Genomic DNA, 72,089 nt, shown 5'->3' on the forward strand with positions numbered 1-72,089 from the left:
ACAGTAAATGTTTATCTGGCTCCCCAAGCCTTTTGAACCTGAGGGAAGATGAATTACAGCCAAGACAGAAGTGTGTTGGCTCAGGCCCTGTGTCCTCCTGCGATTGCACCCACGCAGCTTGCCCTGAGTCTAGTCCAGGCGGGTAGTGAACCAGAGTCATTAGCTGCTGTTTCACAGAGAGAAATAAATCAGGGGTCTCAGCTCAGTTCCTAAAAGACAAGAGTCAGTTTCACCCTTCCTACCTTTGTTAGGCAGTCTTAGTGGTCAAAGATTAATTGGTACGAGAGAAGAGTGTTCACGCCTCTCCCTGGAATCAGGTGGATGCTGAAGAGGATGCTGTGTTGTAGCTTTTGGAGCAGAGGGAGCACAGCTCAGGTGGAAACAAAGGCTTATGATGAGGATGCTGAACCTCAGTTCTGGCCCAGGTACCACCTCACCTTAACTTACCGCTGACACAGTGTTTCCCTGCCTGCACTGCGGGAAGGGTGGGGGTGGAGTCAGGCACACTTGGGTTGCAATCCTTGCTGCTCCACTGACCAGCATCGAGAGGCTGGGTGTGTTGCTTCAACTCGCCGAGCCTCGGCATGGAGAATTATTTGGTATAAGCTTGTACCAGTGTTCTACTGCTGTAGAACACAGTGCCACCAATTTAACACCCGTTTATCATCCTGCAGTTTCTGTAGATCAGGAATCCAGACACTGAGTGGTTGGTTTCTCTGCTCAGGGTTTCAGAGGACTGTGTTGGCCAGGACTGCAGTTTTCATCTGGCACTCAGGGTCTTCTTCCGAGCTCACAGGCTATGGGAGGAATTCATTTCCTGACAGCTGTAGCACTGAGGTCCTCGTTTTCCTGCTAGCTTTTGGCCAGGAACTGTTCTCAGCAACTAGAAGCAGTCTGCAGTTCTTTGCCATGTGGTCCCCGTGGGCAGTTCACAAGAGGGAGGTTTGTATGTTTCCGGGCCATATAGAGCACATCTCTCTGGTTTCCTCTTCTGCCACTAGCCAGAGAAAAGTCTCTGCTCTTAAATTGGTCCTGTGTTTAGGTCATGCCCACTTGGATAACTGAAATTTACCTAGCTCTAGGCAAATACTTGGCATACAGTAAATGGTAATTCCTTTATAAAATGGGGTAAAGATTTGATAGATTTGAAAGGATATGACAATTCCAGTAACTTTTATGCATTTGTCTCCCATTAAGAGAAAAATCAATTTAAATTCCAGTTCTTTTTATTAACCATATGGCCTAGCTTACCACCAAGCACATAATAAGTGCTTGGTAAAGACTTGTGTAAATGATATGGGCTATGGAGAAGTAAATCATCCTTTCACACTAAGAAATCACCTTGACATTTTGGAGACTATAGTCTATGACTCAGGATTCTCTCAGGGCACTCATATTCATCCTCGGAGTTTTAACCATTCATTAACAACTCACACATTTTTATTTATAAACCAGACCACTGTCAGCTCTTGGACCTCTGTTTACAACTGCATACTGGTCATTTCAACTTCTGTGTTACATTAAGTATCTCAAATTAAACACGTTCCAATGGAATGGCACCCCCCACCCGGGCCAAAATAATTTCCTTCTTTCATAATTTCTATCTCAATGAATGTATTATATTCTCCTCAAACTTCAAAGCCAGAAACCTGAGAATCATTCATCCTGGAGGCTGTTCGCTCTTACCTCCTTCATCCAACTGGGCAAATCATGGCAGTTCTATCCCCTGATTAATGATTAATCATTAATGAAAAACTTAATGATTTCTCTCTCTCTTTTTTTTTTTTTTGGCACAACCAGTGTAGAAAAGCTTTATTTGAGATTTTGTAACAATAGTATAATTAAACCTTGTGTTGAAAATGAGTGCTGTCAAAAGCAGAGTTGGTGAAAGTCTTAAATTTAATGTTGTACCATTTGTGATCGCTAATTCAAGAAGGAAGCATCTCTAATCAAGTTATTTTAAAATTCTTATTATTTAACCTAAAAGCTCTTGTTAAATAGTTTTATTCATTAATGAGTATTTATCTGCATTTTCTAAGTAGTTCCTGAATGCAAGATTTATTTCGTTACTTGCGCATGATATGTTACCCTTAATGCAAATTTTTGCATATTATGTACACACACACGCACACACACACGGGATAAAGGCACAGATAGAACCAATGTGTGTGAGAGAGTGGGTATGTAGAAAGTGAGAGTTGGACTGACAGTCTAATGGCCAAGACCTTGGATTTTGTTTGTGGAAATAAGAAAGTGGAGTTTTTACTTAATTAAAGAAAAGTCTTAAACAGTTATCAAATGTCATTTCATTCTACATTGAATAAACTTATTCCAGTAGTTGCAGTAATTATCATTGGCATTCCAACTTGTATAATGTTAATAATAATACTCAATTATTAATAGATACAGATATTATATAATATCACTAGCAATGTAGTTGGATAAGTTTGGAATTGGTACTTGTTTACAGATGGGCTCAACTCAACTGCACACTTGTGTGAGAAAAATCAACCCACATTTCATATGATGATAAAGGAATTAATTCTGAATTCTAATTAGGTATTCAAATAGTTATTGAATGACTGGTACAGGACTGTTAAATCCTGTATGACGGACCATACGAGTCTCAACTATTTTCCCTCTCCAACACACCTGAAAGATAGAACATATTTTCCTTCCCCCAGAATGGTTCGACTTAGTCAAAAAATACAATAAACAAATATTTATTGAATGCCTAAAATGTATGCGCTACTTTGCTGTATAAAAGAAAGCTTCTGGGGGAGTGTGCAGAAAGAGGAAGAGTATGAAAATATGAGTGGGTCAGGGGTGACTTCGGCTGGGATGTCACCTCTCTGCCTCACTTTACCTCATGTCAGCCTCCATGGAGGATTCCCGAGCGAAACTTTGAGCTCTTCAGTAAAAACAAACAAGCCCCCTTCTTTCTTTCCTCCTTCTCACCTGCTTCTCCTGCCGTTCCTCCTTCCTTCTGATGTGCTTGGCCCATGGGAAAGCTCCTGCTCGCCACCATGTCTACTGGTGGATTCCACGGGCTTCTGCATTTTCAGAGCAACTTAGCTATGTAGTTTTCTTTTTTTCTTTTCACAACTCACACACACACACACACACACACACACACTGTATTTTATTTTTACAAGAGATAAATAAACCGACACCAAGCATTGTAAACGGATGACCACAACAAAAGCAACAGTGATTGCAATTACCAAACACGAAACACACTCGTACTATGTCATAATATTGACATTCAGTCCAGTCATCCTCCACTGTAACAGCTCCTTTACTTTGCAGTGAAAATTGATTTGTATATTTTTTGCCTCTTGAGTCCTTGTGGGATTTTTTTTTTAATTCAAACAGAAAGTCACAAAAATTATATCATCCTCATCAGTTCACTCAGTCCCATGTAATTAATTTTTTTATCTTGATCTTTTGTTAGCACTTTCATGAATTTATCAGTTTTCCATTAGAGTTCTGAAAATGCTTATTCATTCAGTTCAGCAGTAGAGTCAGTTACCAGAAACCTGTACCTGTCAGTCTTTTCCATGAATTCCTTGAAGATGAACCCCTTTCATAGGAACATTTTGGCGAAAGCAGTGATTTCTCTTTTTGTTGTCTGTGCTAACGCTGGCCCTCATCGTGTCCTACCTGGACTACGGCACTAGTGTGTTCCTAATCTCGTTTCCTGTTCTCAGGTTCTCCAGTCCACTCTGCAGACAAGGGTCCAAGTTACGTTTCAAAAGTATAAATCTGATGCTGCCTCTCACCAGTTTTCAGTGACTCTCAGTTGATGCTAAGAAAGAAGTCTGGCCATCCAGCTTCTGCCTCCACTACCTGGCTCTACATGAATCTCCATACAGCAGGACAAGTTATCTTTTAAAATATTTTTGAGACATAATTTACATATGATCAAACACACAGATATTGTATCTGTTTTGATGAGTTTTGATAAATATATGTATTTGTGAAAACCACCATCTAAGATATAAAACATCTAGCGTATCTTTTTAAAACATAAATCTTCTTATGCTACTTATTGTCATAACTCTCAGAAACTTCCCGGCACAGAATGAAATTGAATTTCACCTCTCGCCTATGTGATTACATAGGTGGGACCCTGCCCACTTCTCCAACCTTTCCTCCTGCCACCCACCCCTTCCCTCACACAGCTCATGCCTTGTGATCTTTCCTAGTTGTCCCAAGTATCCCAGAATGATCCCTGCCTTTGCCTAGAGCATTCCCATGGCTTTCCCCTCACTTCAGGTCTGTTCAAAGGCCACCTCCTCAGAGCTCATTAAACCCTTGCTAAAAGATTTGTGCTTTGGGGAGCTCTCTTGATCACCCTATTAAAATGGCACTCACATCTCCATCCTTTCCCTTACAGGTATCACCATCTGACACAATTTTACACATTTGTGTGTTTGCACTGGAATGTAAGGACTTTGGATGTCTTGTTTACTGCCATATTCCCAATATTTTAAATGTTGTCTGAGAATAGGTTCTTAATTAATATTTGTGAATGGAAGGGGATGAAATCTAAACTCTATATCTTGACATAAAAGGTCTTTCATGATCTGGCCTTTGCTTTATTTTTCACTTATATTTTCCACTTCCCATAATCCCTAAACTTCAGTCAGTTTCAACTACTTCCAGTTTCCTAAAGAGACCAGATTTCCTTTCACCACTGAGTACATATTCTCAATGTTCTTGGAATGTCTGCTTCCTTTGTCTACCTTTCAGATGTTTGTCTTGTGAATGAAAAATGTTGCCTGCCATATCAGTAAACAAAGGATGTTGCAGCCATCAAGCCATCATATTACAGCCACCCAGATGATGCACCCCGAGGAGACTCGGGCTGAGAAAGCACAGGATACTGGCCCTAGATAGCTAAGGTGCATATCAAAGGAATGATTTCAGTGAGCCCAGACTCTTTCATCTTCCTGCACTTTGAAAAACACTAAGTTCATTCTGGCTTTCTTTAATTAACAGTAATCTCTTGATGTCCTGACTAGCTCGTGTTTGTTGCAAAAACTCCTGTATATCCTGGTTCCTTTCTTACCTCTTTGGAGCAGCCCTTCAGAGCTGAGAGGCTGTCTCCCGGGTTTGAAAGTTCTCAGAATGTCCACTGAGTAAAACATAATTCTCAGCTTTTAGGTTGTGCATTTTTTTTTCAGTTGACAGTTCCTTCTCAGCTTGAGTTTCTTCCTCTGAGTATCTCCCTGACTCCCCAGGACACGTAGATCTCCCTGCTGCATGCTTTCTCTTTCAAACACTCTTCTTAAAATAGCTCCTAGAATGTCCAGTGTACATTCATATTTCAACCAATACTTGAGTTCTTTGAGGATACTGACATGTCTTTTCATCTTTGTATCACCAGCACTTAGCTTACTGTAATTTGAACTCAGTAACTGAGCTTGTTAAAAGAAGATAACAGAAAACAAAACAGGAAAGCGGGAAGAGGTAGGTAAGAAGAGAGGAAGAAGGAAAACAAAATAGATATTTAGATCATGAAATGTGAAGATATTATTTCAGTCCCTCAAATGCAGAGTCCAAGGACTCAGCAAAATAATCTAGAGTTAATTCATGCCTATTCTCAGTTATTAAATCTAGGACTTATTTACATATAGGATTTCCAAATTATTCTTCCGTGTGTGTGTGTGTGTGTGTGTGTGTGTGTGTGTGTGTGTGTGTGTGAGACTGTGTTTTTGAAGGGAAAGAAGGTTGTACAGAAGATATATTAAGTAGTGGTTTGCATATAAACCCACAGCAGCTTTAAATACTAGCAAATGGTAACACACATCTGCGTGATGTTCATTATTCATATAACCAATTCCCTAATGTTTTGTAAATGGTTGGAAACACATTCACAACATAGTCAAATGTGAACATAATCTTTTTATGTATGACACCCGATAAAACCCCTAATTTTTCCTCATTTCAGTTTAAAAGTTCCTCCATTGACCAGTCTTTCCTCTTGAAATTGTACAGACCAAGAAGAATAGAGAGAAAGCTTAAGAGATGGTTGTTTTAGTCATGTTTTATGTATTTTATAATGCTTTGACATCTTGGTACCTTGCTAGCTGGGGAGAGATTGTCCCTCCCAGGGATACCTAATTCCAAGAGAGATAATGATTCTCCGGTGAGCACAGCTTTCAAATGCAAACCAACAGATCCAAAGCCCATGCAGCCATACCACCTCCTTTATCTAACTCTCATGTACCAAGTCAATATTTCCCGTCTCCTAAATCACCCCAGGATTGGGTACTGGATAACTAGAGACCACCCCTGTAGCCCAGAACCTGCTGAAATTATTTAAACTGTTCAATCCTAAACTTGCTCAAATTTGCCTACCTCGTCCATTCCTTCCCAAGGAAACCACAGTAAGGCTCTGGCCACACTTTGTCCTTCATTCCTTCTGCCTCCTGACCAGCATGGGGGCTTCCCCATGTAGACCTGCATGGTGTGGCATGGCCCCGTTCCTTGGGAACTGTGAGTAATAGCGGTCCTTTAAATGGCATTGACCTCTCTGTGCCATCACCTCTAGAAATTAAAGTCAATCTCTGTAAATTAAATTCTGGGCACAGTGGAGACAATGGTTCGATGTAGATGAAACAAGTAATGAATCCTTTTATAGTTTGATTAATTCTCATTATCTGCATTCCCCTTTCCTCTAAGAATTGCCTGTTACAGTAATCATACCAGAAAACTCAAGAATTGCCTGCAATAGTAATCACATTAGAACACAAGGGACGATGAGGAAAAGAAACGGAGGAATTCCCTGGGAAACACTGCAATTCACTATCACATCGTTCTCTGGAACAACACTTTGGACAATCCATTTAACTTGTTTTCAGCCATCAGAGTTGTTTTCCTGAATCATAAAATTCCCATTAGGAAATAAACCCTGACATCAACTTGATTAGTATGATCATAAATCTTAACAGCAGCATGCATGCTTTAAACTGCAGATTTTTAGGCCACAGTTACAGGTTCTGTTATTTCCCCTATGTACTGCAGTAATTTGATATTATTTCAATGCACAGCCAATTGTTGGCAGTACTTTTTTAATGCATGTAAAATAATCATTGGTTTGAAATCATTGAAACAAGATTTTTGAGGGCTTAATGGAAATGTATATTAAGTATTACTTTTATTGATTAATTTTGGATCCAATTATAATGGAACCAAAATTATGCATAGTCTTTGCTGGTAGAGTTATATATTCCCATTTATATATACGACTTCTCTGAGCTTTTACATGTATAGGCACATCTATATATAGATAAGTAGTTATTTTATTTGGGTATGTTTTTAAAGGGAGCTTTCAATTGTAAATTAAAAAGTTTGTAATAAACACTTTTCTTTGGATATTTATGTAAATATATACATTTTAATTTATGTAAATTTACATTTATGCAAATTTCATAAATTAAAACAGCCCTGCTGTTAAATGGGCTGCTGCTACATGATGCTCTGTGGACTTCAGTGCAGAGATGGAAGGTTGGAATTCAGGCCTTTGTAACTGGCTCGGTCATATTTCTGAAGGTAAAGGAGCTTCCAGCTGATGACCAGACACAGTCAATATCAGTTCTCAGAATTTCTGTTCACAATGAAACCCACCTGCAGGAGGCTGACTTTGCCCCTGAGTTCAGATTTTGGCTTTACCATTATTTAATTGTGAGCAAACTTGGGTCCATTACTTGATCTCTATCATCCTTAGCTTTATCATCTGTAAAGGGAGGGGTTAAAATGAATAATCCCTAAGGTCTTTTCAACTGCTAACCTAACAAAAGTATGATATTAAGGAATTGTATAATATAAACATCTCGATTGTGCACATAAATAGAGAAGGTAACTGTATCATTTACTGCCTTATTCAGACACATTTCATTCACTAACTCATTCATTCAGTTACCCATTATTCAACAGACACTTCTTAGTATATATTAGATGTGAAAGACACATAAGATGGGTTCCTTGCTTCAAGAATGACCTCTCTCTACCTTCCCATCTGAGGTTCATCAAAGAAATACTAGTTTAGTCTTTGTTGTGGCCAGATTATTTGCTTTAAATTCCAGCTCATCAGCTCACATATATAAAGAAATTGTTGAATAACCAGTCACCTTGGTGATATTAGAAAAGTTGTTAATTGATGTTAAAATTATCTTTCAGTTCTTGTTGTTCAACTTAATTTCCCTGGAAGAACAGCTATGAAAAACTAAAGAGCAAACATGTCTTAAAACTTGTTTTTATGTAGAATTGTTTTTATGATAAAGATGGCTGAACAATTGGATGGTATTCCAAGCTAAATGATCAAATCTTTTATTGAAGTTTCAAAAACAGATTGGATTTTCAATGGTCTGACAGAATGTGAAATGACTCTCATAGAGGCTATTAATACAAATCAAATATTCATGCTTAAAATAATAAGTGGTGATAACAATAATAATATGTAACCTGGTCCCTCAATGACAGGTACATGACACTCCAGAATCAGTGCAAAGACGTAGCCATCTAACCAATGAATAGGACTAGGAAGAAAAACTAAAAAAAAGTCATATTTGTGGACCACAGACACAGAACCTCAAAAACTCCATTCTTCTTCTCTGAGAAGATATATCCCTTAGTGATTCTGTTTAATGATTAAAAATCAAAGCTGAAATAATATGACACCAACCTCGTTGCTTGTCATTCCTCTATCACACCCCTTGGCTGTTTTTATACACACACACACACGCGCGCACACACACACACACACACACACACACACACGACATAAAGCAAGGTGCAAATCAAGCAAAGATGGCTCACTGTGCCCATTAAGAGATGACAAAGGCCTGCAGCAGGATGTCCAGTGGAAGGAAATCTAAGCTCACAAATTAACTGAATATTCAATGTGCTCCAAAATCCTGATTATCAGGAAAAGAGCTAGAATAGCTAATGCACACGCAGGCTCAATTAACCCTAATTAGTTCAGAGTCAGGCTACAAAAGACTTAATTAGCAGTTATTAGGTGCCGCTCAGAAGAGGAGCATAAATAACGGTTGGTGGCAAGCTGTGTTTAAGTCTCCTGGCTGAGCAACACCAGAAAAAAAAGTAAAAGCAATGTTCCTCCATTGAGGATTGATTGTAAAATAATAATATGGGTCTTGATTTAAATTTCATTTATTCAGAGTGGATTGTTGATGTAATTATTCTTTCTGGATGACTCAGATGCTTCAGGAGAGGAGTTTGAAAGTTTCATTCTAATGGTGTGATGGTTATACTCTACCACACAGAGGTGAACATCTGCTCTTGGGACGGTGAGTGGTTAAGAGAGGGTACAGAGGAATAGTTGAAAGGTTTTCCTTGAACGTTTCAAAGGTCAGTCTTTGGAGGGTCTCACATTAAGGAGGTCCAGGGAGGGATGGCTGGTGTGCAGAGAGGGCTGGGAAGCTGAGTTATAAGGGGCATAAAGATGAGCTGGTGACTGGGGCTAACTCTGATTGGTCCAAGCCTGAGTCCTGGCTGCACATCAAATGGGTCCAGCACAATTCCCCTTTCTTCTTCCCTGCCCCATTTATTCACCAATGTGTATCTCATAGGAGTTAAAAGTTAAGGACACCCCGTTTGACTTCAGAGTAAAATAACTTTCATCAAAAAGACAGATTAAGTCAAATGTACAGATTAAGATAAGCAGAGACAAAGGAGTATGATATACCGTCTCCACCAGTTTTGCTTTCTTTCTCTGACACTTTTATTGAATAAGTACTACCCTCAGAGAGGTATAAAATTGTAATATTCCTCTTAAGTTTTATAATATCTTACACAAAATATGGGTTTGGCATGAATGAGGTCAGGAATTTGTTTTAGAACACTTCAGGGTTCTTATCTTTTAATGCATATTTGATTATCTTTATTTAACATGACTATAAATGTTATCGCTCATAAAGCTATTCAGCCTTGTCATAAATTATTTCGTAGAACAATACTGTTTTTAGGTGGATGTAAATACAGAAAATCTGTCTTTTAAGAGGCTACTTTAACCATTAATTTCATTTAATAACTGGCTTCCCCTTAAAAAAATAATGCCAAAGGACCACTTAGGAAGAATAGAGGTGTATTTGTTTTCCATTTCTGTGTAACCAATTACCACAAAGTTAGCATCTTAAAACAATATCCATTTATTAGCTCATAGTTCTATAGGTCAGGGTAGTACTTGGCTGGGCTCTCAGGAGGTCAAAATCAAGGTCAGCCTGAGCTTTGGTTTGGAGACTGTGGGAAGGAATCCTTTTCTAAGAGCATCCAGGTGGTTTTCATAATCCAGTTGCTTGTGGTTATCGGTCTGGGTTCCTCATTCCCTTCCTGGCTGTTAGGTGAGGGCTGCTGTCTGTTCCCAGAGGCCCCCTACATTCATTCATGCACACTCTCCCTTTATCTTCAATGCAGAAATGATACACCAAGTCCTTCTTACGCTTTGAATGCCTTTGACGTCTCCTTTTGCTCCCATCTGGAGAAATCCCGTTGCTTTTACAAGTCCCATGTGATTAGATGGGCCCACTTGAATAAGCCCTCTTCAGATTAACTCAAAGTGAACTGATTAGTAACCTTGATTATCTCTCAAAATCCCTTTTGTCACATAGCATAATATAATCCCAGGCACCGTATCTCACCATATTTATAGTGTTAGGGGTTAGGGCTCAACCTTCCCTGCATCCACAGCCTAGGCCCCTGCTGGGGGCAGAGGGTAGAAGTGGTCACTGGGCAGGAGAGGGAGGCCAGCAGGGTGACCAAGAGTCAGGAGATGGGAGAGCAGGTGGCTGAGTAAACATCCCGGAGACACAGGGGGCAGTGGGAGGGGACATTCAACATGGACTGGGCCTCCAGGCCTCCAGAACGTGCTCCATTGTCCCATTGGACTTCACTTAACAAAAAACAGATTCGAAGATGAGATGATGAAGAATTGAAGATGGTGACTGGAGAATATTAAACCCCATTTGGGAGCCTCTCCTCTGAGTGTAAGAGCCCGTGAGACTGGGCTGATCACATACTTGTGAAGCTGGCGCTGGAAACAGACACTATATAAGTGTTTGCTCTTATGTTTTTACTGATAGTTATTTTGTGGACATTAGACACTTAGTAGGCAAAGTGCTCAGTTGCTTCAAAATACCTATCTTATTCTTAGTTTGTACAAATGGACTTAAGAAATCAGGCCTGATACAGAGGCATCTTGTATTCAATGAGGCTGTTCCAAAGGGCTGTCTATAACGGTTCCAAACCATTGACTTAAAGTATTTCTTCTCATGGCAGAAGTGATATTGACATTTTACAGGGAATATGCACAACTCCCTTCTTTTTTTTTTTTTTTTTTTTTTTTTCCCGGTACGCGGGCCTCTCACTGCCGTGGCCTCTCCCGTTGCGGAGCACAGGCTCCGGACGCACAGGCCTAGCGGCCATGGCTCATGGGCTTAGTTGCTCCGCGGCATGTGGGATCCTCCCGGACCGGGGCATGAACCCGTGTCTCCTGCATCGGCAGGCGGATTCTCAACCACTGCGCCACCAGGGAAGCCCCCTTCTTTTTTTAAAAAAACTTTTTCTGTTGTTCTGGGTATTGCCTTAATGCCAAAGCTGGAAATCTGGCTTGTTTTACCATCACTGAAATTAATTAAAAATAAATCAACTTGAACATTCACTTTAAGCATTTCCTTTTTTTCTTTTTTAGCTTATCACACAATTCAATTCAAATTCCATTCTGTTACAGAATAACAGAATAAGTTATGAAAACTTCACATCATTTTGCCTTTTTTTTCTTCTTTTGCTGTCAGAGCTACTATAGATGGTAAAAGCTTAATCCCAGGGAAACTAATAAAGTGAATTGTTCACACAATTACGTATTATTTTCCTGTTATGTCCAAGTCTCTTGGGTGCCCAATGCTCAGCTATTGACTAATCTGTAAAGCCAGAGTCCTGTCTGATTTTGAGCTTTGAGTATTCAGAGGAATACTCTAAATTTTTGAGAAGGCTGTTTAAAGACAGATGTGATTGAATCATAAGACCACTCAAAAACTACAACATACACTTTGTTCTGTGTGGGGAAAAAATTCCCATCATTCATAAAAAGAAGAAGGGGAAAAATATAACAAATTCTTTAAGAGTGGTGAGTAGAGCCAAAGATGATACATATTGGAGAGCCCAGATAGATCTGGCCTCTTGGCTAAAATAAAAAGAAGAATCAAAGTGCAGCAGTGACAGCAGACAGTGTCTAATTATCTCCAGAGGGGGGCGTTAGGATTTTCAGACTCCAGCTGTCCAGCAGCTGTAAACTTCTCCAGGCTAGTGTTTGAGTTTTCACAGTAAAGCAGCAGACCTCAGTTGCACCAAGAGACGACAGGGTCAGAGCAGAGCCAAGGCAATCCTAACTCTTCAGATACCAGGGGACTTGCTTAAACAAATCTGGTCAGCTTTCCAGATGCATGGCTCTGCTATAAAACTTGAAATACTCGTAGTGATACCTTTGAGACTCCCAAACAGTAAGCGGGTTCTGATTCTAATGTTTGTGAGATAGTTGATCAACAAAATTTAATTTAATTCTAGTAACATTTATAGAGCACTTTATTACGGGAAAAGCCTTATGCCAAGGAGACAGTATCATGTGGTGGTCAACAGCTAGACTTTTCCATTTGTGTAGCCTGGGACAAGTAGCCTAATTTCTCTAGGTAAGGAGGTTCTCATGTGTATCATGGCAAGAATAACTATCTAGATATTGCTTGTTTTGTTTTGTGTTTCCCTGGAAGCAGGCCCCCAAATATGGACTGAGAACAAATAGTTTACTTGCAAAATGATCCCAGAAACACTGGTAAGGGAACAAGGGAGGGAAGAAAGAGAAGGCAACCAATGAAGGATAGGCTATAAAACAAGGTATCACTGTGATACCTGGAGCAAGGACTGAGTCTCAAAGTATGGTTCAAGGTTGACCAGCATCAGCATCACTTGGACACTAGTTAGAAATGCAAATTCTCAGGTCCCACTCCAGACATACTGAATTAGAAACTGTGCACGAGGGTCCAGCAACCTGGTCTAATAGGGAATTTTGTTCCTCACTCAAGTTTGAAAACTGATGAATTAGGGAGCATGTGCAGAACACCTGTCTCGGAATTAACTCCACAGCGGGGATGGAAGGTAGCTGGGATATTGATACATCAACTCCCATCAGTCATTATTAAGGGCTGCTGGAGAGAGGGTGATGGAAATAAACCATAATTCTCCAGCACTTTCTCTTGTGTTGCCCTTGGGCGGAATGGATTCCAGAGTAAACTCTTGGCAAAGAGATGTTGGCCTCGGCAGCTGTAAGTCCTGGGAACATTACAATTTCTAGACCCAAGGACACATGGATGGGTCACCAACAGCTATTATTGTGGTGTCTGAAGGATTGAGATTATGCACTAAAGGGCATAATGCAGTGTCTATCACAAAACCCATTATATGTTCAAATCTAAGGATTGTACACAGATTAACAAGCTGTAATTCCTGCCCTCAGAGAATAGAGCATTTCCAAAGAGAGCTAGGATGCAGACTCATAAGTAGAATCTAAGGTGGGATGCAATATATACCACAAGCTGATGGAGCTGTAGGAGGGAGAGAGCGTATCTGACTTGAAGAGGAAGAAAGACATTCGTGAATCAGGGGCACCTGAGACAGGAGAGGTAGGCTCCTGGGCTGGCTGAGGTGAAACAAGAGGGGTGACTGAACTGTGGAGAAGGACTTAGGTCACTGTATTAGCTGCCTCATCATCACTGGAACCCAAGTGCTTCTTGTGTCTGGATGTCTGAGCTGCATGTGTTCATTTACCAAATGGAGGTAACGTCCATGGGCTAAAAAATTTGAAATGCAAGGATGCTAAAGGTTAGTATTTCTTTGCCATTTCACATCTCCAACAGCCTCACTATTGATTTTCTGGGAAAGAATTAAGGCTTACTGGTTTGAAAAAAACATAAAAAGATATTTCAAGCTGCTGCACAGATGTGCTGCTTTCCTGGGACTCGTATGGAAATGAGAAAATGCTGACTTAATTTTTTCAGTAGCATTGTTACCATTATTACATAACTTTGATAGCATTAGGCAGAACTGTCAATATTTGCTGTGAGAATTTTGTACATATACCTTAAAAAATCAGTTCTGGGGAGGAGGGTGGAGTGGTGAGAGGAAGTAAGTTGAGTAGAATGAATAAAGAATGCCGTGTTTTTGAGGATTTTTTAACTGGGATCCCATTTCTCACAGCAAAATACATCCCTTGCTCTGCTAACCTATTTCACAGATTTCCTTGGTGTCCACCTCCTCTAAAGCCACTGCTACTGACTGAATGTTTATGCCTCCACCCCCTTTCATATATTGAAGCTCTAAGCTTCAATGTGAAGGTATTTGGAAGTGGGATCTTTGAGAGGTAGTTGGGTCATGAGGGTGGAGTCCTTATAGGAAGAGATATGAGAGGGATGATATCTCTGTGTCATGTGCGGATGCAATAAGAAGGTGACGACAGCAAATCAGGAAGAGGATTCTCACCCTACACCAAATCTACTGGCACTTTGCTCTTGGACTTCTCCGTGTCCAAGATTATGAGAAATAAATGTCTTTGTTTAAGCCATTCAGTCTATGGTATTTTGCTATAGCAGTTCAAGCAGACTAAGGCAGCCACCAACCCCTGAAGCTTCAGTTCCTCCTCAAATATGCTACATTTCGTTGCATCCCTGGTGTCTCCCTCTCTTTTCCCATCTGTAGGCTCAATGGAAAATGGTCCACAATTATCAATATATTGGGGGTCTCCTACCTTATAATGAAGAGGGCTTTTGTTCTTAATTTCTTTTTTTCTGAGTTCTTGAGAATGTTAGTGAGAGTAAGGCTAGAGGAGAGGAAAGAGGGATTAGTAATGAGGTGCTTAAGCAAAAGGGAGTGAAAGAAGCTTAAAGTATTTGAAGAGAGCGAGAAAGGAGGCTTCACTGCCAGCTGGGCTCTCTTCTTCACTGTATCTTCCAGCACACTGTGGAAAGCAGCGTGTGTGTGTGTGTGTGTGTGTGTGTGTGTGTGTGTGTGTGTGTTTTGTGTTATTCACATACAATATGAGCTCTACTAGTAGAACTTTCTCAAATAGTTGGAGACCTCCTGAGAGATTTCCTGTTTCACAGCTTTAAGTGTTAAAGTATTTAGTTGCGGTGAATCTCAGGGTGTGGGTGTCTGATGCCTGAGGTGTTGCAGAGCATGAATATGTGCTGTATCCTTTTTAGCTGATGGGCTTGCTCTCACCATAGGCACCAAACTCTACAAATTATGGACAGATAAACATTCTGGTGTTATAAACTGAGAAACAAAGTTCTGGGAATAATTGAGAAGATGTTGCAAAACACCTTCCCCATTAGCTCAAGGTTAAATATTATGCTAAGATTCTTTTAAAGTATGTAAATAAATGTCAATCGTTTGACTCACTGGTCACCTATTATGCCGATTCAATATTTTATGAAGGTTTGATACTTGCATATGACTTTGTTAATTATTTTCCCAAAGGGAGGACTTCACCACAGATAAAATACTGGGGTGTTGAGTATTTGTTACTTAAGTCAAGCCAAAAGGTTAGCTGAGAGTAGTGAGTCTGGTGGTGATCATAGTTTTATCACAGGATTAAAATCAGAGCTTGTCTGCAAAGAGGTCAGCCCATTGTATAGATTGAATAGAATTTGAGAATAGAGTGTGGGACTCAGAAGACAAATCAGAGATTGAGGATAAAGTGATTAAAATGTATCAACAATCTTTTATGTATCTCATTCTGGAAAACAAAATGCTGTATCTTTCAAGTATGCCATGCATTCATCTCATTCCTTCATTTTGATGAATATTTAGTAAATCATTTCTAATAGATAAAGCCAGGCACTATGGAGGATACAAAAGGAAGTTAAGAAATAACCTTTGCTGGAGGTCACCAAAATAGCAATAGAGGAGATCCCAACTTTCTCCCACCTTCAACAAAGATCAACAATTAGACAGCTGGCTATGAATGGAAACAGCTCTGGGAGCTCTCTGGAGTCTACCTAAGAATTTTTGCCAACACAGAGTAATAAAAACCTGAGAATAACCATACAAGGAGAGAAGGATGGCAGCTTCATTCCTCCTGCATCATCCCATCCCCCAAGCCAGCATTGCTCAGCACAAAGATGGAACTTCTCAGCTACAAAGAATTCCTCTTTCCAGGAAAGGAAAACTGAGACAAGCTTCCAGCTTTCCCAGCTTTTCGAGGCACCAAGCTAAGGTCCTGCTTTGGTTTCACCTCAACCAGGCTGGCAAAGCTGAGATGTACAGAGACACAGGAACAAGGAAGAAAAAAAAAAGCCTGGGCTACCAATAGCAGCCATGCAGCAGGAGTGATTGCGTCCACAGTGATCTGTTCTGCAGACAAACCCAGCAGATTTTGCCACCAAAGGAACTAAAAGGCTGATACAGCCACTTCTGCAGATTTCACCAGCTTTCGCTCCACAAGTATTCATGGTCACTAACGCCAGCTGCCTGAGCCTCTCCCCAATCACTCCCCACCCCTGTGAGAACCCAGGAACCACAGCCATTTCAGGCCTCCATGGCTCCATGAATATGAGATACTAGCCTAGACCCCTACAGCTGCCCCCACTGCCACACACATGCTCGGGGCTGGCCTCTAACTGTGCACAGGCATGGGACCAGCCTCTACTGCAGCACACATGCCAGGGGGAGACCATGTAGCCACGGGAGAGCAAACCCACAGCCAGAGCCGTTGCAGCCACTTGCAGCCTGGATCAGATCCTGTCTTCTGTCACTGGCCTGCACCACCATGCTTACCTGCAGCTAGCCTCTCCAGCTGTACTTGTGCGTGCCACCAGTCTGACCCCTGTCACCAGCTCTCCCACTGCAGTGTGCGTACCAAAGGGGAGGTGGTGCAGCTACAGGAGAGCATGCTGACAGGGCCCCCAGAGCTGCTAGTGAGCCCATAGTTGGTTGCAGCCCTTGCCGCTACATACATGTCTGCAGCCAGCCCCTGCCACTACATAGGCACCTGCAACTGGCCACCGCAGCTGAATGTGCTTGCAACATTGGCTCCAGCTACCACTGCTTCCTGCCCTGGTCCCTAGCAGCTGGACCTGAGGGTGCCACTGAGGATCCCAGCAGCCTTTCCAGCCACTGCTACCCTCCCTGCCCCTCTCAGTACTAACCAAGGACCACACAGTTGTTGATGCTGTGAACCTCAACAGGCTGAGTGGAAGAGATATCATGCCCCCCTGCCCCAGCCCAGAGCCACTACATGCCCCTACACTAAGTGCCCACACCACTAGACTCAGGGTCACAGTAAGCTCCAGTGTGCCCCAAGCTCGGGTGAAAGTCTTCCCTTAATCAAGTTAATCCATAAAATCTGGAAGAGGTGACTGCTTCTTCAAATGCACAAATACCTATTCAAGGCTAAAGGAATCATGAAGAATCAAAGATACATGACTCCATCAAAGGAATATAGTAAACCTCCAGTAACTGGCCCCAAGGAAATGGAGATCCAAGAACTTCTTGACAGAGAATTCAAAAAAATTGTTCTAAAGATGCTCAGAGAGCTACAAGAGAACACAGATAAACATTTAAACAATAATAGGAAAAACATACAAGACAAAATGAGAAGTTCAACAAAAATATAGAAAACATAAAAAGGAACCAAAATGAATTTTGGAGCCAAAGAATACAACTGGACTAAAAAATTCAATAGCGAATTTTAATAGCAGATTAGTCTAAACAGAAGAGAAGAGTAGTAAGCGAGAAGACAGATCAATTGAAATTAATCAGAGGAGGAAAAAGAATGAAAAAGTCCCGTGGGACTTATGGGAGGACATCAAGAGAAACAATGTGTGTGTGCATCACTGGAGTGCCAGAAAGAGTATAGAAGGAAAAGGAGATAGAAAGCTTATTTATAGAAACAACAGCTGAGAACTTCCCAAACCCGGGATATATTTGAATATCCATGTTCATAAAACCCTGTTAATAGGTACCAAAAAATTTCAATGCAAAACTAACTTCTCCAGGATTCACTAAATGAAACTTTCTAAAACAAAGAGAGAATTTTAAAAGCAGCAAGAGCAAAAGAAAATTCCTGTACAAGGGAACCCCCACAAGGCTATCAGTGGATTTTTCAGCAGAGACCTTGCAGACCAGCAAAGAATGGGATGATAAGTTCAAAGTGTTGAAAGGAAGAAAATGCCAACCAAGAATACTGTACCCAGCAAGGCTGTCTTTCAGAAATAAAGGTAAAATAAAGACTTTTCCTAATAAACGAAAGCTGAGGGATTCATCACCACTAAATCTGCCTTACAAGAAATGCTGAAAAATAGTTATTTAAGCTGAAATAGAAGGATGCTAATTTGTAACAGGAAAACATATGAAAATATACAGCACACTAGTAAAGTTAATCATATAGTCAGATTCAGAATACTCTGTATTCTGTATACATAACGCTGAAATAATGGTGGTGTGTTAACTACTTAACTCTAGTATATAGGTTAAAGACAAAAATATTAAAAACAGCTCTACTACAATAATTTGTTAATGTATACACAATATAAAAAGACGTAAATTGTGACATCAAAAACATAAAAGGAGTAAAAGGGTACTTTTTGCGTGCAAAGTTAAATTGCTATCAGCGTAAATAGAGTGCCATATTTAGTGTTTTATGTAAGCCTCATGGTAACCATTAAGCAAAAAACTTTACAACAGATTCACAAATGATATAGAAAGGGAACAAAAGCATAATGGAAAATAGTAAAAGCTATAGTAATCAAAATAGTATGGTCCTGGCATAAAAACAAACACATAGACCAATGGAAAACACTTGAGAGTTCAGAAATAAACCCTAACATATACAGTCAACTAATATTTGACAGTGATGCTTAGAATACTCAGTGAGGAAAGGATGGTCCTTTCCATAAATAGTGTTGAGAAAACTGAACGAGCACTTAAAGAACAATGAAATTTGACCCCTGTCTCACCACTCAGAAAAATTAACTCAAAATGGATTAAAGACTTAAACATAAGAACTGAAACTGTAAAATTTCAAGATGAAAACATAGGGCTAAATCTCCTTAATATTAGTCTTGGCAACAATTTTTTGTGGATACTACACCAAAAGTACAGGCAACAAAAGTAAAAATTAATAACTGGGATTATATCAAACTAAAAAACTTCTGCACAGGGAAAAAAAATCCACAAAATAAAAAGACAACCTATGGAATGAGAGAAAGTATATTCAAATCGTTTATCTGATAAGGGGTTAATATTCAAAATATATAAAGAATTAATACAATTCAATAGCAAAAAAAATAATCTGAAAAATGGTCAGAGGCACTAAGTAGACATTTGTCTAAAGAAGACATACAAATAGCCAACAGGTACACGAAAAAGTGCTGGAAATCACTAATCATCAGGAAGTGCAAGTCAAAACCGCAAGATATCACCTCCTATTTGTAATAATGGCTATTGTCAACAAGGCAAGAGATATCAAGTGTTAGCAAAACTGGAGAAAAGGGAACCTGTGCAGTCGGTGCACTGTTGGTGGGAATGCAAATTGGTGCGGCCAGTATGGAAAAGAGCATGGAGGTTCCTCAAAGTATTAAAAACAGATCCACCATATGATCCAGCAATTCCACTTGTAGGTATATATTCAAAGAAATTGAAATCAGGATCTCCCATGTTCATTAAAGCATTATTCACAATAGCCAAGATTGGAAAACCTCCTAAGTGTCTTATCAACTGATGAATGGATAAAGAAAATGTTATATTGAAATAGAGATACAGAGATATAGCTATAGATGTATAAACCTATCTGTCTATCTGTCTATCTTTCATGGAATATTATTCATCCATGAGAAAAGAAGGAAATCCTGCCATTTACAATAACACCAATGGACCTCAAGAGCATTACGCTAAGTGAAATAAGTCAGACAGAGGAAGACACATGCTGTATTATCTATGCTGTATTGGAATCTGAAATAGCTGAAGTCATAGAAACAGGGAGTAGAGTGGTGATTACCAAGGGCTGGGTGTCGGGGGAAATAGGAAGGTGTTAATCAAAGGGTACAAAGTTCCACTTATAAAAGAATAAGTTCTGGGATTCTAATGTATAGCATGATGATTATATTTTATAATACTTTATTATATACTTAAAAGTTGCTAAGAGAGTAGATCTTAATGCTCTCACCACACACACACACACACACACACACACACACACACACACACACACACACGGTAATTATATGACATGATAAAGGTGTTAGCTAATACTATGGTGGTAATCATTTTTCTGTATATAAGTGCATCATATCAACACATTGTATGCTTTAACCTTACACAATGTTACATGTTAATGATATCTCTGTAATGCTTTAAAAAAAGAGATGATCTTTGCCTATAAATACATTACGATTTACTTGTATATAGAATAAAGCTAGCATGTATACTATGTGATAAATGGTAAGTGGTGTATACAGATATGCATTTAGTCCACTCTATATTGGATGGAGGTGGAGAAGAAGAAATAATTTTAATATAAAATTTGTTCAGGGTCAGGAATTTGATAAATATTAAGCTTTATAATGCTAACTAGATGGACTTACAAAGTACCACGGGGAAAACCCCAGTGTGGAAAGTGTAATGTGTGTGTATCTGGCTCCTTGAACAGGCTGCTTCACATGATAACAAGTCTTCACAGCTTTCTGGAAGCAGTACCAGACAACATTTAGTCACTTTTCTTAGGTTGTAGTAGGAACTGATCTATTTAATGTACAGTGTAACTCAAGTTATAACATTTTAAACAGGATACAAATTTTATCCTTTTTTCGTTCATGGACACTCATAAAAAATATTCCCTGTGCTGTTAATGAAATTTCTAACTCCACTGAACTATGCAATATGCAACACTGCCTGCTATGCAAATTTAGTTTTTATACTCACAATAAGAATGCTTAGAGTCCACATTGAAGCAACACTAATGTGTTACTAAAGCTAGGAAAAGGAAATGAATTATACATAGACCTCACCCTTCTCCCTTAGCTGATTGTGTTACATTTTGGCACCATGATACATGTTCAACATATGCGATACTTTTAAACCCTGACCTATCGCTATAGTTAGCTATTGCTATATAACAAACTACCCCAAAATACAGTGACTTAAAATAACAATGTATTATTGTTGCTTACTGTTTTGTGAGTGACTGAGCTCACGTGGGCTATTTTTGTCTGAGGTCTTTCATATAACTGTAGTCCGATGGCAGATGGAACCCGACCGAAGGCCCATTGGGCTGGATGTCCACGATAGCTTTTAACTCACAAATTTTATGCCTCACCTGGGAAGCCCAGTGCAGTTGGGGGTTGACTGGGCATGTCTCTCTATCCAAAGAGCCTCTCCACTTGGCTAGCTACTTTGGATTCCCTTATAGCATGGAGGTCTCAGTATAGATTCCTTACGTGGTGGCTGGTTTTCCCTTGAACACATATTTCAAGAGACCAAGGTGGAAACTGCATTTTTAATGACTTAGTTTCAAAATTAACACAAAATCACCATACACAGGACACGATTACTGGGACGCGTGGTTCACTGGGAAATCTGTCTTTGAAGATAAATGACCACATTGGTCATGTATACCTTACTGAAATATGATGATGCCTGACCTTGGTAGACTCTTGTTACACCCAAAGTAATCAGACCACTCAACAAGTATTATAAATCCACTTTCAGAAGAGTACCTAGAATAATCATTGAAAATCTGCATCATTTGTTAAACTGCTTATAGCAGTTTAACAAATTATTTATTAATGATTATTAACTATCTGCTGTGTGCCAGAGACTGTGCCAGATGCTGATGACTTCTGGATGGGTGGGGTACATGTGAGGACATTGAAGCTCAGAAGGCTTGAATGGAAGTAGGATTGGCTTCTCCAAAAGCAGCAGAATCAGGTGCTCGTACGGTGCAGTGGCCCTGGGAACACTTGCTGAGGTAGGAAAGAAGACAAAGAGCAGCATAACAAAATACTGGACTGTGATTTTATAAATAAGATTTTAGATGTATGCTATAATGTGCTGTGCAGATTGACTTTGAATATTTGAGAGATGGGTTTGTAATGTGTAGTAAAAACAATCCTTTACATTGTCTCTCAACCAAAAACACATTGACTAAGAATCATGCTACACGGCAGTGGTTCTCAAATTTTAGAGAACCTCAGCATCATCTGGAGGGCTGGCAAACACCCAATGCTGGGTGCCATCGCCAGAGTTTCTGATTCAGTAGGTCGTTCAGTCAAGTTCCCAGGTCATGTTGATGGTGCTTTTAAGTGGATCACACTTTGAGAATCACTGTTATATGGTTATCCACACATAGAAGGTTAAAAGCATAGATGTCGAGTCATAGACAAGACACAGCGGTGAATCTTAAATATGTTACCTAATCTTTCTAGCTTGGTTTCCTGATTTTTATAATGAAGATAATTAATAGTAGCTACCTCATTGGATTGTTGTGTGGATGAAATGATATATAGCAAGAGTTCAATAAATGTTAACCAATCATTAACATAATCATGTTAATGATTACAATTCTAGAAGAGATATAGTCTTATCCTCATATATTTTACCTGAGGATTTGTTGTATTATTGTGTAATGGTATACCTATTTGCACTGTAATCATCTTCCAGACTATATATAGCTGACAACTGTGAGCTTTGTGCCTTTCCCGCCTCCTTCAGAAGAGAAGAAATAACAGAACTTTCTGATTATCTGTTTTCTTCCTTATACAGTACATAAAATTTAGCAACTAAGTATTTAAAAACAATCTACAGACTCAAAAATAAATCTTACTGTTTTCAAGTTAAACTCCTCCTGGGATTGGTATTAAAGGAGAATTAGGTTTGCATTAGTTGAGCTTTGCAGGATGCCCAGATAATGCCTCAGCAATCAAAATGTAATTATAAAATAGGGATGTTTCAACTGCAGAATTTTTGTTTCTATTCAATGTGAACTATAACAGTCAAGCATGTAGTTGCATTAAGGTGAAGATAACAAATTAAGTTCCAGATCACTTATCAAGCTGTGTGGTCAAACAAAGAGCAATAGTCAACAACAACAAAAATCCAATAATAAAGAAATCACAATGTATTTCCTTGGCTGTCAATAAATGTCATAACCCTTGCTTCTCTGGGAGTACATAGGGTGGAAATGTATCATCCTACAGTTGTTTTTACTGCACCATTACTTCATCCATTGGGCCACACTCAATCCCTTTCTGTGCCTCGGTTTACTTATCCAAACTGGGTTTACATTTTTCAATGTATTGTTTGTAGAACACTAGTGAGATGCTCAGTAGAAAAAGTCCCCTGTAGTAAAAACACTTCTGGAAGCATTTCAGTCTCTCTCTTCTTCATCAAGAGTCAAGACCCATATTAGCACTTGAAAAACTCTGAGAATCCCTATTCTAAAGAAACCATTTTTTTCCAGCTATAATAGACCATGGATATTTCATAGCAACTGAACTTCCAGAGGATATACTTCTTTAGGAAATGATGCTCCAAGTTATAATTGCCTCACACTTAGTGGTAGTAAGTTCATAAATTGTCAATTACCGATACTTTACCAAAACTATTCTTCAAAAATGAATGAAAAGTAAAGAATTCCTAGATAAACAAAAACCAAGAGAAGTCTTTGCTAGCACATCTCTCCTATAAAAATGTCCTTTAGGCTGAAAGGAAATGACACCAGATGTGAAATCAAATACACAAGAATAGGGAAATGTAATATGTGGGTAAATAAAAATTACTCTCACTATATATTTTTGTTTACTCTTAATTTCTTAAAAATACACATACGATTGTCTAAAGCAATGATTATAACACTATTATGGTGTTCAGAGCATATGTAGATACAATACATATGACATTAACAGCACAAAGGGGGGATGGAGGTATATTTTACTAGAATTAGGTCACTAAACTCTGAAACGGATTGTGATAAATTAAGATGAGGAGGTGGGGGAAATGGGGAGAAGTTGGTCAAAGGATGCCAATTTGGAGTTATGTAGGATAAGTCTAGAGATCTAACATACAGGAATGTTCAAAAGAGTATAATATTGTATTGCATACTGGAAATTTGCTAAGTGAGTAGATCTCAGGTGCTCTCACCACACACACATAATAATTGTGTAAGGAGGTGGATATATAACTTAGCTTGACTACAGTAATCATTGCTATATATATATACACACACACACACATACATATATAGCAAAACATCATAGTATACACCTTAAATATATACAATTTTTCTTTTAAAGATGCATATTGTAATGTCTAGTGTAAGCCATTTTGAAAGTTAAATTTAAAAAATCAGAGTAAAATCTCAAGAGAATAATTAAAATGGTTTACTTAAAAAAATATTGGTTTGTGGCTTCCCTGGTGGCGCAGTGGTTGAGAGTCCGCCTGCCGATGCAGGGGACACAGGTTCGTCCCCCGGTCCAGGAAGATCCCACATGCCGCGGAGCGGCTGGTCCCGTGAGCCATGGCCGCTGCGCCTGCGCGTCCGGAGCCTGTGCTCCGCAACGGGAGAGGCCACAGCAGTGAGAGGCCCGCGTACCACAAAAAAAAAAAAAAAAAAAAAAAAAAAAAAAAAAATATATATATATATATATATAGGTTTAACACAAAAAGAAGTGGTAAAGGAGGAAAAAATACATGAGACAAGCAGAAAACAAATAGCAAAATGACAGATGTAAATCCAACAATATCAATAATTACATTGAGTATCAATGCACTAAAGACTTCAGTCAAACATACACGTGATCAGTCGAGCTTAAAAAAAAAGCAAGATTTAATGATATTTGCAGTATACCTGAAACTGACAACATTGTAAATCAACTATACTTCAATAAAAAAAGATTTAATGATATGCTCTGTACAAAGGACATAGTTTAGATTCAAAGACACAGACAAGTTGAACTTTTAAGGAAGGAAGAAGATGTACCATGCAAACAGTAACCAGAAGAGAGCTGAAGTGCCTATATTTAAAGAATAATAGAAACGTTTTATTTTATTTTATTTTATTTTATTTTATTTATTTATTTTTTTTTGCGGTATGTGGGCCTCTCACTGCTGTGGCCTCTCCTGTTGCGGAGCACAGGCTCCGGACGCGCAGGCCTAGCGGCCATGGCTCACGGGCTTAGTTGCTCCGCGGCATGTGGGATCTTCCCGGACCAGGGCACGAACCCGTGTCCCCTGCATCGGCAGGCGGATTCTCAACCACTGTGCCACCAGGGAAGCTCAGAAACGTTTTATTTTAAAATCTATATTTATAAAATGCTAGAAAGTATTTTTGCAAACATTTAAACATATTATTGAAAATCTAGATGTCCTTTTAAAATGTGCAAGGGGACACAATATATTTTTTAAAAATTATGTTAGGGGCTGTGGAAGTAAAAGTGTTTGAATCCTGCTCTTCTACACAAATTCTGTCATGGTGTACAGAAAATAAGTTTCATGGAGTTCTGACTTAACCAAAATCATATACTTTACAGCAAAGTCAATATTAAAAGCTGTACTCTCTTTTTTGGGCCTACATTTCTTACCTATTTTAAAGAGGCACCATAGGATAATCATTAAGTTCATAGAATTTGAAGCTTCATTAAAAAAATTCTAACTCCGACCTTTGTCAGCTGTGTGTTCCTGTAGAGTGTTCTCCCCTTCTCTGTGCCTCAATGACTTCATCTGTGAAATGGGATAATAAGGGCATATATCTCATAGGAATTTTGAGAGTTAATACATGCAGAATATTTAGGTCAATACCTGGTACAAGGAAAGTACTCTATAAATGTGAGTTATTTTTATTCGGGGCTTTGCAATGTTCCAATCAATGTGTAGAGATAAATCGTTATCACATCTGCCAACACATTTCCACAATGCTGGCACAGATTTTAGAGCTCCTGACTCAGGCGTTGAATCTACACCTGGACCTCAAGTCATTTTAACAGTCAGCATTAGAGAGATTGAGTTGCAAAGAGGCAGCGGTGAAGGGAAAGCCTTGCTAACAAGATAATATATGCTGAACTCAGCAGGTTTGTCTGTTATTGCTGATGAAGGGGAGACAGTGCAAAATGTGAGATGTGGGACCCTCAGAGGGAAGTCTATATCATGCATATAATTTGTTGCTTGCTGGAAGACGAGAAATGGAACACTGGGTCTGCAGGATGGCCAGATGGCAACTCACTGACCTGAGAAATTCTCTCTGTAAAGAACAGCTTTCTTTTCTAGCCCTCTGCTCCCCACTTCTCTTCCTGAACTCTGTGTGCCTCTCTGCACCCTGGACACAAGCATTATTCTCTTGCCCTGTGCCTTTGTTCATGTGGGTCACTTGTGCTGGAATATTTCCCACCCACTTGGTCCTTTTCCTTTCTCGCCTTTTGCCACCTGCTTCGTAGGGTGAAATTCATTCGACTGAGAACTGATTATGTCCTGAACACTAGGATGAGCACCGAGGATACAAATTCACACCGTTTTAGAGTCAAGCGCGAGAGAGAGCCCTTATCACACTTTCTTATGTTTGTCTACAGTCAAGGTCGGCACAGGTGTTCTGTGAGTGCAGACAAGGCATCTTACCCAGTCTGGGAATGATCAGCAGTCAACTCTATAGATACAGAGAAGCAACAAAAGCGAGAAACGCATGCACAGGTCAGAGGCGTGCTCCTTATGACTGAAGAATAGGGCGCTTGGTGGTAGAGTGAAGAGAAGTGAAGCTGGGAAGGTAGATAAGGCTCAGACCAAGAAGGAGCTTGGAATGATGAAAGCCTTGCTAAGGACTTGGATTTTACTGTGACCATCATGGGGAGCCAATACAGGCCTCTAAGTAGTATAATACTTTAATCAGGTTTGCATTTCTGAAAGAGAGCATTGACGGAAGTATGAAGAATGGATGCATTTTTTAAAGTGGGGGCAAGAATGGAGTCATTCATTTATTTAGGGGACTGTTGAAAATCATAAATAAGGAGAAGATGAGGGCCTACGCTAAGTCAGTGGTGGTGAGAAAGAGAAAAGAGATCAATTCGAAAGACACTCAGGGAGAAATCAGTGTTCCTTGAGATCTAACTGGATATGTGAAGTGAGGTAGAATATAGATACAGGGTGACTCAGGTTTTTGGCTTTGGTACCTGTATGGATGGTGATACCACTCTCTTGAGAGGTTCTATAGGAAGTGAGATAAGGGGGTAAGATATATTTGAACATGTGCACTTAAGATTCAATTATTTATATGTTTAACAATGTTTGCAGACAACCTACCTCCTAGGTGCCAGAGGCTACTCTAGGCACTGGGCATACAGCAGTGAATAAAACAAACATAAATTCCTGCCCTCATGGAGCTTACATCAAGTAGGGTAACTATGAACATCCCAGGAGGTGGTTGAATTGGTGCTGGAGCTTAGATGAAAGATTTGGTCTAGAAATGTTGATCCAAGGGAAGGCAGCTTATAGGTAAGAGTTGAAGTTATCACTTAATAAGTTTCTATACTTTAAAAAATCTTAGTGCATAAAGAAAAAGATATAGTTCAGCAGAATAATTTAGGCCAATGTAGATCAGAGATACAATCATCAGAAAAGCTAATGCCAAAATACGCTGCATGAATGGATATTATGCATTAGAATACAGGAGGTGATAATGTAACTCTACACCTAAAGAAGACTATCCCACACTTCATGTGGGATATAGACAGACTGTAGGGCATTTAGAGAAGAGTGACGGTGAGGGTGAAAAACTCAAATGATGTCTAATGATGAATGGTTTTATCAAATGGAGATGGTTAGCCTGGAGAAAGGTGATCATAACAATAGTCTTCATACAATTAATTCTGTTAGAGCTCCAAGGGGGATAAATAGTTTCAGTGGGAGGGAGTTATAGGGAGAAAATCAATAATAAGATTTTTGCCATCTCATGCATGTCTTTAGATACTTAGCTTCAGATTCAGTAATGTATTAGGTAGGGTTGTCCAGAGAAACAGAACAAATAGGGTATGTGTACCTACATACATAAAAAGATATTTGTTATTATAAACGTGGCTTATGCAATTATGAGCTGGCAAATCCCAAGATCTTCAGGGTGAGTCAGCAAGCTGGAGACCCAGAAGAACTGATAGTGTAGCTCTAGTCTGGAGGCCAGCAGGCTCAAAACCCAGGAAGAGCTGATCTTTCAGTTTAAGTCCAAAGGCAGGAAAAATGCTGATGTCCTAGTCTGAAGGCCATTAGACAGAAAGGATTTGCTCTTACTTAGGGGATGATCAGCCTTTTTCTTCTATTCAGGACTTCAAGTGATTGGAGGCAGTCTACGCATAATAGGAGGGGCCATCTACTTTACTCAGTCTACCTATTTATTTTAATTATTTTATTTTATTTTATTTTTTTGTGGTACGCGGGCCTCTCACTGTTGTGGCCTCTCCCATTGCGGAGCGCAGGCTCCGGACGCGCAGGCTCAGCGGCCATGGCTCACGGGCCCAGCTGCTCTGCGGCATGTGGGATCTTCCTGGACCGGGGCACGAACCCATGTCCCCTGCATCGGCAGGCGGATTCTCAACCACTGCGCCACCAGGGAAGCCCTACCTATTTAAATGTTAGTCCCATCCAACAAATGTAACAGAAATACCCAGAATAGTTGTAGACCAAATAACTGGGCATGCTGTGGCCCAGTCAAGTTGATATGTAAAATTAACCATCATAAGTGAGAATTGTTTCTACCTGGGGATTGACTAACCTCCATCTAGGAACAAACAACACGGTCAGGATTTTTAGTCCAACTAAACAAGTTCACTTCTGGGTATTTAATCAAAGACTTAGTTCAAATAAGCTCCAGATTCTTGAAAATAAAGAAAAATTTCACCATGCTCAGAAGTCCCTCTTGTTTCAAAGCACAAAGCCCAAACAGCCATGCTATGGGTCAAGGTTAGCAATGGCTCATTGCATTTCACAGTCATTGTCTAACCCACTTCCCGAAGCAAGAACATCAGGAAAAGGCAAACCCTTCTCTCATCAGTTCAAAACCCTCTCTGCCTTTCTTGTCTTTCCTGTCATTTCTTCTCAAGGACCAGACCCAGCAGCCAGAAAAGAAAAGAGAATGGGAGCACTTAAAATGTGTTTTTAGTTAGAGGACTTGTATCTGATCCAAAGCACTGTAAAACTCCAAGCTCTGACAGTGCCCTCGTTCCCATTTCATCTTCATTTCTCTGTTTCCCATCCGCTGCGCGTGCAGATGCTGAAATGGTGTTTGTGTATCGTGGGGCTGAGAGGATTTATGGTTGGGTGCCTGTTGGGCTGCCTTTCCCACTGTCTTGGCACAGCTCCTGAGCTTCACAGCAGGGGGGACCCTTAAATATGTTTAATGGGGAAGTCGGTCTCACATATTCCCTGTGGTTCTCATCTGGTGATTTTTCAGCTTATGCTTTGGTTGAAGTTAAGGTAATTACAAAGTTATTATTTGTCATTTCCATTATCTTTGGGGTCAGACAGACATCTGTTGGAAGTTAGCATCATCTGTCATTTATGCCAGCTGGTGGTCAGCACCTGAGTGGACATAAAAAATGAGGGAACGAAATTGGTGCAGCCACTATGGAGAACAGAATGGAGGTTCCTTAAAAAAACAAAAATAAGTTACCCTATGGTCCTGCAATCCCACTCCTGGGTGCATATCTGAAGAGAACTCTAATTTGAAAAGATATATGCACCCCAATGTTCATAGCAGCACTACTTACAATAGCCAAGACAGGGAAGCAACCTAAGTGTCCATCGACAGAGGAATGGATAAAGAAAATGTGGTACATGTACACAATGGACTACTACTCAGCCATAAAAATGGGTGAAATAATGCCATTTGAAGCAACATGGATGGACCTAGAGATGATCATACTAAGTGAAGTAAGTCAGACAGAAAATGACAAATATCATATGATATCACTTATATGTGGAATCTAAAAAAATGATACAAATGAACTTATTTACAAAACAGAAATAGATTCACAGACATAGAAAACAAACCTATGGTTACCAAAGGGGAGAGCTAGTGGGGAGAGTTTTTTTCACTGACTACTGGTAATAAAAGTGTGGTAAACCCGTAAAATAAATGAGGGAGGGAGCTGGGCATCCTTGCAGGCTAGCTGTGTGTGTGTGTATACAAAAGAACCCAACCCTACTGTGACGTTTTGAGAAGTCTGTGCCTCCTTGCAACACCAATAATGATGAGCTGTAAAGAAACCTGGGATGCTGCTCTCCAGGGTAGTCTCAGGGCTTTCAAGACACTGAAGTGGAGAAAAGTAATGGAGTCAGATGAAGTATTCAGGGTCCTTCCTGCTGGGCTATTGACTTTCTTCCCTAACATGCTGCATATAGTTTTCTTTGCAGAGTGAAAGTGAACTGCTGTATTACCCAATGAAGAAATATGAGATGTATATGATCATTGCTAGCTCTTTGAGCCTGCAAATACCTTAATGTTTGTAAATCCAAAGTCTTCAGTTGATCTTTCAGTTCAGAGTTAGCAAACTTCTTCAGGAAAGCATCAGATGGGAAATGTTTTAGGCTTTGTGTGTCACGTGATCTCTGTTGTATCTCCTAAACTCATCCTGTAACTCCAAAGCAGCCATGGGCAATGTGCAAATGAATGAGCATGGCTGTGTTCCAGTAAAACTTTATTTACAAAGACAGGATGTGGGCCAGGTTTGGCCCTGTTCATCTCAAAGACCATTGGAAAATTTGTTACATGCCTCCCCCCAAAAGGAAACAATATGCATTACTGTTTATAATTGTATAAAGATTTCAGATTTCCAGCTGAAAGAGTCATTTTGTTTTTTCATAGATGTGTACGCAAGTATACATGCTCTGGGTCTGCGTAGCAAGGGCATGTTTCTAAAAGGGGTGTGACAAACTGATGAAGGTCTTGGAAGTGATAAGCCATGTACACAGATATATCACACAGCAGATTTTCTGAGTATAAAAGACACAGCTGATATTCTTTGTGTAACCTAAACCTTGCTCTTCTTGGGGAAATGGCCCTTCATTTTTCCCTTTGTCATTATTAAGGTAACTGTTTCCCTTGTTTTCATTTTCTTTCATGGAAGGTTTCAAAGGCCCACATAAATAAAAATGCATGTAACAGCAGGACACTTGGAAAGTCTAGACTGTAGGAAGCAAGGTCATAGTTTTTCATTTATATCCCCATGAAGGCTGCGTGTCCTGGAATGTGAGAGGGAAGGTAGGGTTGTGTCAGTGGCAAGATTAGTGACCCAGGCATCAAGGTACTGGTGTTCCATTGTTAGTTTTGCAACTAGTCACCTTTGGACCTTGAGAAAATCCCTTAATTTCTCGTAGCTTCCATTGTGTGATCTAGAAAATGAAATGGTTGCTAGTGCTCAGATCTTGGTTTCTAATACCAATCTCCAATGAAAGGTTAATCAGGGCATCTTAGAAAACCTGTCTGATATCAGGGCTGAGGCAGGGAATAGTGCTGGAAAGTCAGAAAGAGCTCAAAAGAAAATATGATATGTCAAAGAAGTTTATAGCACGGAAAGTGGAACGTGAACGTAACTTTGGAGTGGAGAAACCTGGCAGACACTACTAATTATGATCAAGGTTAAGATCATCATTGATGAGTCATGTTGATAGCGTGTACCCTTGAAATGATGCAATGAGAGGGCACTTTACCTTGTCATCTTCCAAAAACTCAACTCAACCTCAGCTTGATGTTGAGAAAAACATCAGATAAACCCAAATTCAGAGACATACTACAAAATACCTTAGCCAGTATTCCTCAAAACTGTCAGGGTCATAAAAAACAAGGAAAGTCTGAGAAACTGTCATAATCAAGAGGATCATAAGGCAACATAACTAAATATAATGTGATATATTAGATTGGATCTTGGAACAGAAAAAGGAGGTTAGAGAAACATTAATGCAATTCAAATAAAAAATAAAAGTGAATAATGATGTATGAGTATTGGTTCATCATTTGTGAAAATGGACTGTAGTAAGATGTTAACAATAGGGGAAGTTAAGTGTGGGGTATATGGGAACTCCATGTACTATTATTGAATTTTTTCTGTAGATGTAACTCTATCTAAAATAAAACGCTTATTTAAATAGAAAAAAATGACAAGCATGTATTAGATGCTATGTAATAGTTTTTTATGTTCCATGACTTTAATACCTGTGGGTTGAAGTATCATTCCTTTTGTGAATTTGGACCAGAAGAAATCTGCTCGTTATAGCCTAGTTTGTTATAGAGGATACTGAGCCATCCTTGTGTCCCTTTCCACTGACACCAGCCTTCCTAGCTCCCAACACAGAATTCTCAGTACATGTTGATTACATGAAAAAAAGATCATGACTACCTCTTCCCTGATAAATAAGTAGAAACAAATCCTCGTTCAGGAATGAAAACCAGTCTTTTTTTTTTTTTTTTTCTTTTTTTAAGTACAGTCTTTTGATTCTTAATAAATCCAAAAATCCAAGTACAAAAGTTTTGAATGGATATTGCATAAACCCACATATGTGTCTATTACAATCTTTGCATGACAGTACTTGCTTATCAATACTTTCAATAACTAATTTGCAGTGTCAAAAGTAAGCAAATTCATTCATAGTCATTGCCCATAATTTGGCACTTGAGTAGCTCAGCCCAGCAAACAGTAGTTTGTTAAGATGTAAATTTTTGCAAGTCCTGGTGCCAGGGTTACTTCAAGAGTTAAAGCAGGCTAGGTCTGTGGTTGCAGAAAGGGGTCAGCCTGTTTCCTTAGAGGCGGGAATTCAAGAAGGGCTTAGGGCTTCTCAGATACCTTCAAGCAAACCCATCCACCAAATTAAAAACCATATAATGTGAATCTCCCTTTCCATTCCTAAATGATTATGAAGGGAAAGAGGATTATAGAGGCAATATGTTTAGAAGTATAACATTTTTCTTTTTTCTTTTCTTTTCTTCTTCTTTTTTTTTTTTTTTTGGCTGCACCACATGGCTTGTGGGATCTTAGTTCCCAGACTAGGGATCGAACCCGGCCCTGGCAGTGGAAGCGCTGAGTCCTAACCGCTGGGTCACCAGGGAATTCCCTAGATGGATAGTTTTGACCTTGGAAATATTCCAGCATTTTTACCTTTATGGTGGCTTTGCGTTGTGGCGTTCCATTGTGCTGTCTTTCCCTGCCATCTTTATCCACATGGATCTCTAATCTGTCTACTCCAGGGCATGATTAGCCAGGCTCCGTCTTCTCCTCTGAAGTGTTGCAAGGATGAGTAACTGAGGAACCATCAGGGACCTTGGGAGATACTATCTATTTAAATGTGAGGATATTATTGCAATTGTCACCACCTGGTTGGCAAAAGGCAGAATCTCAGAGCAGCAGCCATATTTGGCAGACAGGTCAGAGAAATTGAAATATCATGCCCAGTGAAGCAGGACTCTTGATTTAACTAAGAGATGAGAGCGATAAAAGAAGTGGGAAAAAAGGAAGCATTTCCCAAGTGATTTTGAAAACAATACTATATTATGCTGGAAAGATAAAAAGGGTGTTTAAGGTACATATCTGATTATTTGATTACTCTTTCCTTCCTGAGATCTCTTGTAATCAATTTTTTTTTGTTTTGAGTTAATAATTTTCTTTGGCAAATTTGTTAAATCATACTATGCTGACTCAGAATTGCTGACAAATGGAATAAGCCTAGCTCCAGTTAACTTCATATTATCAGTGTTTTTTATTTGCTTAAAAAAAATCTATATATCTTTATTAAATGGTATCAAAAGCTCCCAACTGTTTAAGAGAATAAACTTTTGTTAAGAAGTATAACATGCTTTTGAAACGCCTATTACTAATCTTAATTTGGCTTGTTACTGTGAATTGTTTAAACCTCAAAGATTTTCACTTTGCCCCTCTAATCCAAATTGTTATACATTCTAATGCATAATAAAATTGTATCAAATTCAGCCCTTTTAATACTTCAAATTCACCTTGTCCCAAAGTATTTGTATTTGCTTGCTTGCGTGTGTGTGTGTGTGTGTGCGTGCGTGTGCGCGTGTTAAATTCTAGGGTGTTGGACTCACGGGTATGTTTTGCCCCGTTTCGTAGAGTTTTGTGCTGTAATGATTGGGCTGATAGTAGCCAAAAAGTTTTACTTCAACTGAGACTTTATGGATGGAATTCTCATCCCTTTTCCTGCTTGAGAATCCGATTTGCGTGATGTGCTCCCTTGATTTCCTTGGAATTGTTTTCGTCATTCAGAGAAAGGGTTAGGGAGTCCACCTGCCAATGCAGGGGACACGGGTTCGTGCCCCGGTCCGGGAGGATCCCACATGCCGCGGAGCGGCTGGGCCCGTGAGCCATGGCCGCCGAGCCTGCGCGTCCTGAGCCTGTGCTCCGCAGCGGGAGAGGCCGCGGCAGTGAGATGCCCGTGTACCACACACACACACACAAAACCCCAAAAAACAAAACAACAACAAAAGAAACAAACAAAAAAAAAAAAAAACAAAGAAAGGGTTAAAGCATCAATTGGGTCTCTAATGATGAATCCCTAAGGGCTTGTAACAATAGAGGTGGGTCTTAGTGGTCACCTGCCTCTTTATTTTACTGCTGAGAAAAGTGAGGCTCAAAAAGAAAAAAAAAGATTTCTCCAAGCCTACAGGAAGCAGTCAGGTCAGTCTGAACCCAGGTTTCCCCAAAACACACCCCGTGTGCCGTTGGTACATCTCAGGAACGCTGTTTGTGGGGTCATTCCCAAGTTCTTCCTTACCATTCAGGCCAATCACATGGTGCTACTGTTTAGAAGGTCCCTTCCCTTTCTCTGGAGTCTTTTAATAGAGTGAGAAGTTCTGTTGTTTAATATGAGGAAACTCAAATTCATTGAAATTTAAGTTGATCTTCCACCTGGACTGAACACATGCACGGTCATGCTGTTATTTCTGCCCCTGGGCATTTGTATGAGCTGCTTTCCTGGGGCTGCTCCAACCTTTGCCAAAACCCTTTCATCCTCAAGGGAGTAGCAGAAATGAGAGAGAAATCATCAAAGCACATGCTTTTGAAACTCCTATTACTAACCTTATCAGATTAGCATATCAGACTGTTGTTTTCAGTTAAACCCTATCCCACTTTGCCTGTTGAAAGAAACAGGTCAGAAAATATGGAATCCCAAATCGGTCTCTGCTACTTTATGAGACGAGACACGCTAAAGATTGAGACTTCTCTCTTAGCACCATTTTAACTCTAAGGAGACTAAGGTCCAGAGAGTTTAGGTCACTTTTATACATCTCTGAAGTTGTCAAGAAAGTATCTCTTTACCTCACTTTAAAAAGAGGAACTTTGAATCTCTGAGATTAGATTATGAGAAATATTGGTTCCTTAGAGAAACCTATCTTTAAAGGATATCATCAAACTGCTCTCATTTAGACTACACTGATCATTAAAATCTGGGTTTTAAAAATAAAGGCTCTGTGGATTCAGGGGTAGAGTATTCTATTATGGCTGTGTCCCCAGATGTAGCATTTGCTCAAATCACCCAGAGAACCTCTATCTTCTTCCACTAATTCTCCATGTGTTGCCCTCCCATAGCAGAGAGCTTGATCAGAGATCACGGGGTTTTCTTTATGGAGGAGAACTATATGTAGTTAGGAATATGAATGCAGTTTCAATTCCCTTCTAAAGCCCACCCATCAGCAGCAACATGTCATTTATTGACATTCTTAGGAAGCAAATTACAGCTGAGAACTTTTGAGATCTATAGTAATATATTCAATTCTTGTTTATATGTGGTAAACTTATAAACTTTGAGAAGCAATGGAAGATAATTCTATTAGAAACATACGCTCTCTAATTTTGTAACAGCATACTTTAAACTACCTATCACTTTTGTTTTGCTTTCCCACAGGCAGCATTGCTTGGGGTTATTGTAATACTGCCAAGTAAATTCTCCTGAAATATCATGCAAGTGCATGCCCAGGCTACCAAGTACATTCCCAACTGTTTAGCAATACAGTGTTTTATAGTAATTCTGAGAGTGTACCCTGTGGTCCTATGTACTTACTGAATGGGCATCTTTATTACCTTTTAAGTGAAATAAAGATTAGAAAACATTGATTTACATAGCAGGGTGGCTCCCATATAAAGCAGCAAAATACACCCATACAGGTATGAACATTGAGCTTATAGGCCATGAACATCAGCCCCTTTCTCCAACTTAGTAAAAGCATTGTTGCAGACATTGATGATAATAGCACAGGATTAAAGAAAAATTAAATCTGGAACATCACTATGAATATAAATTTATGCCCAAATATTCCTGTAGTGAGGGTAATATTTTGGAAATATTTTATTGGTTAGCAATTCATGTTTTTCTTTCTTCTGTTGTATTTCCCCACCATTAAAGTTGTATCATGAAAACTGTGGTCCCAGGGAAATAAATAACAGTATTTTTTAAAGGGCTATAATTAGGGGAAATGAAAATATGACAGAACTAGAGGTCTGGGCACAGGAAGCTGAAAAGAGAACTTTTTGGTGAGGGGGAAATGGGGAAAGAGCACAAGCAGCAAGAGGTCAGGTGAGTTCTCTGATTTCCCTTTGAGATCAAAATTCCTTTGGAATAAAGGGAATAGAAACATCTAGATTGTCCCTGAGGGAGTCCCAGTGGATGATTGTCCTTCTCTCTTCTCAGGGTATCTGGGAAGAGAGAGCAGGCTTAAATCAATCATATAAGATAAAGAAAACTTTATCATCATCATTTATTTACATTCATATATTTATGTGAATTTAAGTGCATGCATTTCAATTGTGTTACCTTCCTATTGATACAATTAATAAGTTAAAGGAAAAAAATAGCTAATGGTTTTAGGCTAACGGCTCATTTGAATATTAACAATGACTCTTTAGGTTTATTTCATGGACAGTTTAAAAATATATATCCACTTTCCTTGTCAAAAACTATTTATGGGGCTTCCTTGGTGGCGCAGTGGTTGAGAGTCCGCCTGCCGATGCAGGGGACGCGGGTTCGTGCCCCGGTCCGGGAAGATCCCACGTGCCGCGGAGCGGCTGGGCCCGTGAGCCATGGCCACTGAGCCTGCGCGTCCGGAGCCTGTGCTCCGCAGCGGGAGAGGCCACGACAGTGAGAGGCCCGCGTACCGCAAACAAACAAACAAACAAAAAAACCAACTATTTATGTATTTTACAAATGAAGGAGATATGGCAAATAAATAAATAACACAACTGAAATTTTTAACTTGATGATATGATCTTTGGGGTTAAAAAAAATTTTTTTTTTATTGAAGCATTTGTGAAGTGCTTGCCATTTTTCAAAGTTCTAACGAACATAGGAATTGAAAGCTAAGTATACATATAAGTACTTTAAAATGAATATACCTCTTATGGAGAGCAGCCAAAGGAGGGAACCCACAGGGAAATCTCTTTAGAGCCTGAGGCTCTGCCAAAAGGGAGGCTGGCATTTTGTTTCGCCTTTGAAGCCTGCTCATCCACTGGCTAACTTGGCACTCTCCTTCACCGGAGAAGGAAGAGCCAGGAGGTGAGGGGGGCTTGGGGAGACATGGGGGCTCTGCTGGGTGTGCGTCGGGCAGGCACTGGCCAGTGGGAGAGTGTAGGAGAGCACAGGTCTCTTCCAGCGAGTCACTAGCCCCATCAGTTCATCCTCCTGCTACAGGGGTGGGGAGGGGTACTTTTCTGAATCAGTTATGACCACAGTGGTTTTTTAAATGAAGAGAACTATGGTGTATAGACCCAAACATAATTGGAGATTATGAAATCAGACTTTATTTTCATGAAGAAGACCTTTTATTCTTCAAGAAAGAGGGGTGAGAGGTCAGCTGAGCAGCATAGGGAGCAGTTAGTGGAAAAACAACACATTTTCATGTCTTTATGATGAGTCCAACCCCTCCCTGTTTGAAAGTAGCTGTTCTTACGCACAGGGTTAAACCTTTGCCCGGGAGTCTTTGTTCCGTGTTAATTTACTAAGAAAAAGCATGCTTTCACAGGACTGTCCATTAAGCTTCAACCCAAATCATACTTCAAATTTTATATTCCTGTTAGTGGGATCTGAAATTATGAAGGTTTCCTGGTAAGCCATACAAAACCCAAACTGAAACCAGAATAAAATAGTTCAATATCAAATTCTAAGTGATAGTTTCAACTGGGTGTTTTGTCCATGTAACAGTGTATAGACCTGTAATAATTCTCTAGGCAGTGGACATAAAAAAAGAAAAAAAAAAAAACCCTCTGTAATTTAGTTTCCTCTTGCCTCTCACCCTTTCCTTTGCTCAATGAATAAGTGAATTAAGTATATGAAAATCCTCATCACAATTTCCTCCCCGCCGCATGAACAGAGGTTTGGCTACTCGCAGAAATAATTGCCTTCCTTCTTTTTACATGCACCAATAAACCGAGCTTCTGTTAAGTGACATGGGTGAGAGAGGAGGAAAACTTCAGTTTCAGAGGTTTTTAAAAAAAAGAGCAATGAAATGTTGCTGCTCATATAAGTTTTAAGGAGACATCACCTGAACTGCATACTTGGTGAGCTAGTCTTAGCAAGTATGGCTTTGCAAACTGAATCTATTATGATGCACTGTAACTTCCCAGACAGAGGACATAGGCCCCTGACTGTTATTCTTTGATATCTGAAGGACTTTGTTATTAAAGGCTGAAGCCTAAGAGTGACCCTTCAGGTACAGAAAGGAGAGACTCATTGGCTTCTCAAGGGCATTGATCATCAAGGGTTTTTTTCTGTCTCAATGTGGATACTGTAGAAACATTCTGTCGATTCTAGGGGAAATTCAGCTGCTTTTTAGTTTGGATAAATTTGACCTAAATAGTTTTCACTCAGAAGAAATAGAGAAAGGAAAAAAGAAGGCAAGAACAATGGCTTAATGTCCATTGTGTCCTTGGTAAAACTGAACGGAGAACGTTTTAAAACTCTATCACTCTTCTATGCTCTTTCGGTTTAATTTAGAGCAGTAAGTGTTAGGAGGTGTGTTAGCTGCTAAGAGGAACAAAGCTAGGACGTAATTACTGTTCCTATTAAGATCCAAGGCACACCAGAAGAATGACTGATATCTGAAGATAAATGCTAGATCGGACCTCACATTAGTTGGGAAGAGGACTGATTTAAAAAACTTTCACAATTAGATCCTGGAACAGAAAAAAATAACATTAGTGGAAAACCTGGCAAAATTAAAATGAAACCAGGGGTTTAGTTAATGAATCACTGTTAGTTTTTTAAAAATTTATTTTATTGAAGTATAGTTGATTTACAATGTTGTGTTAATTTCTGCTGTATAGCAAAGTGATTCGGTTATACACACACACACACACACACACACACACACACACACTCTTTTTCATATTCTTTTCCATTATAGTTTATCACAGGATACTGAATATAGTCCTCTGGGTTCTACAGTAGGACCTTGTTGTTTATCTATTCTATGTATAATAGCTTGCGTCTGCTAATCCCAAACTCCCACTCCATCCCTCCCCTGGTGCTCAGTTTTGACAAACGTACCACAGGGATGTAAGAGGAGAACATCAGAGGACACTGAACTGGGGTGAGGGTGTACAGGGACTCTCTGTATTATTTTTGTGACTTTTCTATAAATCTAAAATTATCACCAATAAAATGTTTATTCCAGAGTATTCCAAATAAATACACCATGAAAAAATAAATAAAAGCTTCCAGAGACAGTTATGCAATTTCCTTCTATGCTGAAGCTCCAGGGCACTTTGAAATACTGTCTTGCAAAGGTGGTGCTTAGAGATCTGTTAGATCCTTAAATGAGTGGACTGGGCAGAAAGCCTTGACCTTTAATTTTGTTTGAAAATTACACAAAGAAACCTGTGTCGTTCTAATGATGTGCATCAGAAGACTGACTCTTGCAATGGGGTTGGTTAGAGTCTGGGATGTTTGTCAGTGAAGACATTGTCTTTGGACCTGGATACTGAGACCATCATCTTCCAGTCAATGAGGCAGAGATTCTGGAATGATCGCACTCTGGAAAACAGCCTGCTTGAATCCCAGTAGCAAGGGAGTGTTCAGGTCCTGATAGAGTCAAAGTGAACTCAGAGAAAGCTGCTGAGATTCTAGGGCAAAACACTAGCCTATACTGTGCCTCAGTTTCCGCAGCCGCTAAGGAGAGCAGGATAGGTTGTCCAAAGATGTTTTCAGAATAAGAGCAGTTAAACAAGCTGTCAAGGATAGCTCTCCCTCCTCAATGTCATCTGCCTGCCATCCAAATTCGGAGACAGTCCAGTCTCCAGAGCAAGTCCTGCACTGTCTGGAGACAGAACGGAAGATTACCCACACAGGGTGATCTGGGGGAAGGCAAAAGGCCAGGTGCTCCAGAAACACTGTCTTCTAGAACTGAAAAGGTCTTGCAATTCTTGTTACTCTTTAAGTTAGGGTAGATTCTAGAAAGCATCTTTTAAAATGCTGCTTCAATGAAATAATACGTCAGCAAACAAACTGTCAATGTCCCATTAATAGAGCAAGATGAAGAAAAGACTGAGAATCTCAAATCACTTTGCATGCAGGGGGGATTAGGAAAGGGAAAAACCTGAAGTTAAGGGCATTTATGACTCATTCCTCATCTATCTTTCCCATGTCCTACTTCTTCACTCCCTCACACCATAGGACATACCCAGCTCTCATCCACTGTGAGCTTGGGATTAAGGATAGAAACAGTTCCAGGTAAGATCTAGTAGCAGAAAATTCCTGCAAAAAGTCTGAAGTTGGAATGTTGGAACTGATAAGAGAAGTGATGCCAAATGAAACGGTGTGGATGAGCCTAGAGCCCTGTATCCCTCTTTCCAAAAATGGGTCCCATTTTTCTTGGGAGGGACTTTTCTATCTAACTACCACACAGACAGAAAACAATAATAGGACAATGAGATTTGGAGTCTAATTCAGAGAGGATGCAGTTGTTCTTTTCCTGAGCTGTCCTCATCCTGTCTCAAGGAAGAAAAGACCTTCAACTTCAAGACAGAGTCCAAAAGTGGTTAATTAGAATACTTGTATGTCTAATTAAAAATGAGAATGGTTCCTAATTATCAATTTCATTAGTATTCATTAGTATTTCAAGTGGATAATCATGGATTATTGCTATAGATTAAAGTGCATTGTAAGGTCAGTTCATAAAGGTATTTTTTTCTTACACAAAAGCACAGAGAAGACTCACTATTAGGCACCCATCCTATTCAGGGCGCCCACTGAAAATTATAATATTCTACCTGCAGTGAAATAATTGTAAAATTCCAATACCTTTCCCAAGGACAGAATATTGATATTTACCTCTCTTAAAAAGACGTGCTTCACCCTGGGAGTGCTTTACAAATATTACCTAAATTAGCTATCTTCATGATGAAGCCGACAGTCAAAACTGATGATCCTGAACAGTTACTATAAGTAGCAATGCCAATTTTGTTCTTCCTCTATAGTTTTTTCATAGAGTGACAGCATTGCCTTCTATCTAAAATTTGAAAATACCCATAATCAACCAGGAATCAAGGTCCTTGCAAAAAGAATAGAATCAAAAATGTTCTAAATTTTAATCTAGGTGGTCGTTATGACAAAATATATATTATAAGTAAAAATTCATTATGTGGCACAATTAAGGTTTGTGTGGCTTAATATATCTGCGTTATATTTCACGAAAGTGAAGGCAAAATAAGAGTGTAAGAGTACAAGGGATGAATAAAACTTAGAGCATTCTGTTTTTTTGGTTTGGTTGCTCTGTTCTTTCTTTATTACTTTTTTATTTTTAATAATTTAAAAATTTTTTTATTTTAAAAACATTCTATTCTATTCTGTTCTATTATTTATTTATTTATTTTCCCCTTTTCTTCTGAGACATATGGCTGACAGGCCCTTGGTGCTCCAGCCGGGTAAGGCTGGAGCCTCTGAGGTGGGAGAGCTGAGTTCAGGACATTGGTACACCAGAGACCTACCAACCCCACATAATGTCAAATGGTGAAACCTCTCCCAGAGATCTCCATCTCAATGCTAAGACCCAGCTCCACTCAACGACCAGCAAGCTATAGTGCTGGACACCCTATGCCAAACAACTAGAAAGACAGGAACACAACCCCACCCATTAACAGAGAGGCTGCCTAAAGTCATTGTAAGTTCACAGACACCCAAAACACACCACTGGAAGTGGTCCTACCCAACAGAAAGACAAGATCCAGCCTCATCCACCAGAACGCAGGCACCAGTCCCCTCTACCAGGAAGCCTACACAACCCACTGAAACAACCTCACCCACTGGGGGCAGACACCAAAAACAATGGGAACTACGAACTTGTAGAATGCAAAAAGGACACCCCAAACACAGTAAGTTAAGCTAAATGAGGAGACAGAGAAACACAGCAGATGAAGGAGCAAGGTAAAAACCCACCAGACCAAACAAATGAAGAAGAAATAGGCAGTCTACCTGAAAAAGAATTCAGAGTAATGATAGTAAAGATGATCCAAAATCTTGGAAATAGAATGGAGAAAATACAAGAAACGTTTAACAAGGACCTAGAAGAACTAAAGAGCAAACAAACAATGATGAACAACACAATAAAAAATTAAAAGTTCTCTAGAAGGAATCAATAGCAGAATAACTGAGGCAGAAGAACAGATAAGTGACCTGGAAGATAAAATAGTGGAAATAACTACCGCAGAGTAGAATAAAGAAAAAAGAATGAAAAGAATTGAGGACAGTCTCAGAGACCTCTGGGACAGTATTAAATGCACCAACATTCAAATTATAGGGGTCCCAGAAGAAGAAGAGAAAAAAAAAGGTACTGAGAAAATATTTGAAGAGATTATAATTGAAAACTTCCCTAATATGGGAAAGGAAATAGTCATTCAAGTCCAGGAAGCACAGAGATTCCCGTACAGGGACTCCAAAATAAATCCAAGGAGAAACACACCAAGACACATATTAATCAAACTATCAAAAATTAAATACAAAGAAAAGATGTTAAAAGCAGCAAGGGAAGAGCAACAAATAACATATAAGGGAATCCCCATAAGGTTAACAGCAGATCTTTCATCCGAAACTCTGCAAGCCAGAAGGGAGTGGCAGGACATATTTAAAGTGATAAAAGGGAAAAACCTACAACCAAGATTACTGTACCCAGCAAGGATCTCATTCAGATTCAACAGAGAAATTGAAACCTTTACAGACAAGCAAAAGCTATGAGAATTCAGCACCACCAAACCAGCTTTACAACAAATGCTAAAGGAACTTCCCTAGGCAGGAAATACAAGAGAAGAAGACCTATAATAACAAACCCAAAACAATTAAGAAAATGGCATTAGAACTATACATATCGATAACGACCTTGAATATAAATGGATTAAATGCTCCAACCAAAAGACATAGACTGGCTGAATGGATTCAAAAACAAGAGCCGTATATATGCTGTCTCCAAGAGACCCACGTCAGACCTAGGGACACATACAGACTGAAAGTGAGGGGATAGAAAAAGATATTCCATGCTAATGGAAATCAAAAGAAAGCTGGAGTAGCCACTCTCATGTCAGATAAAATAGACTTTAAAATAAAGACTATTACAAGAGACAAAGAAGGACACTACATAATGATCAAGGGACCGATCCGGGAAGAAGATATAACAATTGTAAATATTTCCCCAGTGGAGGAATTCAAGTACGTGGTGACAAAGGGTTATATGCGACCAAAGGATGGGACTTACGGGAGAGAGATTTCATGTCAGTAGAAGGAAGAAGATTCTTATGTTTAGAGACACTCAAGATGCAATCGGAGGCAATAAGTTTCCAATCCCTTTGGATACTTCAACCAGAAGCTGGAAGATCCTGTAAAGGAAAATCAGTGCATTGGCTGCATGGTTGTCCAGATGATGGTTATATGACTTTGGAAGATAACGTGAACATCACACAATATAAACAAGTAAAAATTTCAAGAAGACTTTACCCTCAAAAAATGCCCTACTATTTTTGATTCACGTGAATAGCAGGTGCTACTTGAACGATATTCAGATGCATTAACAGTCATGAAGAGACCGATTCTGTGCCTTATTCTGGCGTGTGTGTGTGTGTGTGAGAGAGTGAGTGAGTTAAACTCATCAGGGGTAATTAAGCAGTTTGGAATCATGATGAATTTTTAAAACAATTATTAGAATTACTATAGCGATCTTATAAAAATGGTCAAATTACTACAAATGCATGGCTCTACAAAACAAGGAGGTGTCTTGATTTGGAGCACAGTAAAGCGCACATCCCATCTCTCATTGTCTGTCCTCTCCTCTGGGGGTGCTCCTGCTCCTCACCGGTTAGGCATCTGAGACTAGCATCCCTTCTCTCTGCCAGCAGGCTGCCAAGAGAGAGCAAAGGTGAGCCCTTAAGCAGCCTGCTTAGTGCCCACATCTGTGGCTTCGAAATCCACAAGGAGGCTGTGAGGGTGAAGGATTGGGGTAAAGGAGAGAAGGAAGAAGCGGGGGCGGGGGGGGGGGAGCATGCTGCTCAGAACAGAATAATGAAGGAGGGATGGGTATAGAAGATGAGGAAAGACACCAGTAGGATTTCATTTATATTTGGTTTAGTTCTTGTCTGAATTAATCGCTGCAGAGGTAGAAGCATTTACTACATTATTTTTCCAACCAACTCTTCTTCCCACCCCACCTCAGGCTTTTTTTCCTTCAACTCTAGGCCCAGGAAGGAGCTTGGCTCTTTTGAACTCTTATCTGCAAACCTTTACAGCAATGCACCATGGAAATCAGCAGTAAAATGTTACTTTCTCTCCTTGCCCTGGGCTTAGTGTTTGCGGGTGGTTGGAAGTCTCGCAGTGGCTCCCTGAACCATTTCCATCCTATAATGTACTATTGATATTGGTTTTCTAGTGACTAGTGGGAAACAAAGTGTTTTTTTGTTTTTGTTGATTTCTCAGTCTCTAGAATATTTATTTATCTACTGAAAGTTTAGATTTAGAAAGAGCAATTCTCCCAAAATACCTGCTCACAAGATAACTGGCAAGAAGCACAGAGAGAAACGTCCCACAGCAGATTAACAATCAGAAATTTTAGAGCCTTAAGAGGAAAGACGCAGAAGCAAAATTGCTTTTTGTGTCCTTCTTTTTATCTACAGTATACCTAGGAACTCTTTTCATTTTGCCACTGATTTACAGCACTCAACAAAGAGAGAATCTTGTGCTTACACATAGTTTCTGATAGCCCAACTGAATAATCAGGCCCCAAACTCCGCCCGTGTGCCTGAATTATTGAATTATTCGCCATGGATTTCTGCCTCAACAAGCAACCAGATAATTACTAAATGTTCCTTTTTTTTTTTTTTTTTTTTTTTAACCCATAAACATACATGCATTTATGGAATTGGATTAACTAAAGCAAAAGGAAATATTTAGCAGACAATTGCTTATGCAGTGCCTAAAGGCCGATGTGAAAGGTCTCTGGACTCAAGAAATTTTCTCTCCCTATGCTTATAAGAAAAGTGAGGCCGGCCCTGAGGAAAATAATTTTACTTGATAAATTATCAACAATAAACTTGCACTAGTTTACCCTCCAATGATTGGAAGATTTTATATTTCAGAGTAAGGGCTATACCTCCTGTGAGGTCTGGCAAAGACCTGCATCTCTTTCCCAGATGTCACCTAGGAACTCTGGTCATTTATTCAAAATATGTTATTGGATAGACACATATTTCTGACTCCTATTTTAAAATTTTCAGCAGAGCTTATGACAAAGTGTTTTGAAAAGTCTCAGGTATGATAGTTCTGAATGATTTTGCTCGTTTCTAAATAAAGTTATCCTCAAAGAATGAAATCTAAATTTGATAACTAAGGTAGGAGTTCAATCCACTTTTGGCCCGGGCTTACCGTGAGGTAATAAGATCCATTGTTTTAGCCAGGATGCAGTAAATAAAACCGGATAAATATTCCATTGACCCAATTAGATTTGAAATTACTAGGGAGCATGAATTGCATGTGGCATTTTTCATATATTTTTGTTTCCCCCCAACTCAGTGACTGAGACTTAGAAGATGCTCAGTAAATATGTCATATATTAATTTCATACTGGCTCTAAAGGAAATTCCAAAGAGGAATTTTAAATATATTTTTAAGATTTTTAAGGATTGGTGGCATTAGTGGAATAAGTTTAAGACTTTCCAAATTACTTCTATAAAACTTTTATGTACATTATCTGTACATGTAAAATGAACTGTATAATTTCACTTATCTGTTAAGCCAGTCTATTTTTGGTCACATCTTCTTTGATGTATTTTAATAACAGAAACAAATACATTCTTTGGCACATTTAATCTGCTCCTTGGGACTTAGCAGCTCAAAACTGAATTCAAATTTGATTTCTATCACTTACTAGTTGTAGAAACTTTGACATCTTACTTACTCTTCCCAAATCTCATTTTTCTCATCTGTAAAAAGGAGATATTAAATACTCTTTGGAATTAAGTAAAATTAAAGGAGGTAATATATGTAAATCATCAAATACAGGTCACAGCATTTTGTAATAACTACATGAATCTTAGCTCCTTACTTTACTTCATATCATAACGCATTTTTAAAGACATGTCATTTTATTTCTGTGAAAACTGAAGGTTATTAGAACAAATTCATCTCATCTGTTTATTATAGCGGAACCAGTCATCCTTCTAATTGAAAACACTCTCCTAGCAAAGTTACTGTATGCAGCTGAAAGTAATAAAACGATTTGCTTTTAAAACATCCATAATTTTGGCTTTTTTATGCATTTTATTTTGACCTCTGTATGTCTAATATTTTCTGTGAAATTTCATGTGATGTGTTGCTACCATATTTTACTGTGTAATTTATTCACCCCCAGTTCTTCAGAATTGAGGAGGTTTTCTGAAATTAGAATGGAAACTCTCTGAGGTCTTCTGTTTGGGCAGTATCTTATTCTTGAGCTACTACTTGAATACCGACAGGATAATCATTCTGGCAGTGACTAGCAATGCAGAGACAGACCGCTGAGCTGAGCTCTGTGGTTTGAAATGTGTATCCTGAGTTGTTAAGGCTGTTAGATTTAAAGTGTGTGACTTTGGAAAGGATTTGGACAGAATTTGATAGACAGCTACTAACCCAGGCCAGGAACTCAATTCACCTCTGAGATGAGAAAGGTCCTACTTCTTTCTGGTCCCTCCCACAGCCCCTCTTCCTCAACCTCATTCCTCCACGTGGTCCAAGGACCAAGCACCCAGTGGACAGGTGGTGCACTGAGAATGTGCACAGGGTGCGCTGACTCGGAGAAACGTCCCCCCTCTTCAGTGGAGGGGTGCCTTCTGTTCCATTTCAAGCTGGACTAGAAATCAATATGTCATTATAAACATATACGGTGCAGGGAGAGATAGGAAGTGGATACACACCCAGGATAAAATTATTTGGAAGCATTAGTTACTTTGAAATGTGCTGCACACCAAGGAGACTTGAACATTTCACAGTGGATTTCTTTGCCTCAATCAATGTCCTTTTTTCCCACCTCACTTAAAGCACTTTTATAGACAGGCGTGGTTACTTGCTTGGGAAAAAGTTCAAATTCCAGTAACATTTTCTGATTGCTTGTCTAGCTCCCCCCAACCTCTAACTGTTTACTTTTAACTGCAACCCACATCATTTGCCTTGGGGAGAAAACCCGTGGTAAATTAAAAAAGGGGAAAAAAATGAAACGTGTGCTTCAATGCATCCTGCAAGTAATGGTGTTTTGCACTCAATTGTTTTTCAGTAGCATAACTATCTTGAGAGTAAACCCTTTGATAATGTTCCCATTCCTATTACCTCCTCAAAAAATGCAGTAAGTTACTATGACAAGCATGCAGTGATACCTTAAATTGAGAAAGGGGTCAGAACAAGATTTACAAAATTCTCCTCTAGCTTGTCATACCACATCTCCCTTAAAATATTTTTCTATTTCTTTTCAACTACTTTGAGCCATCCCAACCTAATTCGTCAACTTCCAAGCTTCCTTTTGGGACACAGCTATCTTGCTCACTGTTCCCCTGTAGAAAATTCTTTTTTTGTTTTTTCTCTCCAAGATTCCTCCAATCTTCCATCTTCAAACCTGCTCCAAGTTTAATGAACTGTGTTTTTATAACTGGTTGGCTATTCTGAATCTCTTTACATAAGAGAAGTATTTTGCTTTATTTTCCAAGAATGAGGATACATTTGTGCTGATGCAGCTTCATCCTCTCCTTTGACTGGGGACTGAAGTTTAGACTTTGGAACTTAAATGCAGTCCAGCTAACCGGTCAATGTGGGGATTGAATATATAACCCTGATCTCATTAACATCATGTTTCAACTAATTGATTGACCTGGTCCTAATCCAGGGTGGCTCCATTCTGCATTCTACTCCAAGTCCTGTTTCTAACATATTTTTAAGGGCTTAGTGGGTGAATATATTTAGATATTTTACAGAAAAAAATATATTAAAAAGAAATGCAGGTATTTGTTGAAACTGTTCTTTTTTGCTTTACAATGGTGTGTTAGTTTCTGCTTTATAACAAAGTGAGTCAGCTCTCCATATACATATCTCTTCCCTCTTGCATCTCTCTCCCACCCTCCCTATCCCACCCCTCTAGGTGGTCACAAAGCACCGAGCTGATCTCCCTGTGCTATGCGGCTGCTTCCCACTATGGACTTTTAAAGATGTGCTTTAGGAATGCTTGTCGAGGGTTTCCCTGGTGGCGCAGTGGCTAAGAATCCACCTGCCAATGCAGGGGACACGGGTTTGAGCCCTGGTCCGGGAAGATCCCACATGCTGCAGAGCAACTAAGCCCATGAGCCACAACTACTGAGCCCCTGTGCCACAACTACTGAGGCCTGCGCACCTAGATCCTGTGCTCCACAAGAGAAGCCACTGCAATGAGAAGCCCGTGCACCACAACAAAGAGTAGCCCCTGCTCACCGCAACTAGAGAAAGCCTGTGTGCAACAACAAAGACCCAACAGAGCCAATAAATAAATAAATAAATAAAATAAATTAAAAAAAAAAGAATGCTTGTTGAAACACCGCTAACCTAAGGTTGCTAATTTTTTAATCTGAACATAGAAGCAAACATTTAAAACGTAAATCTCTGTGGTAAAGATAAGCTTGACCTCAGACTTTCCAACCCTTTATCGTTGTTAGTTGATACAGTTGCTTGCTGTATCAATTCCATCAAATATGAGGCGGGGACTTTGGCTATCCAGATGGATCTAATACTAAATGCAAAATTTAAGACATGCTATGTTATTTTGTTTGCCTAATTTAACTAACTTTAGAAGTCCGTATATTTTAAAGAATTTCACTGCTTAGCAAAAAAAAGTCAGACAAAGACAAATACTGTATAATATCACTTATATGTGGAATCTAAAAAGTAAAACAAACTGGTGAATATAACAAAAAAAGAAACAGACTCACAGATCTAAAGAACAAACTAGTGATTACCAGTGGGGAGAAAGAAAAGGAGAGGGACAAGATAGGGGTAGGGGATTAAGAGGTACAAATACTATGTATAAAATAAGCTGCAAGAATGTATTATACAGCACAGGGACTATAGCCAAAATTTTATAACTATAAATGGAGTATAACCTTTAAAAATTGAGAATCACTATGTTGTACACCTGAAACTTATATAATATTGTAAATCACCTATACCTCAATTGAGAAAAAAGAAACTGGGAATTCCCTGGAGATCCAGTTAGGACTTCACGCTATCACTGCCGAGACCTTGCATTTGATCCCTGGTCGGGGAACTCAAATCCCACAAGCCACGTGGTACGGCAAAAAAGAAAAAAAAGAAAAGAAAGAAGTTGACTGCTTAACAAATTTCCAAAGATTGGTTTTTAATTCCAGTTTACTCTTGCGTCTTTATACTCACATATTCATTCATTCATTATTTACTGAGTCATTGCAACGTGGATGGCACTAGGTTAAGAATTTTATGAAGATCTAGTGTTCCCACTAGATTGAGACATATGCAAACAAACTATAACACAGACAGAATATGAGACATCTCACCAGAAAGGCATAGAGGACTGTGAACATCCATACGTGATAAAAGGAAATCCTAGTTGACCAAGAATGACTCCATGGAATGGATTGCCTTGTCCATAATATAAAGAAAAAAAAAATCAGGCATACCCCAAAGGAGAGAAAACTACGTGAATAAGTCAGAGAGCAGAAGACTCTGGTACAAATGGGACCCACTGGTTTGGCTGGGGAACAGTATAGAGAGAGGTGATTGGTGATAAAATAAAAAATGAGCACTAGATTAATGAGTCTTAAAAATCAGGTTAAGTGTTCTTTAGATGGTAATAGAGAACAATTTAAAAGAATTTTTGAAATTATTTGTTTCATTTGCTTTTTAGCAAGAAAATAATGTATATTTGGATCAAAAAAATCAAGACTCTCTTAGCCTCAAAAAGGCTATTAAATCAATTGAGGTGAAAAGTAAAGAGGTTCTGAATGCGATAGCACAGTAGAAACAAAAAGGAAGGGACAAATTAAGACAGGGTATAATTAAAATTGTAAAGACAGCATAGACCAGCTTTCAGAAGGATGAGGTTCAAAATGAGACAAGCTTCATATTGTTTCAAGAGTGGCACAGAGGAAAAACAGAAAAATGTCGAGGAAAATTAGTTTAAGTGCTCTCTCTCGTTCACATAATCTTCCAATAGAGGTCTGTTCTTAGATCATTCAAATGTATTAAATTGCTTTCAAGTGAAAGGCCATTGACACTGAAGTCTGATTGCTTCAATATGAAAACTGACCATCCACTGGAGCAAGAGATGTCCAGCTGGTCCCCAGGGCAAGCTTTGAAAAGAGGTCAGTCAAAGGCACTTGTGTTTTCAGCTTCACAGCAGTGATCGGTGTTGGCTTGCAGGCTTTACAGAGCTGGATATTTTATAAATCATATTTATCCAAGAACTCGATGCACAAGTCTTGTACTAGATGAGAGTCTCCGCCTCCAAGAAACTCATTGATCAACGGAGAAAGAGACCATCTCTCCTTCACCTCCTTCACTTTATTTTACTTCCTCACTACTTTATCAGTCCGTAATCCTTTGCAATCTGATTTTTGTCCCCACTTTTTAGCTGAAGCACCTATTTTCAGTTACGTCGATACAGTCACCACATTGAGTAGGTTCTATTGGATTCTCATTGACTTCCCTCTAATCTGTGGTATTTGAAATTACTGATCACCTTCCTGGCCTCAGATCTACTTCCTCCTGGACTCATCACCCTTCTTCCAGCATTTTAAGTATAAAAACAGACACAAAACAAATACACACTTATTTTTTGTTTCTTTTGCTCTCTCATTGATCTCTGTGGCACTTTACTAGTTTTTCTGACAATTATTTTCCTTTCCCATTCTTTCTCTGACCTTCCTCCTATCTTTAATCCTTTTAGTATAGGTTACTGCTAGATTTTTTGCCCCCCTGAGTCCTCTTGTCCCCTTTTAAGTGGTCATTTCTTTGTTGACTTCATCTACCCTTACAGGTGAAGTCTCTCTTTTTTTTTTTACCCCCAGCTCTGTTAAGATATAATTGTCATATAACATGTGTAAGTTTAAGTGTATAATGTGATGATTTGATACGTGAATATGTTGTAATATTGTTACTACAAGAAGGTTAGTTAACAAATCTATCAGTGCACATAATTACCATGTTTTGATTGCTGTTTTTGTAGTGAGAACATTTGAGACCTAATCTCTTAGCATCTTCCAGGTATACAATACAGTATTGTTAACTATAGTCCCCACATTCAACTGTTAAACATCTTACAGAAACAAAGGAGCACTCAGAGCCCTTGGCAATAGTTAAGTCGTTTGTGAAAGATTGAGTGTGAGAGGGAAAATTGATAAAATAGGCAAGACCGGACCCTGGGAGAACTTCTGTCAGAGTAAAAGCATAGACTGTATCCTGTAGGCAAAGGAGAACAATTAAAACTTTTCAACAGGGTGATGATAGCATTACATTTATTTGTTTGTTTGTTTTAGAAGGACCATACTGTAGCATAGTGGAGAATATTCAAAGCAAGAATGACAAATGGTTTTCAACTAGCCGTTAATTGGCACTGTGTTGAGGAGGATTCTGAGGCTACGTTCAGGCTAAGGTGGAAAAAGGCCATAATTATGCGCCCAGGTATGGCTGTTATTCCAGGGACAACTTCCAAAAAACATGTCTCCTGTCACTGTGTCACTTCCAAAAATATATATCTGACTTCTCCATTCAGTATCTACGAAATATGAGGTGTATGGAGGGTTTAATGGAAATGGAAGTCAGGGAAAATTCAGCTTCTAAGAGAAATAAGATTTTTCTCCATTGTTAAAAATGACTGTGGCTGTCAAGGGCACAGTAGAGGAGAAATGCAGATTATATGCCCTATATTTGCCATCAAAGAGCTGGCAAGTGAAGCGTGACCAGGAGAACAATGGGAGAAGCAGTTAGGAGTCTGTTGCTGAAATCCAAAATGGAAATGAAGAGGTTCTAAACTAAGTTCATGTCAGTTGTTGCTGGAGAGACAAGGATGGATTTGGGTGGCATTAAAGATGTAATTGAAATCATTGACAGAACCATGGAAGCACAATCATTTCATTGGCAGGTGGAAGAAGACGAGCTCATTAAGAAAATTGAGAATGAGGGTGGTATCTAGAGGCCTAAGAAAAACAGAGAGACAGTGGTGTCCCCAAAGGCCAAGTCCAATTCAGGAAGAATAAAAAAACACCTTGCAGAGAGGAGAGGTAGGGGATGGCTAAAAGTTGTCCGTTGAATTTAGCTGCTAGGATGATTGATGTTGGAAAGAACAGTTTCAGTGTACAAGTCCGAGGGAAAGCCACGTTAAGTGTTTTTATTTCCTCACCTCCCATTCACCCTTTTCAAGAAGCTGAGCTATAAAAGCATGGAAAGTGAAGCCACAGCAAACTTAAGGTCATATCCCCTTTTTGCAGTGTTTTTGAGGTAGAAGAGGTTTGAGCATGTTTACAAAGGAGAGACATAGAAGGGAGGGGGGACATAGAAGGAGGAAAGTGCCTGAACTCCGAGAGAAGTGAGAAAATCTCGGAAACGAAGTGTGGATGAAAAATGTCGCCTGTCATACCAGTAAACAAAGGATGTTGTGGCCATCAGGCCATCAGTCACTGTAGCCACCTGCCCTCTACTCTGTACCCTGGGAAGATTCAGGAGGGAGAAAAAGAGGATGCTGGCCCTAGATAGTTAAGGTGCATATCACAGGAATGATTTCAATGAGCCCAGACTTTTGCATCTTCCCATATATAGAAAAGTGCTAAATTTATTAACTTGACATGTCTGGTGTTTCTTTAATTAACAGTAATTTTTTGATGTTCCAACTACCTGGTTTTTGTTGCAAAAACTCCTATACATCCTGATTCCTCCCTCACTTCTTCAGAGCAGTCCCTCGGAATTGTCTGAGAGGTAGCCTCTTGGGCTTAAGTTCTCATCAAGCCCACTGAATAAAACACAATTCTCAACTTTTAGGTTGTACATTTTTTTTTTTTTCAGTCGACAGAAGAAGGAAACAGTAAAGTAGGTGTGGATACAGATTCATTTGTAGGTGTTGGGGGGGAAACTGAGGGAATTCAAATTCATAGATTCACTTTATTTGGTCAACTAGGTTCATTTCGTGAGGCAGAGATGGTGTAGAGGACTTCAGAAGAATAATGATACTTGTACTGAATGTTATAGTAAATTAGGGCAGGTGACTAGCAACAAGTAAAAGATCATTTGAGACTTTCTGAAACTGAACTGTGTTGTTCAAATGAAGTTCTTCCTTGGTAGTTCTCTTAGTATGATAAAAACCTGTACCTGGCTGTTTGGAACAATGCTAGAAAGAGAGGTCTGCTTTACCTCCTGGTTCCTGGGTTTGTTGCCTCTACAGGGATGGGGGAGGAATGCTACCCAGGGCATCAGGTGATTATTTCTCAATGAATCCCTGAAGCAAGTCTTGGGAACTTAGTCCGTGATGATGGTTCTTCCAGCTTTACCTAATTCTTAGAGCCCATCTAATTATCCTACCAGATTCCTGTAGAGCCTAATTAGGAGGTGTTCTCCATTGGGTAAATCACATCAAATCTATATAACCGGCTTGGACTTTCTACCTCATTCTATGAAGCTATATTTTTTTCTAGGTGCCTCAAAACTAAAAGCTTCAGTCTTCAGGTTGGTCTTGTTCTCATTGACCACACACATCTTTCCCCAGTAAAAATCCATGAGTTGCCTCCCAAACTGATTACTTTTACAACAGTGAGCAATTCTACCCCAGGGCAGAAAGCTAGTAGGCTATTTCTAGTAACTGATCTGTTATCTAATAGCATGATCTGTTTCGGATGTGATGAGATAGCCTGCTTGACTCCAGAAGCTGTCGAACCACAGCTAGGGTTTACAGATCCCAAACGGCAAGGTAGGACCAATGACTATACACTTTGTGTTTGACAGACTTGAGAAGTGCACACCAGGGAATCTATGATGACTTGTTACTCTTATGGAATATGGCTGGTTGATTCTTTAAGGTATAGGTCCCAATGGCTTGACATTTTAATTATACACCCACACAGACCCACACAGAAACAGGCATGTGTGTATGTGTGTATAAATACATCCAGTAAATAACTCAGAGTTTGGAAAACTTACTAGCTCATGTATGCACATTGCTCTCGGAGGAAAGGGAAGCAGAGCTAAGCTGAGATGAGAGGGTGGTCTAACTAGTGTCATCACTGGCAGCCTCACAGGGGCCGCTGCTACTGATGACCATGAATGGACTGTGTTGCCCTAGGTCCTGATTTGCTTTGCTGCAAGTTTGACTTGGTACAGAGTCACATGCCATTATTAACGGTTATGAAATCCAAAATGCTCTGAAAGTCAAAAGGGGTTTTATAAATATGGGCAAATGCATTTGGTGGCACAACTTGACTTCAGTAGATGTGATTTTATCAAGTTTCGACTTTCTCACTTAATGTGAGTGTTTTCCTGCAGAAATATTAGTTTTGTGGTTACAGGGTGCTCTATCCCCGTACCCTGATCAGGGAGTTCCATATTATATGTACTGTTATACATAACTTATGAAATCTGAAAAATTCTGCATAGTAAAACACTTTTATCCCCGAGGATTTCAGATCAGGAATTGAGAGTCTGTACTTAAGTCTATCTTGTCGAAATGTGACTGCTATTTGCCTGCACGTTTAGTGACATTTTGATGATCTTTTCACCTTTATTTTCTATAACTCAGTGATTTGCAAACTTTAGTGCACGTTGGAGTCACCTGGAGATCTTTGAAAACTACTGAAGTCTGTCTCCTACCCCCAGACATTCTGATTTAAGGTGGGGTATGACCTGGGTGTCAGCATTAAAGACTGCTCAGGTGATTCTAGTGCAGAGGGAAGCTTGGCGACTACTGTTCTAACCTAGTGCAGTTATTTGTAGGACGTAAATGTCAGTGGAGCTGAGCCTGGATGTCCTAAGATGCTTCATGACACTTGAGTTAAATTGTACTGCGTAGCTGCTACTCCTGTTGGAGCACCACAGGTGTTTTGCTATGTGATGCGTTTTGTTTTCGTTCTTTCGTGTGGGGCTTTCTTTGCTACTAGAGTCACAATATCACCATTTTATATCACTGCAGTACAGAGACTCACAATTTTCCAACCTCATTATACATTGGATACTTTTGTCATTTGAAAGAACTAGTATGATAGCTAGAGTTAGCTACACATAACCTCCAAAATAATCTTCTGACAATCAACTGATGTTTAATTACATAACAACTGATTTTTGTCCTTAAAATTAAATGATCATTATGAAAGCAGCATATTTTTAAAAATGTTGCCCCATTAGTGTCCTGGCTATTTACCAACAAAGGATATTCTTTTCTAATATATCCTAAGCCCAACTGCACCCAATCTAGGTTGTGAGTCCTTACAAATAAGAAAAACGAAAGAAAAGAAAAGGAAGAATTCAAGAAGGCCTGGGGGTTAGCTGGATTTCCAGTTGGTTCTTGGTTATGTCTCTGATTTATTCACTTGTACAAACTTAATAACTTCAGAGTTAGTGCCTTTCCAGCTGCATGTTACCTATGCCAACTTTATAAAGATAAGGGGAGATTATTTGATTAAATGAAGTATCTAGAACAAACTGGACTTCAAGAATGAAAGGACTACATTTTCAGGGTTAAAAATGGGAATATAAAAGCACACAGATTTTACACTGTAAAGAACAGAGACATTTTTAAATGTGTTTCAACTGATGCAGACGGCAAATTCTCCTCGTTGGTGATTGAGTTATAATATCACAAATTCACTTCTGTCTATGGAAAATATGTTTTTACTGTTAAAGGAGGCAAATGAACTAGTGATAAGCTTTGTCAGCAGGAAGCCTGTGGCAGTCATTTTCCTGAGGGAAAAGTGGCTAAAAAGTATACATTTAGTATTGGTCACAACTCAAAGAAAATAACTAGCTTTCACCACTGACTACGCTAGTTCTGTTACCTAGAGCTTCAAAACCAGAGTTTGTTTTTATAAGCAGTTGCTGTTTTTCTCAGCATTTTGCATTGCTGGCCATCCAAACAGCAATTAAGGCCCAGCCAGCTTCAGAATTTGTGAAGCACTGTAGTGAGAATCACTCCTTTAGTAAGCCAGCTTTCTCCAAGAGGTGTTTTTTAACTTGTTTTGCTTACCTAGAAACTGGAGTTCTGGCTGCCATTGTCAGTTGGAGGCCACCAAGAAGAGAGAAAATTTTCTGCTGATTAAGGAGGATCTTTTATTGGGGATATCATAATGGGCACGCAAGGATTGCTTAAGAATGACCAGGTCCCTCCTGTGGAGTGAACTATGAAGTTAACTATAAAGTAAACTGAAGAATAAATACATATTTACAGCTGCAAATGGTATGCTTGCATTTTCAGTGTTAGTATCCAATCCTGCCTCACTTTGAGAGAGAGAAATGGAATTTATGCTCTGGGACTATTTGGACCCTCCTTTAATTTTTTTTTTCCTAATTTTTAAAAATTGAAATATAGTTGGTTTACAGTGTTGTGTTAATTTCTGCTGTACAGCAACGTGATTAAGTTATACATACATATATACATTCTTTTAAATATTCTTTTCCATTATGGTTTATCTCAGGATATTGAATATAGTTCCCGATTAAAACTATTTGTTTTAAATCATTCTCATCTTTTTGGCCTCTCTGCTGATTTTTCTCTGTTCCCTAAACTTGCCTGCCCTGAAATAATCTTTTTCTTGTATGGAGGCTTATGGACCATTTTCAGGGAGTTCTTTCTCTGCAGTTACTCATAATTCACACGACATCAACTATTTCCGAATCTACAGCTACTGCTATTTCTAGTGGCTTTTACACAGATCCAGGCAATGCTGATAGTTGTTTACAGTCTGTTGTCCTGGGGATGACTTCTTTCTTCCCAGAGTGTGCTATATGTCTCAGGGCTGGGTCCGTCAATCACCCCATTCCATCCTTCCCTGGGCTGGACTGCAGTGGTGTGAGAAACTTTTTACTTCTCACATCATTGAGGGAGGTGTGTGGGCCAGGGATTGGGGGGAGCATTGGAAGCTGCCAGTCTGTGTTGGATTTTTTCAGAAAGGCGCTCCTCCTGTCCACAGTGTAGCACTAGCAAATACAACCCCACCTCGCATGCTCCCCCACCCCAGCCCAGCACACAACAAACCCAATAGAATCAAGTCTTAGGCAGTTTAGGACTTGAGATTTGTTGATGTAACAATTTCACGCTGCCTCTGAGTGAGAAACAGCAACACAGACAATAGATGCTGAAGATGGAGAACCTCAGTATCCAGATGTGGCTGTGCTGCCCACTGTTTAAAAGTCCAGTCACGGGCACTCGCACGGTTATTCATCCAGGAAGTGTTGATAACGTTTCATTTTGGGCCAGTTGCTGGGAATTAAAGGTGACCACGATGCTCTCCCTGCACCCAGGGAGTCTCCTTCTGGGGTCTACGTTCTACTTTGATCACAGCTCACTTTGCAGCGGTGTGCCTTCGGGGGTGGTCGTATAAAACTCTGTTCTTTGGAGAGTATCATAATTAAGGGTAGCTATCACTTGGCCCTGGTGCAACTCCCTGGAACCTAAAAGTCCCATATGTTAAACATGGTTACTAGCTCCAAATTCCTGGGTCCTAGGTCCCAGAAAAAAAGACACTTACCAATGCATTCATGCAAGGGAAATTGGGTTTCCTCTATTACTTTCAAAGCCATTTTTTTTTTAACAAGAAAGAAATCTGACCAGGAAGGCAATTTGGCAGTGCTCTTTTTCTTGAAAGCAAGCAAAGAAAATAAAGAAAATATGAGGAACATTGTATAAACCCTAATGATGTGTATGGTGGGTACGTAATAGATGTTGAGTTAAACATCTGAGGGGGTGCTGTGTGCACTGTGAAGGGCTCCTGCCTAGTAAGTAGAGCTGATTAGTTGATAATTAATTATTTCCTTCTAGATGTTATTGATCATATTGGACTGTTTACTCACACTCAACACTTAAATCTCTCTAGCCAGATTACATAGTTGTAATACCAGATCCATGAGTGGCCAGTATTATTACTGTATGTTCATACCAATATTTCACTCTGTGTCTTACCGGAATGTGGATGCGTCCAAGATAGATCTTGGCAGTAGAGCTAGAAATTGGTAATAAAAGATAGGAATGCTGGTGTCCAGGCTCTTATTATAACCCAAGATCACACACCAGGCTGTCCTCAGAGCTGCAGGAAATGTGATGAGTGAAATAGACTTTGCAGTGGTGTCTCTTGGATTCTAATTTTCCACGGCTATGTAACAATGCCCTCAGTTCTGAACATTGTACAGTAAAAGGCAGGAAAAAAATAACTCTAGAGGTTTTTATTTTACCTTCAATTTGGGGGGAAATTTTTTGTGCTTAACGTAACAATGATAACTGTAAGCCAAAGCATTTCCTTGGGATTTAATGACTAGACGGGGTTAATTGAGGATGGGTAGACCAGCTTGTGACGAATACACCAGGAGCGTGACGGATTAAATATTATCTTATACAATTAGCGGGCTTCCCTGGTGGCGCAGTGGTTGAGAATCCGCCTGCCGATGCAGGGGACACGGGTTCGTGCCCCGGTCCGGGAAGATCCCACGTGCCGCGGAGCAACTAAGCCCGTGAGCCGTGGCCGCTGCGCCTGCGCGTCCGGAGCCTGTGCTCCGCAGCGGGAGAGGCCACAGCAGTGAGAGGCCCGCATACCGAAAAAAAAAAAAAAAAAAAAAAAAAATTAGCAAATATCAAGCATTTATGTTCAGAACTATATGTCTCACAGCAAGCTGATTCAACACGTTAACTAGTATGTTACTGAAAACTCTAGCAGGGTGGGGGCTATCCTGATTTTGGTGGAGTCGGAATACCTAATTAATTGATCCATATTAATAGGACAGTATAGCTCTTAACCAGGAATGCCTTTCCTGCCTCACTTCTTTTTACCATTCTACTCCACCAGAAGTTAAATAAAAGTTCTTAGCAAGGTTCAAACTACTTTTGTCAATCAGCTCAGAGGCACCAAATCTCTGTTTCCTCCCCGTCTGTTTTAGTTTTCTAGGGTTGTTGTAACAAAATACCACAACCTGGGTGCTTAAACAACAGAAGTTTATTCTCCCTCAGTTCTGGAGGCCAGAAGTCCGAAATCAAGTTATCAGTACGGTTGTTTTCTCCGGAGGGCCGTGACGGGAATGTGTTCCACGCCTCCATCGCAGCTTGCTGTGGTTTACCGGCAATCTTAGGCTTCCTTATGTTCACACGGGCTTCTCCCTGTGTCTGTCTCTGTGTCCACACTGACCCTTTTTATTAAGGGTGCCAGTCATATTGGTTAGGACCACACTGACGGCCTAATGTTAACTTTATTATATCTGTAAAAACCCTATTTCTTAATAAGGTCACATTCTGAGATACTGGGCTTAGGACGTAAACACATCTTACTGGTTGGAACGACATGCAACTCATAACACCATGTATCCAGCATCCTTAGTCTCTGATCTGATGTACCTCCTGTTAGGTCATAGGCAGAATATTAATGTAACTCATTAGATCCCATGGGTTTCTGGGGGAACAGGGATTAGCTAATTGGAGGGTAAACAATGCTTTCTCCTTCCCTCTCATCAGGTTAGACCATCCCTAGAAGATGTGGTGCCCAGGACAAAGCAGTACTTGATCTCATTCAGAGATCATGCTTGTACAGATGGACATGTACAACTCCCTACACACACACATACACACACACACACATCTAAGGAATCTGTGTAAAAATAAATATCGAGGGCAAACCCTAAAAAGAAATAGCAAGAAATAGTGACACGCCACCCATACTATACTGTAGTCCCCCTTATCAACAGGGGATACGTTCCAAGACCCCTAGTGGATTTCTGAAACTGTGGACAGTACTAAACCCTATATATACTATGTTTACTCCTATACGTGCATATCTGTGATAAAGTTTAATTTATCAGTCAGGCACAGTAGGAGATTAACAACAATAACTAAGAATAACATATAGCAGTTATAACAATATACTGTAATAAAAGTTATGTGAACATGGTCTCTCTCTCTCAAAATATCTTATGGTACAAATTTAATACATTCCCCATCTTAAGTAAGCACTTACCAAGCACCGTGGCCGTAACTTTTGCAGGCTGAGATGCAACAGCAAAACCAGCAGGACTTCCTTTTCCTTTTTCCCTCTTCACAATTTCATGGATAGAGGATTTGTTCTTACCTTAGAGCTTGGTAACTTCAGCGTATGATTTTTTTCTTTCCTTATCAGGTCAGGAACTTTATGACTTCTCTTTGGCAGATCTGAATTGCCAGCCAAATCACTATCTTGCAGTTTGGAGGCATTATGAAGTAAAATAAGCATTCGTTGAATACAGCGCTGTGATACTGGGGCAGTCGGTCTGATAACCAAGATGGCTACTAAGTGACTAATGGGCTGGACAAAGGGATGAGTCAGGTCCTGGGTGGGACAAAGCAAGATGGCATGAGATTTCCTTACGCTACTCAGAATGGCATGTGGTTTAAAGCTTATGGATTTTTTATTTCTGGAACTCTCCATTTAATATCTTTGGATCGCAGTTGATGGGGTTAACTAAAACAGTGGAAAGGGAAATCGTGGATAAGTGAGGACTACTGTATGAAAAGATGAAATTCCTTGCCAGGAGAGCCTAGTTATTATACAAGTTCTATGTATACAGGCAGACTGCATTTTATTGTGCTTCACAGATATTGGGTTTGTTTTTTTTTTTTTTTTTTTTTACAAATTCAAGGTTTGTGGCAACCCTGCATCAAGTAAGTCTATTGGCCCCATTTTTCCAACAGCGTTTACTCATTTAGCGTCTCTGTGTCACATTTTGGTAATTCTCGCAATATTTCCAACTTTTTCATTATTGTTATATTTGTCATGGGGACCTGTGATCAGTGATCTTTTATTTATTATGACAACTCCCTGAAGGCTCAAATGATGGTTAGCACAGTTTAGTAATAAATTATTTTTAAATTAAGGTATGCACAATGTTTTTTAGATATAATGTTATTGCACACTTAGTAGACTACAGTACAGTGTGAACATAACTATTGTATACACTGGGAAACCAAAACATTTGTGTGACTTGATTTATTGCGATACTCACTTTATTGCAGTGGCTTGGAACCAAACCCATGATACCTCCGAGGTCTGCTTATAGCTGAAAGCCTGTGTCTTTTTGTACACAAGCTGGTAGATTTTACCTCCTTCTCCTTCACGGACTATCCAGCCCTAAAGATCTAGCCCAGGGAACATCTTAGGAAAACCTTCAGTTTGTTGGACCCACAAGGTAATTACTTACGACAGCACTTCTTCAGGTTGACAGTTTGGGGCAAGGCTCATAGAGGCCTACAGCTCTGAGTGCAGTGATTAGGAAGGTGGGAAGAACAGTGGAGCCAATGCTGTTATTATTGCTGATTTGGTTTTCTTTCAAATGCAAAAGTTCCACTAGAGGAATCTTTAAGGATACCAAATATGTACTAATAAGCCGCCTATGTACCAAAGGTAATGAGTGTAATATGCATGGAAGTTAAGTTTTTCCTGAGGTAGAAATTACATTTTAAAAGAAGAACTGCTAATCCTTTATGAGTAATGATCCATGAGCTGTGTTTTCAAAAGGTATGTTCTTTGAAGTAGTTGTGCCCATGTTGTACACGCAGAGGGAAGCAAGCTTTTGAAGTTGTATCTCTGCTGTACAAGCCCTGCAGTCCTTTCCAGTAGGTGGGCTTCCTCTGCCTTGTACCTACTTAGCCTTAGCTACATCCTCATCTCTTACAAGGATGCTGCTGGAAATGGCTGAACCTGAGGAGACACCTGGTGGAGAAGGGAAGCATTCTTCTCTCATATCTTATACTTGTTTCTTCTTTTCCAGTAATATTTCAGATGATGAGAGCTCAAGGTAATGTCACAGAATCTTTGTATTTGCTTCTTAGCAGTCTAGAGTTGTGAAGCAATTTTACAAGCAGTAAAAAAGATGCTGCGCTAATTTAACCTCCTTATAGTATAGCTTAGAAGCTATGAGTTTAATTATTATTTACTTATTCACTCAACTACTTAGTCATAGGTGCATCAGGGAAGCAGAGGTCTTGGTCCCTGTGGGAAGCTCTTATACTGAGCTCTGGCGGCAGGCCATACAGTCATCGAGAGCAGTGTAGCCGCATGGGACTGAGACCACATATAAATGCTAAGTGTCAGGTAAGCAGAGAATAGGTGACTAGGGGAGAACTCATAAATGGGTGGAGTAGAAGTGGGGTGTTAAGTAATTAGAAGATTTGACAACAAGTTCCTACTATATAGCACAAGGAACTGTGCTCAATATCCTGTGACAAACCATAATGGAAAAGAATATATATATAATATATATACATATATATGTATATATATAATATATATTTGTATATATATTATATATATAACTGAATCGCTTTGCTGTATAGCAGAAATTAACACATTGTAAATCAACTATTCTTCAATAAAACAAAATAAAATAGAAGATTTGGTTGAGCAGAGAGGGAGAAGCAGCCATTAGGACTGAGGGTATGTTTCTCGCAAGATGGTATGTATGAATGGTGGGTGGGAAGGACTCCAGCCTGTCTGTAGCAGAGAATATGTTAGGGAATAACGGGAGATAAGTTGGACGAGCTCGGTAAGGTACAGTTTACCAGAAGAAAGTTTCTTAGCCTCATAACTGAAAAGCTATCTAGCCTCAGATGCTATGTGCACTAGGCAGTCTGGCATAATGGAATATCAGTGGTTTTGGAGTCAAGACCTTTTGAGGCTGAGACTTAGAGTTGGCATACCACTGCTGTACTCTTGGGCAGTTGGCCAATACAAGTGATAAAGACAAAGTCAGACTCAAGTGATGAACATAATCTTCACTCCTTTTGTTAGAGGAACGTAAAGTCATGTGGCAAAGGGGACTGATACAGGGAAGGGTGAGGAATGCGGTTGCCTTAAATTCCCAGCCATATCGTCCTCATCTCTAAAGCAGAGTAACAGCGTCTGTCCTTTCACCTCAAGAAATATGAGGATAAATGTAATAATTCATGTATGCATAAGTTTTTACTCAGCAGTAAAGCATGATGCAAAGTAAAGGACAATTATTTTGCATGTGCTTCTATTCTGTCCCTTTAGCAAAAATCTAAAATCCTTTTAAAGTCCACCTTCCGCCAAGCCTCCAATGGCCATCCTCTTACGCTAGCTAGCATGAGCTCTGTATAGAATGTCTTCCCAATAAGTGCTTCCTGAAGACATGTAGGATGCAGGTTTCTACAGTGACCTTGGTTGTATCCAGAAGAATAACTGGAAAAAACAAAACTCTTGTAAGTTGCTGATGCTTTCTTCCTAAATGTTCAGATGATGCAGGAGATATGCTACCCATCAGAAAAATCCTCTTGAACCCATCCATCTCTCCCTGGAGTGACAGTGTCCTTACACTGCCCACTCCACACACCCTTGTTACTTCTCCTTTATGCCCAAAGCAGTAATGGGTAAGACAGCTGGCTTGGGTTCCAGGTGTAGACAAATGGAAAGAAACTAAGACTGATGTTGAATGTTCCTCTTTTTAGCATTAAGCTCTAGTTAAAAGTGAATTAAACTCCCATATGTGTTCAGAATGTTGTTCATAGTTATTCACGTACATGTTCAGAGTCATTAATTCATTCAAAACTTATTGACTCCTGAGGGCAAAGAGTATAGAACTCAGCATCATTTAGGGTATAAGATAATACGTTACTTTCACATTTGAGCAGCTTCAACTCCAAGGCATGAAAGATCCTTCTTAGGAAAGCAAGTTAGGAGATGGCAGTGGTTTTTAGTCATCTGGATTAATACAAGAGGAGAGAATGAGTTCTCCTAATTTTCTGCAGCAAGGCATATGTTAGTAAATGACTCAGTTTAATCAATGTTGGCTTTAAAAGGAAGTTGGACTCTTCCAGATAATAATCGGCTATTCCAATGGGGACAGTGGTAAAGAGAACAGAGTTTCACATATCTGTGCTATGAACTCCAGTTCCTAACTTCACAGCTAATTCTCCCGAGAGATTTTGTGGCAGAGATTTAAACCGGGGGAGCCATGGATATTAATATAATCTGAGATTTAAAAGATGAAAGAAGTGACCAAGGTTATTCAGATTTGAAGTCTGTTCAAAGCCCAAGCCATGTGGAGAAGTTCAGGCACTGAGAATGAAAGAGGAAACAGCAACTAGAAAGAGACACATTTTGCCACTTCCCGTGATTCTTTTCCACTCCTAGTGACTACATCTAAAGGCATTTCCACGTTAAGTTAAGCTTCAGAATGGTGTTTGTCTGCTGTAAAATTGAGCTAAATTCCTTTAAAGGCAGAGACACTATTCAGGCTGCTCAAATGTTTTGATTGGATTAAAATACAAACTTCTGGAAACAAATCTATTTAGAAAGTCCACGGAATCCTTCAGGTGTGCATGGTTTTTCTCTCTCCCAAGTTCCTTTATTTTTTCTTTGAAAGCAGTGCCTTGCAGCTCCTTTTCCTAAGATAGAAAAAAAAATAATCAATGATCAACAACAGTCCAGCACTCAGGAACAACCCAGAAATAACAAATCAGTCCGTGTGTGTGGCAGAGGAGGATAGTGTATATGGTGAGAAGAGGAGCTACCATTTCAGACTTCCTAGGGGCAGTTATAAGGATCAGTGCAGAAAACATGATTGGAAAAAGGTGAGGCAAATGCCAGTGTCACCTAGAGTTACGAAGACCCTGGAGCTTGTCTTCAGCTGACTTGCTTCCGCTTGCTCTTTGTGGCCAGCTCTGCCGTCCTCTTCATCTCCTAGGCACTGAGCAGATCTCCTTGACTCTTTACTATAGCGTGGGGACAGAGGACCAGCCAGCTAAGAGAGAGGAGGTAATGACAGCAGATGCCTGCCATGGAACTCTTCCAGTATGAGTGGCTGGAAGCTATGGTTTTATTGCAAACAGCAAAAAATAAATTTTTTTAAAAATTTATGTTTCTTGCAGGAAATGGAAGAAGCCTAGACTTGGAAGTCAAGTAGCTGTGGCTTATATTTTTTAAATCACTTTCTTGGGATACACTTGACATACAAAAAGCTGTATGTATTTGATGTATACAACTTGTTGAGTCTGGAGATAAGTATGCATCAGTGAAATCATGATTACGGCCTATGCCATAAACATATTTATCACCTTCAAAAGTATCCTCCCACTCTCTTTATTCCTTCTTCTTCTTCCTCTCATTTGTGCAGGTGTGATAAGAACACACTACAAGATCTGCCTTCTTAGCAAACTTTAAGTGTTCAATATAGTACTATTAACTATAGGCTCTTTGCGGTATAGTAAGTCTCTAGGATTAGTTCACCTCGCATACTTGAAACTTTGAAGCTGTGGTTTATAATCCAGGCTTACTAGCTCAGCCTTAGACTAGTGTCTGAACTCCTCTGTGTCTGTTTTCTCATATATGGGAAGTAAAGAAATTAATAGCACGAACATATTCTTGTGAGAATTACATCAGGTAATATATATATATATATAAATAACCTAGCAAGATGGCGCGAACGGAACAGGCACTTCTTATGCCAGCACCAGGCATGATATGAGGAAAACAGGGGGCGGTTTGCTTTGTTAATTATTCATATGAGGATGTAGAGCCACTAAAGGCAGGAGTGCCACGTGGCTTTGTGTGCCGCCGGCTCAGTGATCGGCAGTATCTGACCGAAGAATTGGGAAGGGAATGATTTTGCGAAAAGGGCTCGTGAGAAACCATGCTGTGATGGATTTTTGCAGCCTGTTGTGAGTGAGGAAGGAGTGAACGGGGGCGAATACGCCATGCACTTACTATTTCTGGGTAAGCACCAATGCACAGATAAAGACAACATATATGTCCCATCTTCAAGAATCACACAGCCTAGTGGGAGATAAATACCAATGAACTAAGTGTTAGAAAAGCTACTCTCCTCTCTAGTGCCCTGATTATCTGGGTAGATGGCTTTTAGCGTGTTATTCCAGAAGGTGTTACTGCAAGTTCCTTAAAGGGATGATTCTTGAGAAATGACAAAGAGCAGTTAGTCAGGTGGCTGGTGAAGGAGAAGAAGCATGTATCCCTTACAAGAAGAACCAACACAGATGAGACAGCGCCATGAGGAACCACAGCAGGAAGGTGAAGAGCGTGGAGGCTTGTAAACTTGGACACAGCAGCGTTTGTATGGGGAGGCGGCTGCAGGTGGGATAGCTGAGATAGGCGGGCTGTGTACCATGTTAAGCTCTATTGAGGTACTTTATCAGCTCTACTTAAGGGTGGTGGCCGGGGGTGCAGTACAGTTCATGGCTCCAAGAATTCCCATTCATAAGCATCAAAAACAATTTCCTTGGCATGTTGAAACTTTAAAACTGATGAGATGCTATAAATTTTTATGTGCAGTTTCACTCTCCTGCCATGATCTGTGCCATCTCAGCAATGGGGTAAGTTCTAAGGTGAAATAAAATTGTGTGTACTTATAGTTTATTGCTCTGATAGGTTGTTATTGATAGGCAAAAACAATGAGAAGTAAGGACTTCTAGTGGACAGCTTTTGTTCATTTGGTTCCTTGGACTGCTTTGTCCTTTCTTCCTTACTAATTATTCTCTAATGCCCTTGGGAAGCCTGTACCAATTTCTTCTCAAAGAATTAACCATCCCTTTCTCCATGTACACAAAGAGCACTGCTTATAACTCTGTCATGGTCTTTATTCTATTCAGCCAGAGTCTTGTTCATTTTTTTTCTTATTTGTAAGCTGCTGGAAGACTGTCAGATCTGTTCTGTAAACTTCTGGAAAACAGGGACCAGAGCTTATTATCATTGTTGCTCTCACAGTATTCAACCCTGTGCTGAGCACATAGCAGGTGCTCAATAAATACGTGCCCAAGAGAACTGAATGATGAGTGCTGTATGATGGCTGAAGTTTAATCATCATCGTAATGAAATTGGATGCAAGCTTGCACTATAGTTTATAAAGCTGTGCTTCTAAATGCTTGCCATATTATCAAGTAATTTGTAATCCCAAAATAGATTAAGGAACAAAGGCAATGATGAGTTAAATCAAATTCATCTGACATAAAAATTAAATATAAAGCAACTTATGACTACGATTTTAGTTACCACCATAGCGTATAAATACTTTAAACCAAACATAGCCTCCAGTAGACACTTTGACATTGTCAATTCTTGGGGTAAAATTCTCCTGGTTATATAACAAGTGTCTTCTGATGTACATCAAAGAATAACAATGTCTCATTTTAACCATACCAGGGTTATGGTTACATACAGCTATGTATAGGAGAATGTTCAAGGTCTAGTGGAGATTAGAGGACCCCTGAGGAAAAGATCTCTTATGGAAATTAGGAGTAATTCTCTGGCAAATCCAGGAAGAGCTGTAAGAAGAGCAAACCACGATGGCTATGGGCAGAGGAAAGGAGAGGCCACAGTGCAAAGAAAGAAGCAATTATGGTTTCCCTGGTGTCCTTAATGGAGGGCTATGAGGAAAACATAGAAGACAAAGATAACCCTGGGGACAGGTGAGATGGTGGCACAGCTGCACGTACCTGTAGTTCTGGCAAGGGCTGCAGTTACTGGTGTCCATGCAGGTTATGGGAGATAGTGACCCGAGAACAGGTATGCACACTTTACTCATGTGGGTGAGGTACCATCCAAAGGTTTGATTTCAGGCAGTGACATGTTTTGGCATTATGTAAAATGCAAATGTGATTTTACTTACATGTTATTTTATCATGTTACAAATTGCCAGTGATATTACAATACCATTAAATTATCAGTCCTGAAGTTTAGATATTTCCAGGAACGCTGCTGGACAAGGTGGTTTGGAAAAGGAGATAAGAAAGTAATTGCAGTATCCTCTGTAAGTAACTCTCATGGAACTGATGTTACATGAATTGACACAAATGCTGCATTAGTTTCATGGGGCACCATGGATAAGGAGAAGAAACCACACTAGTTTTGAAGAGGACTGGCTTTATTTTGATGCCCTTAATTTCCACATTTGCTTTAACTCTTACACCAGAGAATTCCTCTTCGTTTTATATTTCAGTCAGATTATCTCAATGGTTGTTACGCTCTTATCTTTAAATCACCAATTCTACATCACTGTGGCTATATTTTCCATTTGTGAAGGGTTTCCCAAGCAGAGTACTAAGACACACCCCGGGATCAGAAATTGGCTAAAAGTCTAAATAGAGCTGGTGATGTGTATCTGGAGACTTTTTGTTCCATTACCTCTTCCTTGACTCTTCTGGAACCAGTTCCATTTTTACACAGGCTTCCTTTTTGTGCTCCCACCATGGCTACCAGCAACTTTGGACTTACATGCCTCCTCACTTACATTCGGGAGGAAAAGAGAGCCTTTTCCTCTCAGTATTCTCAGCAAAGTCCTCAAGGTTCATACCAACGAGACCAGCTTAGATCACATGCCCACCTCTGAACCAATCACTGGACCAAGTGGGTGGAGGCTTTGAATGGCTTAGCCTAGGTTGTGTGTTTTTCTCATACCCATGAACTGGTGGGAGAACTGGATTCCTTGCGACCATGTGGACCAACAAAAAAGGAGGCGCTTTGGGGAAGTTGGGAGGGGGATGGATGCCAGGGAAGCAGCAAGAAATTGCCTGTCCTAGTACAATTAATTTATAAACAAGTTAAATTACAGGCATGCAAGCGTTGCTGACCATCAAAACATCTACTCTCTACTTTTTTCCCTTGTTTGCCCCGAGTCTGGGATTAGATGGCATATTATTCCCACACTGGGTGTAGGAGAAGGCAAAGAGGCAACATAGCCAGTGATTCTGACCCCTAAATCAGCTCTGTACATTTTGGCTAATTCTCAGTGGACTGGATTTTGAGTCTAGAAATACTATCCCTGTCTTCATCTCTGTGTTCACAGTGCTTGGCACCAAATAGACCTTCATTCAACAAATGTTTGCAAAACGGAGATGACTGCCTGGCTGTGCTGGACACACAGATTTTGACGTTTGCATTTAATTCTCCTGTTTCCCAGATCATCCTCATCTGGATGACTAAAGCCCCGCCGAGTCACTCTGTGCCAAGACTCTCCTATTTATCAAATCTCACATGAGAGCCGGGTTCCTGCTTCCTGGTCTCCCTAATTCTGATTCCATCCACCGCCACCAACCCCAGTACTGTCTATATCAGGGCTACTCAATGAACATTATATGACTGCTCATCTAGGAGTGAAAGTGATGCAGAGGGTGGAGAAAATGTGTTTCTGAAGAAGGATTGGGGAAAGAAGAAATGTTTGTTTTATTAAGAATCTTTTGACTTGTAGTTGGAAATCACTGACACAAAAAATATAATAATAATAAAGTTTTTAACAAAGTGTATGGTCTAGGTCTGGACATTTCTCTCATCTAACTTCTAAATTCCATCCTCTTAAAGAAGATGTGGCACATATATACAATGGAATATTACTCAGCCATAAAAAGAAATGAAATTGAGTCATTTGTAGTGAGGTGGATGGACCTAGAGTGTGTTCTACAGAGTGAAGTAAGTCAGAAAGAGGAAAACAGATACCGTATGCTAACACATATATATGGAATCTAAAAAAAAAAAAAAAAGGTCATGAAGAACCTAGGGGCAGGATGGGAATAAAGACTCAGACCTACTAGAGAATGGACTTGAGGACACGGGGAGGGGGAAGGGGAAGCTAGGACAAAGTGAGAGAGTGGCATGGACCTATATACACTACCAAATGTAGAATAGATAGCTAGTGGGAAGCAGCCACATAGCACAGGGAGATCAGCTTGGTGCTTTGTGACCACCTAAAGGGGTGAGATAGGGAGGGTGGGAGGGAGATGCAAGAGGGAAGAGATAGGTATATGTATAGCTGATTCACTTTGTTATAAAGCAGAAACTAACACACCATTGTAAAGCAACTATACTCCAATAAAGATATTAAAAAAATTCTCATGGAAATGAACAAAATTAAGTAAAATGAAAGATTAAAAAATCCCCCCCCCCAAAATAATATAATGAAATAAATTCCATCCTCAGTGTTGGGGATGGCTTCTAGAAAAGCATTAAGGTATTTGCTCAATGAAATAGATGGGGTTATTAAATTGGTGGGTTAATTCAATAAAAGCAAGGTTGACCAGGTACAAGGGATTAGTTGGGACACAGATCTTGCATGTTCCACTGAGAAGACAGGTCTGGACACTGGGCTTCCCAGGGACCAGAGACCATACACAGTGGAGGATAAACCACAGGAAACAATCTGAAGGAGGAAAAATGGGCAGATTGGATTTTGAGGTGGAAACTTGGGCCAAAAGATGGAAGAAACTGTGATAGAACGTGACCACAGAAATATCAAGATTTCTGATATTTTCCTTAAATTTCAGTTTTCCAGAACAGACTATCAAAAACAAAGAAACAAACTACTTCTTTCACCAGTGAGTTTCAGAAGTGAGAGTCCTGGTACTCTGAGAGGACAGTCTTCACTGGTTACAGAGAGCCATTGGGCTGGATGCTTATTGCAAACAACTAGGACGGGTCAGATTGACACCCGAATCACACTTCTTGTTCATCCCAGGAACCACTCAATCAGTGACCATGGCTCCCAAGGACTCAGCTGTGTGTTTCTTTGGGCTGCACAGTGTACCCAGTGCTGCTTTCACCCACCGCCCCTTTCCTGTGGTGTTTTGTGTGCTATGAATCATAGAAGTGAGTTCCCTACCTCAGGTCGGTCAGGATGCTACAGCTGTCTCCCATTCTCCTTTCAAATTCTCCCTCCTTTCCAGCCTGTAAGCAAAGGCCAGAGAGCAACATCAAAAGCAGTGAAGTCTTTGCTGCCTGAATCCTCTTAGTCTCTGGTTTTTCTTGGACTTTTCACAGCTGCTTGGACCCTGCCTCATCGCTTCTTTAGGATTTTGTTCAGGGAGCTGCTGTGCACTTGGATGGAGCTCCCTACCTGGAACACACAGGGTTTGAAATCACATTGAAAGGCATTGGCAGTTAGGTCCTCACTCTTTGGTCCATTCCAAAAGCATCTCAATTTTCACTTACTCAGGTGTTTATTTTTTTCCTCCTAATCCCCAAATTTCCCACAACTTTGTCCTAGTGTATCACCATTTGTGGTTCCAAATCATCTTTTGGGGAGTGAGTCACTTCTTTGAGGCACGTACATCTTAAATTATCATCATGGTCACCCACCTTATTGTATAAACGAGAACAGTGAAGTCCAGAGAGATTAAGTGATTTTTCTAAGATCACATGACTAGCAAGTGGCAGCGTCTGTCTCTTAATGCTAATTGTTCATACAAAATAAAAGGACAATTATTAAATTACAGTAATCACTTGAAATCCAGCACATACTGATTGCTTTGATTCAAGCAATACTCAAAATAACTTTCAGATTCACAACTTGGCACTATGCAGGAGAGGGGTAGATATTAGTCACAATGA

The sequence above is a fragment of the Kogia breviceps genome, chromosome 20, assembly GCF_026419965.1.
Source record: "Kogia breviceps isolate mKogBre1 chromosome 20, mKogBre1 haplotype 1, whole genome shotgun sequence".
Lineage (NCBI taxonomy): Eukaryota > Metazoa > Chordata > Mammalia > Artiodactyla > Physeteridae > Kogia > Kogia breviceps.